At 47.4% G+C, this 72,089-nt stretch overlaps 1 pseudogene; it reads right to left on the bottom strand.

Moving 5' to 3' along the window:
• Positions 1-13,060: 13,060 nt before the first annotated feature.
• LOC134378887 (glyceraldehyde-3-phosphate dehydrogenase-like) lies at positions 13,061-28,702 on the bottom strand (annotated as a pseudogene).
• Positions 28,703-72,089: the final 43,387 nt, after the last annotated feature.

The raw sequence follows: 72,089 nt of genomic DNA, 5'->3' as shown, positions 1-72,089 counted from the left end.
GGCCCTGATTCTCAACTCACCTGGAACATGGAAGCAATGAGCCCTGCCTCCGCGCCGCCTGCCACACCTCCTGTCCCCTCCACAGGCCCGCCCACCCATCTCCCTGAGACTGAGTTCCTTGTCCCGCTCTCTACCATCATCTGCTTAATAAGCCTGGTGTGTCCACATCTTGAAATTGCTCACCTTAAAGAGGGTGAGGCCATGCTTGGAAGCAATGAGAGTTTCCTGAGAAGTCCCCTCACCTTGTCCTGCGGGATCTGCGAGGGACGCCTGAGCAGGGGTCCCAGACACTGCAGGTATGTAAAGCCAAACCACTTTCAGCAAAAAGCCCTTACTTGATGGTTTAGTTATGGCTGAAATGGAAAAAGCAAAAACAAAACAGCAGCAATAGCAAGAACACCCAACCTCCTTTTTATGCTTAGTTTTATTCCCAGTGATCTTCTTTAATGGAAATAAAATATAGAAATTCCCTATTGTTGTGTTGAAGAGGAATCAAATTTCCCAAATGTAGCCTTGGGTGCATTTCAGCTTCTCAGAACTCATGGTTGTGGTGGGCTCTGGAGCAAGCTTATCCACCTGTGTCCCCACACAGTGTCCAATGTCACATTATGTGATACCCCCTTCATTGACATAAAAGGTAAGGACACTCAGTGCCACTTCCAGGCTAATGTAAAAGACAAGTTTCCCTGCTACAAGTCCACCTGCACTTAGCTGTGCCAAGGTGGAGGAGCAGGAGCTGTTTGGAGTAGACAAGACCGTGGGACCATCTGGAAGCCCACACAAATGAGTGTCACATGGGACTGGTGGCTGGAGAGCTCATGTGACAAGTCAGCACCAACGAGTCAGCATTGGCACAATGTCAAATTATATCACTCAACATGTTGTGACTGAGGGTTTATCGCATGCCAGGCATGGTCCTAAGTGTAGGGAGATGAGGTGAGCAAGGACTCTCTTGCCCTCACAGTGCTTGCGTGCTGTGGGAGGGAGGCACGAGGACAGACAAATGTGTACAAATGGTGACGGGAGCCATGGAGACAACGAGCACAGGCCTGCACCACAGTGGCAGGGCCCCACGTCAGATGTACTGGTCAGAAGAGTGTCTCTGAAGGTTGATATTGAAACTTACGCCCGCAGGATGAGAAGGTGCTGGTCTAGTGGAAGGTGCTGTCCAGCCAAGGACAGAGTCCAGGCCAATGCACCGAGATGAGGAAGAGACGGGGTGATGGAGAAGCTGAAAATGGACAGTGTGGGCCCCAGAGCAAAGGGCCTGTGGGTGACAACACCATGACACTGCACAGGAGGCTTGGGCCAATCAGCTGTAGCCTTGTGCCCAGTTGAGGAGCCTGGATTGCAGTCTCAAAGAAATGGGAAGTCCTTGAACGTTTGGCCAAGAGAGAGCCGGGGGCTGACTTATCCTCTAAGAAGTTCACCTTCACTGCCTTGTGTGGACTGTATATGAGGGGGCAAAAGTGGACATGAGAGACCAGCTGGAGGAGGCTGTGATCATGCAGGCCAGGGGTCATGGTGACTGGGCTAGGGTAGTGGCAGAGGGAGGCAGAAGAGGACAGAATCAAGGTGCATCAGTTGGATACAAAGAACAAGGAGGGGGTGGCATCAATGATGGACCTGGATTTTATGGCTCAAGCAGTTGGGTGGCTGGTGGAGAAAACTGGAGGTGCACAAGTTTGGGGGGCTGTGGGTGATGTCAAAGAAAAATTCTACTGAACAGAGCTTGATGGGCAAGGGAGACTTTATTCCAGACTATTGCAATAGCGGGGAGAGATTGGTCTCAACTCTGAATACAACAGGGGCAGCTGGGGATTTGTAGCCAATGGGAGGGTGAGGGGGTCAATGGATAGAGAATTACTAAGAGGAACATGGCTAGGTATCAAGGGTGGGGATTCTGCAAACCTGGGCCCAGCAGGCCAAGGACGAAGCCTAATTGAGAAGAGGGCTCAGGGGGCCTGATTACAGTCTGGTCAGGGAGAGGAGTCCTCGTCAGTGGGAAAGGGAGGACTCAATTCTGTTTTGGCTGTGTTAGGTTTAAATGTCTCAAAGGAGATGTGAACTATACAGCTGGATATATAAATCTGGAGCTCAGAAGAGAAATCTGGGCTGGGTATAAAAATGAGACCATCAATATAAAGATGGTTTTGGGAAGTTACAACCATCATTGAGCTCTCAGATCCGTGGTGAGAGTCTGACGGGCCAGTGCCAGCCGGAGCTTCTAAATCCTGTATGGGATGCTTAGGCACACTACTGTGGTCTGAATGTGTCCCCACAGTTCATGTGTTGGAAACTTAATCCCCAATGCAGCAGTGTTGAGAGGTGGGACCTTTAAGAGGTGATTGGGTCATGAGGGCTCTGCACTCATGAATGAATTAATGTCATTATCTTGGGAGTGGGTAGTTATCTCAGGAGTGGACTCCTGATAAAAGGATAAGTGCGGGCCCTTCCTCCCATACTCTCCTGCCATGCGATGCTTCCACCATGGGATGACACAACAAGAAGGCCCTGGTGAGGTGCAGCATCTTGACCTTGGACTTCCCAGCCTCCAGAACTGTGAGATATAAATTTCTGTTCTTTATAAATCATGCAGTCTCTTATATTCAGTTGTACCAGCAGAAGCGAACAAAGATGCATACTGAACAGATCCTAGTCTCCCCACCCCAGGGAGAGCAGGGCCCAGTGTTCTCCTCCTGTGGAGTCCTTATCACATGAAGACAGGTGGAGACTTAATAAGGACTGGCCCTTTATAAAAGGAGAAAATTCTCAAGCTCCCCCAGTGCTGATTGAAAACAGTTGTATTATAATGATACTTAAATGCGTATCTAAGTATAAACACTGTCTTAGTTCAAGCTGCTATAACAAATTACCATAGACCAGGTGGCTCAAGAACAATGAAATCATTTCCTACAGTTCCAGGTCTGGAAATCAGAGATGAGGGTGGCAGCGTGGTCCAATTCTGATGGGGGCTCACTTCCAGGTTGCAGACAGCCACCTTCTCGCTATGTCTTCAATTGACCAAGAGAGATCACCTCTCTTGTGTCTCTTCTTATAAGTGCACCGTCTTAACACATTTGTGTTGCTATAACAAAATACCCAAGACCGGGTTATCCGTGAAGAACAGAAATTTATTTTCTCACAGTTCCGGAGGCTGGAAGGCGCAAGATCAAGGTGCTGGCAAGTTTATTTATCTGATGAGGGTCTGGTTTCTGCTTCCTAGATAGTGCCTTATTGCTGCATCTTCTGGAGGGGAGGAATGCTATGTCTTCACATGGTGGAAGGAGGAAGGGCAAGGGAGCCGAGCACTGCTGTGTGAAGCCTCATTCAGGAGAGTGGAGCTTCATGGCCTAATCACCTTTTAAAGGCCCCGCCTCTTAATCTTATCACATTGGCAATACCTGAATTTTGGCGGGAACACATTCAATCCATAGCTTTCTACTCCTGAACCCCCCAAATTCATGTCCTTCTCACATGCGAACTACACTAATTTCATACCAATAGCCCCAAATTCTTATTACAGCATCAACTTTAAAGTCCATGATTGCATCTAAATCAGATAAGGGTGCAACTCAAGGCATGATTCACTCTAAGCAGATTTCCTCGAGCTGTGAGCCTGTGAAATCAAAACAAGTTATGTGCATCGAAAATATAGATGGTCCCTGACTTACAATGGTTTGACTCACGGTTTTTTAAAATTTTACAATGCTGAGAAAGTGATACGCATTCAGTAGAAACCATACTTCAAAACCATACAACCATTTTACAATATTAAATGAGTTACATGAGATATTAAACACTTTATTACAAAATAGGCTTTGTGTTAGATGATTTTGCCCAACTGTAGGCTATGTGAATGTTCTGAGCATGTTTAAGGTAGGCGAGGCTAAGCTATGATGTTCTGTAGGGTAGGTGTATTAAATGCATTTTCAACTTATGATATTTTCAACTTATGATGGGTTTATTGGTAAGTAACCCATCATAAATCGAGGAGCATCTGTGCAATGGTGGGACAGGACAGGATGGATATTTCTGTGCCAAAAGGGAGAAGTAGGAAAAAAGAAAGGGGTAACAGGTACCAAGTAAGTCCAAAATCCAACAGGGCAAACAACATTAAATCTGAAGTTTGGGGAATAATCTTTGACTCCATGTCCTGTTGTCTAGACTCACTGAGGTTGGGACTGGGTCCCCAAGGCCCTGGCAGCCCCACCCCCAGGGCTTTGCTGGGCGTGGCCCACACTGCAGCCCTCTGGGTTGGAGTAGGGTGCCTGTGGCTCTCTCAGACTGGTGTTGCACGCTGTCTCGAGTCCCAGAGCCCAAAGTGTGGAATATACTATAAAGCACATGTACTTCACAGGGCCTGGTTTTCCAAAGCCTTGCAGTTTCAAATATTGACCTTACAAGGACAGGAAATTTCCCTCAGGCTGTAAGTCTCTGGTGTAAGATAAGAATTGTGGCATAGCAGGTTGCTGGCTCAAAGACAGACTAGTTACTGATTATTATGTAAAGATACTGAGAAATTGCTGTAGGAAGGAATGTTTGCTAAGATCAAACTGTTGTTGCTAGGACCACTTAATTGTCTAATGGAATGTCATCTGGCTTGTTTCACTGAAAGTTACCAGCCTATACTGTTAAACTATAACCCCACCTATGTTCTCTTCCTGTAACTTCCTGGTCTGGAAAATAAATGCAGGAAGAGAACCCCAATTCGGTGTTAATTTCCCAAGGAAGGGATGGCTCTTGCTTGAGGGTTCCTGCAGGAGATTAACCACTTCTGGGCCTCTCACTGCTCAGTAGAGATGGGCTTTGAGTCATCCTTTGCATCTCCGTCACCCAGTGGAAGTGGGATGACAAATCTGTGGAGGGTGGAGCAACACAAAGCAACACCAAAGGCAGAGAACCTGGAGTTCTGACATCCAAGGGCAGCAGAGGAAGAAAGGTGTCTCTGCTCCAGCAGAGAGAGGGGGAGAAACCTGCTCTTCCTCCTCCTTTTTGTTCTGTGGGGCCTCACAGGCTCTAATCCCATTACAAGGGCTCTGCCCTCATGATAAAATCACCTCCCAAAGGCCCCACCTCCTAATACTGTCACTTTGGGGGAAGGATTTCAGCATACAAATTTGGCGGGGGGACACAGACATTCAGTTCTTGGCAAATGCCTTATGCTTATCACTGTTACATAATTATCAATCCAAAGTAAATTGCAGAAGTAAGGAGTAACCTCCCCACCCCCAAGTGCTCCCAGTTTGACGGACATTGGACAGATGAGCTGTAACGTCCCATCTAGTTCTAGCAACGATTTCCTGAGCCTGCAGTGGTGAGACAGAAGGGCCAGACTGACGTAGCAAGGGTAAGAGGGTCCGGTGGAAAATAGTTACCTGAAAATCTAAAGGTTCCAGGAGAGGCAGCACTAAAAAAAAAAAAAAAAAAAATAGATAATAAAAATTAGCATTTTACTCAAAGAACCCAAAACAAAATGGAGATAGAAAGACATGCAGTTTTACTGCTCTGGTAAAAAGACATCCTTTGTCAAAGTCGAGAAAGCTCCACTTTTAATCTTTTTTTGACTCCATACCTAACAGGCTTACTTAAAAAAAAAAAGTGGTAAGAAATCTTTCTAAATAATCATGACATTGATACATATTTGAAGAAGCTAAGGGAGCTATTTATTTTATTAATAACAAAAGCAGAAGGGAGCTCATGCTTAAAGCTACTCACCTGACACAGTAACGAGTATTATTTTGTGCATTCCCTTCTAGCCTTTTGTCCTGGGTATATATTTTTTACTTGCTATATGAATAATTTTGTACTCCTTTAAAATTTAAGATTGTAAGATGTGTTTTTCTCTGTTGCCACGTAGTGTTATCTATAATTTTGTTGACTGCATAATAATATATTGCCTGGATGTGCCACAATTTACATAATCACCCTCCTATTATTTCATATGTAAATTGTTATTTGTTACCAGTATTAAAAAATGCTTCAGTGGACACCTTCATGCATACAGCTTTTTATTCTCTTGTGGATTAGTTCGTTTGGGTTAGATTCCCAGGTGGGAATTTCAGGGTCAAAGAGTACTAGTTTATTTTTTTAAAAAAATGTTTCTGGGCCGACCCCGTGGCGCCCTCGGGAGAGTGCTGCGCTGGGAGCGCAGCAGTGCTCCTGGCTGCGGGTTCGGATCCTATGTAAGGATGGCCGGTGCGCTCACTGGCTGAGCGCGGTGCGGCCGGTCACAAAAATGACAAAAAAAAAAAAAAAAAAAAAATGTTTCTGATGATCTAAACAGAGACTTGAGGATAAAATCAAATAAAGAGGCAGATTTGCAAGAGACACTAACTAGCACATTTTAAAGTCCCGAGGGAGAAACCTGGGCTATGTCACGCGGGCATAGACTGTCCTCTGAACGCAGCGGTGTTGTTGCTGATCGTTCTGTGCCTTTCTCAATGCCCTGGGCCAAGCTGCTGGGAGCTGAGCGCAGGAACAGCTCAGGAGCGGCAGCTCAGACCCACCGAGGCAGCAGCCCCGCGCAGACAGGGTTTCCAAGGAGACCTCCGCCTTTCCCCTCTTTTTCAGGTTAACAGTTCTGAATCTGAGCTGGACGGTTGGATACAATCAGTTCAAGACAGGCAGAAAAAAGCACACGGCTTGAAAAGACAATTTAACTGTTAACCTCAGGAATCAGCGCCAAGCACAGCACAGAGAACATTCTTCTGGCCCATTCTTCTTTTCGGTGTGACTTTATGGTTTGATCTTTTCTCTGAGGTGAATTTATTTCCATTTTGCTTTAATGAACTAGAACCACCAGCATGTTTCATTGCGTCTAATCACATACAGCCTGGGGGGTGTCCCATGTCCTTGCCGCACAAGCTCACCGGGCCTGATGGACTGTTATGGTCATGTAGAAGCTAGGGACAGGGGCCTCAAACCCATGAGCTCGATCCCCGGCACGACTCTGTCGCTGCCAGACTTATTACTGTGGCCTTTCAGGACGCCGCCCTGTCCTCTGAGCTGCTCACGGATTGCCCCGGAGCCTCGCCCGCCTTCTCCTCGCTGGGTCTCCACTCCTGCACTGGCTTTTCTCAGCCTTAAACACCTGCCTCACAGAGCCCTAGAGCTGGGTCGCTGATGTCATTGGGTGTGACTCAGCAAGGCCAGAATTGCGGCTGCTGAAGCTCCTACCAAGGGCACCGTCCGCAGTCGGCAGCTACAGACCAACAGCAGCCTTTTCGCAGCTTTGGGCCAATGACACATAGAACAACAGGTCATGATTCGTAGCAAGTGTGACTTGTAGCTCACAAAATTGGTGTGAAAAATATATACCTTTTCATGTTTCCTAGAACACGGTTTCTAACTCTAAACTTCCATTCAGGCAGGTAATGGCAGTTGTTACCACGGTTTCTCCCCATCTCCAGAGTTGGGCTAGAATGATGGGGGGTGTATCAATGAGGTCTTTTGTCATCAGTACCCCTGGATGCTGCTGAGATGCCTATGGTGGGTGCTCCCGTGCCACACCAGGGGCAAAGAAATCCTGTGCATCTGCCTGTGGCCCTATCAGTCCGCACACTTTGTGTGGCTGATTTCTTTCTGGCATTTATTTACCTCTCTGAGAGGTATGCGTGGGTTTGGGGGATGGCAGAAGTGGCAGGGGCATTTCTTTCAAGCCTACATGACTCTTTCTTCCTTTATGTTTCCTCAGCATGCTCTGTGAATTCCCTTTCCCCAAGTATCTAGAATTTCCTGCAAAATAAAGAAGCCAAGTGAGTTACCTTGGTTGTAGACCCTGCCTACAGCACTAAGCACATAACTGTGGGTGCACTGTCTCTCTCTGTCATTAATATCTTAAAATAGCACTCTGCCAAATTATCCCCCTTACAAATCTTGTGTCCCCACAAAGAAAATGTACTTTTCATCCAAGTGTCCCATCATCTCTCAATCAGATGGGACCTGTGTCTCTCCCAAATTGAGTTATCCAGTATTAACAATCTCCACCTGCAAAGCATCACCTGGCTGTGGAGGTGACATTGTCTCCAGCTTCCCTAGGGATGGAGAGGTGAACATGGACACTGGGTGGATTTCAGCTTCACAGCAGATGACCGAGACCCAGGGGACAGGAGGAAAGGCAGGCAGAGCCACCCAGCAATGACCCAGCCGGGGAGGGAAGGGCTGGCCTCCAGCGTGGCAGCTACATTCTTACTCTGCTCCATACGTGAGCAAACACAAGCAGGGGGCTGGAGCTGGGGGTGGAGGGTGTCTCTGAGGAGGAGGGAGCATGAGGGAGGTTTGGGCTGGGGCTGGAACAGGCGGGATGGATGCTGCCCAGCCTTAATTATACAAGACACTTCAAGGATTTTCTTGACTCACAGAAAAGCCACCTGCGTCCTGTGACTGCAGGTCCCTGTGTTAAAGTTTCAAACTAAATCCAGTAAAGTATAAAAATAAAAATTTACCATGTCCAAGCTGAGTTTATCCCAGGAATGCAAAGATGGTTTAATGTGAGAAAATCTAAGATAATGCACCACATTGTAAGATGAAAGCAGACATGTCCTGGAATGTTCATAGCAGCATTCTTTGATTTACCAAAAAACAAACAAAAAAACCCCCCCAAAACTGGAAACATTTTAAATACGCATCAGTAGAATTATGGATACATGTCATATGAGGAAGTGCTATGTGGTGAAAGTGCATGAACCAGTGTTTTATAAATATTAACAAGCATGAATCTCAAATAGCAAGTTGCAGAAGAGTACATGTATCAGGATTCAGTTATAATAAGTATAAAACATGAAAAACTACTATATACTATGTAGAAAGACAAGCATATGTAGTAACAGTGTAAAGAAAGGCATTTAAAGGATTTGTGCTTTAAATAGGTGAACATTATTATGCCTTCGTGGATTTCCAGTGGCCAGTGCAGCCCTCTGCCCCAGTGGGTTCTCAGACGCTGGGGTGTGTTGTTAACCGTGTCTTGCATTTTCTGTGCTTCGACATCTTGGAGCCTTGCTGACCCTGGGGGGCTTTTCCTCCCAGGGTCAGCTGATTACTAGAGATAGCCACCTCTCCTGCAATTTCGCCTTTTGTATGAAAGGTGCCAACCAATCCACAGCCACCCCTCAACTGCCTCTTTTGCGGGGTTCTCACGCTTGGGCCACTATCTACCTGCCCTAATCACCCCAGGGCCAGGTGCCAGCCAACACTGAAATAAGCCAACTGACCCATCCTAGGCCCACTTGCCCTGTGTCGCCCATCTCCTCCTGTGGACACCATCATCAAGGCTCGGGCCCACAGTCCTCTGTCCCTCTGCCTCCTGATGACCCTGCAGCAGGGGAACCCTGTGGCCCTGTATGGTGTACCACGCCTCCTCGTGCCTACTACTTCCAGGGAGGTGTGAGCAGAATCAACTTCTTCCTTCCTGACAGTCCTCTTCAGGCCTGCGTGTCTTACCGTCCCTGGTTAAAGCAAACCTTGGGTGCCCTTCAACATGGGGAAGGCACTTCTGGGCATGGTTCATCAGGAGACCCAGTCCCATTCACCCGCCTGTCTCTTCTCAGCCCCTCTCGGGGCTCAGCACAGGCCTGGGCTCGCCATGAGAGCTCCGTAAGTGTGGCTGAATGAGCTGTCCCGCAGCCGGGCCGGGCCTTCCTCCTGAGCCTGTGCCTGCATCTGTCTGGGATGCAGAATACAGCAACAGCCGCAGTCACAGCAAATCAATTTGCTGCTCTCTCAGGGGCAGCCTCAGGGCTTTGCCTGCTGAGGGTGAGGATGGAGGGTGAGGGATGAGAGGAGGAGCAGGACCCGGGAGGGCCGGGGAGTGGGCGGCAGCTCCCACCTGGGCGGGAGGGCAGGGCAGGCAGACCACAGCAGTCCCTGCACCTCCCGCTCTGCCTCTGCCTCATTTTATGCAGGATAAATGAGACTGACACAGCTGTAAGGGGCAAAGGTGCTGCCAGAGCCGGAAGAGCCCTCCCTTCTGCATGGCGGGTGGCAGCCGAGCACACCCGAGCGGCTTCTTTCTTGGCTGGCGCAGAGAGAGAGGCCTTCCTCCTCTCCCTGAGGATGCCGTGGAGTCTAAGACATCTCTACTCTGGCTCCCCATCCCTTAGCACTCCTGTTTCTAGAGTCCACCACTCTGAGCTCACACCCCTCACCCGGGAGCCCCGGCTCCCACCCAGGCAAAGGTCCCCCCATCTTGACTTACAGACCCAGTCTCCTCCTTTTGGTCATGTTCTCTGCCTGTCTTCAGATAGGGATAGACTGACAGACAGACTGATTAATAGATGGGAAAACAGAGATTCATTCACTCTTTCAACATATTCATTCATCAGTCATTATAATAACAGAGTCAAGGGAAGATGAACAGGGCCTTGCTGCTTTTGCTACCTCAGGAAATTTCCTTAACTTTCTAGCTTTTTCTTCTTAACTGCTTGAAAAAATATTAGTACCCACAAGATGATGTATATGAAGTACCTGGCATATGGTAGATGCCCCATAAATGCTACTTCTTCATATTGGCTCTTCCTATGTGCCAAGCCCAGGAACGCATAGATAGATGAACCCGTGCCTGCTCTAAGGAAATGTACACGCTGTTGTTATGTCTCTTTGCACCAGATGTCATGGGAACAGGCGTGTCTTGGAGAGACGCATGGTGGCATCTGTCCAGGGCCAGGCACTCCAGAGCTGGCCCAGCCAGAGGCACTGCCTGAGGACTTCCTCTTCAAGGCACCTATGTCCTGAAAATTCTCAGCCCAGGGTGGTCCTCTACCTGGTTCAGCCCAACCCGTTCAGGCGCTTGAGGCTTCTTGGCAGTACCCAAGCTCCCCTCACCCCTAGAGAGCTGGGCATGCATGAAGGGTTGGAGGAAGGGCAAAGAGTCTGGCCGCTGGCCCTACAGCTGCGGGCTGGTGGCTGGTGCCTGTGGAGGGAGGAGACTGAGGTACATCTGGGAGATGCTCGAGCCATGTTTGGAAGCCCACAGAACCGAGACCGAAGTCGGTGTAGGCACGGCTGCCTCCCGGGCCCTAAATGAGCAAGCGTTTGGGAAAGAGGGAGCCAGAACAAAGCTGCCTGCACTGTTGTCCCTGTCCCTTTTCAGCTCAAGTCACACATGTGCTAAGAGGCTTTTGGCTCCAGGCGGCTGGTAGACATCGGCTGACAGATTTGGGATCTGATAAGAGGCTGTTGATTCGTTTGTGCAATGTCGGAGATAAATTTTAACAGTTAAAATGGGGAAGAAGAAAAAAAAAAAAAAACCCTAGAACTTTGCCAGCCTTTCTACACTGGCTGTTTCTTCTAACGGATTTCTTGAAACTGTCAACTGCCTGAGCTGGAGGAGCCTATTTCTAAGGGTGTTGCCGAGAGGTGTGCGCAGAACAGAAGCCAGGGCGACGGTCCGCGGGGTGGCTGGCCCTCGGCACTGAGTGCCCGCTGCCCGCAGGGCCCGTCTTTCCTCCTGCTCCACGGCCGTGCTCCAGGGCAGGCGAGGCGCTCCCCCCGCACGTGCAGGGCTCCCTTCCGAGGGCAGCAGCCTCAGGTGGATCATTAGCATCCGCAATGCCAGTCTCCCTGCACCATTGTCTACCCGCAGAACCAAGGATTTTATTATGATGATTATTAATTGTGCTCTGCAAAAAGAAACACTGAAAAACAAAGTTCCCTTGCTCAGGGAACTCTGAATAGAAATTTTAAAAAATTAAAAAAAAAAAATTTAACCTCAAAGGATTTGTTGTTTCAGAAGCCACAAAGCCTGCATCACCCAACCCAGAAGAATCTTTGCACAGTGTCTGATGTGAGGGATGGGCACGGATGGCCCCTGCAGCCAGTTTGCCCCACTTCTCCACAAGTTGCATTTGGCTCAACACTGATCCCACTTCCCTCCAGAGGGTAATGATCCCTCATATCCAGAAAGCTCAATATAGTTTCAAGGCATTTCCAGAGCGCCCCATCTGAACCTCACAGCCCCCCAGCATGGGAGGCACCACAGGGCATTCGCATTAGCTGAGGGATGAAGCTAAGACCATAGGGTTGTAAGTGAAATGTCTCTTGACTCCAGATCTGAAGCTCTTCCCACCACATTCCAACATTCTCCTCCACGGCTGGAAGCAGTCCAGATTCGCTTCGGAGGGAGAATATCACGTCCAGCATGAGAACTGCCTCTTCCTGTAGAGCTGCCCCTGGGAACAGTTTTGTGGGAGGAAAGGAAGGGCCAGCGTCCCCTCCCCAGTGCCGCGTGCCCGCACGCCTCCTGCTGTCCCATCGAGCCTGCTCCCGGGAGGAGGCCTAACTCAGTTCCGCTGGGCACGTGCCTCCCCACGCTGTGCACACAGACATGCCCACGTATGACCACGTAAAACCCGGGAGGAGAGCGGAGCGCGCTAGGTCACATCGAGCTGGGCTGTGCTCCTTTGCACTGGGAGATTCTCAGTGGCTTTGGAGTCCTGCTCTTCTCAGAGTCCCCTCTGAGAACTGGTCATGGCCTGGGCTTTGGGGTTGGCTGGGGGAAGAGTGTATGTCAGCATTTCCCTCAAAAGACAGCCACCACGCCAGCCTGCCACACGCTGTAATATGTCACTTTATCAATATGTATATGATTAGAATCTGTAGAAAGCAAATCACTTCTGTTTTACCAATTGGAAGCTCAGTACAGTGAATCACGTGAGAGGACTCTCGCCCGTGTTATGTCAGGCAGCTTTTCTTTGGCTTCATTGATGGTACATGACAAGTTGGGACTCTATGCCCTTCCCCCTTCTTCTGGGGGTCTGGGGTGGGAGGGGAGATTCTCAGGTGGGGGACTGAGTTGGGGCAGGGGCACCCTAGCTGCTGAGGGCCTCTCTCCTCATCTCGTGCTCTCGCTGCGACTGTGGCCTGGGGACTCTTCCTCCTTGGAGGCCACATGGACCATAAAGGCCACCACCTGCTGCTGGTGCCAAATTCACTGTCACATCAGGAACGGAGCTTAACAGATGGGTCGCTGGGGGCAATTCCAGCCCAGCATCCAAGGTGCAAGAGTAGGTATCACTGTTGAAGTCACAGAAGACAATCTGGTCCTTTGTGTCACCCAGATGCCCTATCGGGCCCTCCATGCCTTCTTCTCCACCTTCTCGATGCCTTCATATTTGGCAGCTTTCTCCAGGTGGCAGGGCAGATCCATGACTGTCACAGCCATGAGCTTCCCATTCTGCTCAGGGACAACCTTCCCACAGCCCTGGCAGCACCAAGCAATGATGTTTAGGGCAGCTCCATGGCTGGCACTCCACGGTTTCCCAGCGGGGCCATCCACAGTGCTCTGAGTGGCAGTGCTGGTGGGGACCATGGTCATGGATGACCCTGGCCAGGAGGGCCAAGCAGTAGGCAGTGCAGGAGGTGTTGCTGACAATCTCGAGGGACTTGTCCTACTTCTCCAGACTCATTCCCATCACAGACATGGGGCACCAACAGATGGGCAGAGGTGACGACCTTGGTCTCCACCCTTCAGGTGATCCCCAGCCTTGTGCGAGGCACTTCTCTGAGATGCCAGTGACCTGCCGGCATGTTCAGCACAGCATCGGCCCATCAGATGCGGGCGGGCCCTCACTCCTGGAAGACGAGGTGGGCTTCCCACTGACAACGAGTGTCCCGTTCTCAGCCATGACAGGGCCCTGGGACTTGTCATGGCTGGAATCCTACTGGAACATGTGGACCATGGAGCTGAGGTCAATGAAAGGGTCTGGATGGCAACAATGTCCACTTTGCCAGAGCTAAGAGCAGCCCTGGTGACCAGCACCCATTATGGCCAAACCTATTTACTCAGACTCCCACCGTCATGTCTTGGACACGCTGGCACTGCCAGAGAGGATGAGGCTGACCCTTGAATAGGGAGGGGAAGAGAGCACAACTTAAAACAAAGTCTTCATTTTCTGAGCAGTTTTAGCCTCACAGCAAAATTGAAGAGACAACAGAGTTCCTAAATAACGCCGCCGTCCCCGCCGCACACTCACAGCCTCCTGCTGTCAGCCTCCTGCCCGGGCGGTGCGCCTGCTCCTACACTGACACGTCGTCATCACCCGGGGGCCACACATCACGCTGAGGTTCACTCCTGTTGTCGGGCATTGTGGGTTTGGCCAAATGTGTAATGACAAGTACCCGCCACTGCAGTATCCCGCAGAGTTGTTTCGCTCCACCTATTCATCCTTCCCTCCCCCCACCCCTGGGCAACCACTGATATTTTTACTGTCTGCATAGTTATGTCTCTTCCAGGATGTCCCAGAGTTGGAGTCACAGTCCGTAGCCTTTTCAGAATGGCTTCTTTCACTTAGGAGTACGCATTTAAGTTTCCTCAATGTCTTTCACGGCTTGACAGTTCATTGATTTTTAGTGCTGTGTAATATTTCACTGTCTGCATGTACAGTTTACTGATCTGCCCACCTACGGAAAGACAAGTTTGGCAATTATGATTAAAGCTGCTGTAAACATTTGGGTGCAGGTTTTTGGGTGGACATAAGTTTTCAGTTCCTTTGGGTAGATTATAAGGAGTGTGGCTGCTGGAAGTTGTGTGATGTTATTTTGGATGAGTGGTTCCTAGCCCTGGCTGCCCACTACAATCACCTGGTAAGCATTGAAAAGATGCCTGCGCCCATCCCCGCCCAGGCCATTTGTATCAGCTGCTGTGAGGGTGGGCTTGAGCGTAGGTGTTAAACAACCTGTGGGTAGTCCTGGGGCACAGCCACATGGAGAGTCACCAGTTCAGAGGCTGATGCCAAAATCTTGAGTTCCTGTGGATTTGCAGTCAGCTTCCCTACCTAGGGAAAGACGTTAAGACTTTGAGAGCAATAAGAAAATGGTTAAATGACCAGGTGTTTCTCATGTTTCATGAAACATTTCTATTAGTGGTCTTCATTTGACCAAAAATCAATTTCATTTTTGTAGAAAGTATCTCATGTGAAGTTACCAGCTGCCCCCACTTTTACTCCCTTTGACTGACACCAGGCCCCAGGAAGTTCAATTTTCATTGAATTCCAGCATCCCTGGGCCCACCCAGGCCACCCTGGGCATTCCAGCCAATTCCAACTTCTCCCAGCTGCAAGGGCAACAGTTTTGGTGTGAAAACTTGACTTGCACTGTCCCAGAAGGGGAGATGGTCCAACTCCGTCCCTTCTTGGTGACCTCTCATACCTGGCCAGCTCCTCAGGTGCCTGTCACTCTGCCGGGGGCAGTGGAGAGGATCTTCAGGGGCCTCTGCTATGTCTGAGCCACGGAGCATCTGTCCACGTCTCATGTGCACAGCACCGTGCCAGCTGCTCCTCCCTGCACGCCACCCCCCACACCTGCCCACCGCTGCTTCTCCCTCCCGGCTCTGCTCCCTGCCCTCCCTGCTCTCCCCCTACCCCACCTCCACCTGTTCCTCGTCTCCCACCCAAGCTAGCTCTGAAGGACAGGTGTCTTCCTTCTAGGAAGCTGCTCTCAAATGGCACAGCCAACCACAAGTGCCCCAGATGTCCCAATGTTAGGGCAGAACATCTTTCTTGAAAGTCAGACGCTGAGCGTTTGAGCTCACCAGGGCTTCATCTCTGCCCTAGTGCAGCTTGGAACCGCCGAATTCAGACCTGCGTGAAAAGCAGGCCTCAGGGCAGCTGAACAGGCAACTTCTGTAAGCAGACGAGTGTGGGCACGGGCTCCTCCCAAGAGTGGCAGCAGAGGACGGGTGAAAGTCTGGGTGTAAAGGAGGAGCCTCTTTCTCCTGCATTTATTTCCTCCTCCCCTTCCCTGTCTTTCTGTTACCAGAGGAGAGGGCCTGGGGAGGTTGGACAGCTAACCTCAACCCTGTCCTCTACAGGTCCTTGACTCCACCTCAGGAGAGAATTCAAGAGCAGAGTCAGAGTAGAAAGTGAAAACAAGTTTAAAGTAAAGACTAAGAAATACACACTTCACAGGCAAAACGCAGGCTGGCTCAAGAGTGAGCACAGCCCCGCCTTCTTTCTGCGTTGTATCTTTATAGTTGGCCGTTCTATACATATTCATGCTATCTAATGAATATTTAGCTAAGGGGGTGGTTCCTGGTTATCTAACTGGTTATGTAACCTAGCCCTGCGCATGCTCTGTTTGCTTCTTTGGAGCACGCTCGGTGGTCAAATTCCAACATATGCACTGAAAAGTACTCAGAATATATTTGGTGCTCTCTAGCACCTCCAGTGAAAGGTCATTCAAGCCTAAACTCCGTTTTACTGAGCATGCTCAGCCACTGAAATTACATAAGTCCCCTCCCGCCAGTCTCAATCTCCCCAAGTTGGTGCCAAAAATAGATGCTACATGCAACAGTAGCTCAGGGCCTAGAGGAGGGGCTTGAGTCCTAGGGGAGTGGTTTGAGACCCCAGGGAGTGGCCTGAAGCCCAGTCCCGGGGAAACTGAGCACCTCCTATCTCATTCGACTTCCTCTCCTGCTTTCTCTCCCCTTCGTTGTGCTGACACTCTGCAGAGCCTCCTGAAGCTGTCCTTCCCACGGTATGCATCACTGAAGCATACCCAGTGGATGAGCTTGGAGAAAGTTATGTTATGTGAAACAAGCCAGGCACAGAAAGAGAAATACCACATGTCTGCACTCATACGTGGGAGCTAAAAAATAAATAAGAGAGAACGAATCATAATAATACACTGAACTTTCAGAAGGAGAGAACAGAACTACGGTTACTAGAGGTGGGAAAGGGAGAGGAAAAGGGGATAGCAAGAAATGGGTTAAAGGACACAAAACAGCTAGCTAGGTTTGGGGCACAGTTGAGCTAGGCATCTGTAATTAGCACGAATTTGCTGCATGTTATCAAATGTCTAGAAGAGAGGAGATCAAATGTCCTGAACACAAAGAAATGATTGCATTTTGTAATGATGAGTATGCTAATTATCCTGACTTGATCATGACATACTGTGTGCAGGTATTGATATTCAACTCTATACCCCACAAATATGTATAATCTATTACCTTTCAATAAAAAAAAAAAAAGTAGACACTTTTAGTAGACACTGCACAAATGCTCCCACACTGAGCACCGTGGGACCTGGAGGGCAGGCACTGCAGTATGTGTGATGGCAGCAGTGAGTGAAACAATACTTCTGTGCACACTCCCTCTCTCCGTGCCGCCAAAGTGCCCTGAAGTGAGCGTGGTGCAGAGTCTTTCAAGTGGTTATTAGGAAATGTTTGGCTCTGTGCTCTCTGCTCTGATCCAGGAAAGGGTGATAGTGGGACTTTGCGGGCAGTTCCTAGAGGTCATGCCCTAGAGTGCTGCTGGGACACTCCTGGGAGGGGAGGGTGCAGGAGTAACACATCACTCGTCCCGCACAGGGGAAGCTCTGGGAAGCAGACCTGAAGGTACAGTGCGAGCTTCCTGCTCCCACCTGCTCAGAAAGAGGAGACACCTGGAGACGGCTGTGACAAGGGCGGTGATGATGACCATAATTAAGGGGACATGGCTGTGGGGACCAGACTCAGGCTGTTGGGGCTCATTCATAGTGAGGATGCTTGTCACACAGAGCTCCAAAATGGTCAGGAACTTGTACAACTCAATAACAGAAAAACTCACATCCCAGTTACAGAATGAGCAAAGGCCTTGAACAGACAATTCCCCAAAGAAGATACACAGATGGCCAGTAAGCCTCGGCATCACTCATCCTGAGGAAGTGGAAATCAGAACTGCAGTGAGATGCCACCTCACACCCATCAGGATGGCTGTTATTAAAAAATAACAAACAGAAAGTAACAAGTGCTGACGAGGATGGGGAAGCACTGGAGCCCTTGTGCACTGCTGATGGGAATGTAAATGGACAACCACCGTGGACAACGGTACGGAGGCTCCAGCGAGATTTGACATAGCATTACCATATGATCAGCAATCCCACTTCTGGGTACACATCCTAAAGAACTGAAAGCAGGGATTTGAACAGATATTCGTACACCTATGGGCATGGCAGCCTTATTCACAACAGCTAAAAGATGGAAGCAACCCAAGTGCTCACTGACGGATGAATGGATAAACAAAATGTGGTGCACACACGCAATGAAGTATTACGCAGCCTTCAAATGGAAGAAAATGCTGACACACGCTACAACATGGATGAACCTTCAGGTCATTACGGTAAGTGACATAAGCCGGTCACAAAAGGACAAGTACTGCATGATTCCACTTACATGAGGTTCCTAGAGTGGCCAATTCATAGAGAAAGAAAGTAGAAAGGTGGGTGCCAGGGGCTGGGGGCAGGGGCACTGGGGAGTTGTTTAACGGGTACAGAGTTTCTGTTTTGGAAAATGAAAAAGTTCTGCAGGTGGGCGGTGGTGATGGTTCCACAACAGTGTGAATGTACTCAGTGCCACTGAACTGTACCCATAAAAATATTTAAGATGGTAAATGTCCTATTATGCACATTTTACCACAAGAATAATAATAATAATAACAAAGATAGGCCAGGAAAGTGGTGACCAGTGTGGCCAGGGCTTTGAATGTGTGCTTCAGAAACCAGAACAGGGCAGGGGCCAGGAGAGAGGACCTGCGGAAGACGGCTCCCATGCGGGCCCTGCAGAGCGTCCTCCACCAGGGCTTCTCTAGATACGAGGGGCCCAGGTTCCTCGAGGCTGGTATGAGCTCACCCTGCAGGCAGGGCCTGGCAGAAGCAGACAAGCAGAGGATTCCAGCAAAGGTCCCCAGGGCAGGAGGACGAGGCTATACCCCAGGTCCCCGGTCTCATTGGTCAAGGGGCTCAGCTAGCACCCGAGCCTTCGGGGCTCCTGCAGTGAGCACCAGGTCTTGGATCAGCTTCCTCCTCAGTACCAGAAAAAGGCTGGAAGGGGGACTTGAACTCCTGGGGTAGCTCAGGCAATTGAGGGGCAGAGGAGAGTGTCTCTACTGGCAGCCACTGGCCCGTGGTGTGTACTGCCGTGATGGCGTGAAGGAAGGTCCTGGGCGAGAAGTTTCTGGAGTTCAGTGACTGCCACCAAGCCAGCATCTATGCCTAGGGCAGGGTTCGAAGGAGGAGCTTGAGGCAGCAAGAGAAATGCCATCTCTGTGGATGAGGTCACCTCGCATTCATGCCTTCAACTAGCCTGACCCTCCTTCAACTAGTGCCCCATAGTGGAGACCACAATGATGGTGCATCCGTGTGTCCCTGCCATAGGCGGGACTTCTCTGTGCTCAATCCCACCTCGCTCTCCGCTTCCAGTTCCTTATTTCATGCAGAAATCCAACAATTTCGAACCTACTTGGCCTTGTCTTCTGTCTTCTGCCCTGAACATTTCCTGGGACTTCGTGTTGGGATTTGATCTTCCCAGCTTTGACTCCTCTGGCTCCTTCTGTCCTTGCCTGGCTCTGGCCCCTGGGTCCACCTTGTGCACCTGCCCAGGCCCTGTGCTCTGTGAAGGGACTCAGGAAGAAACAGACCGTGGGAGGGTAGGTGTTCAGGGCTGCCTGCGACACGTGTCTTCAAAAGGCATCTGAGGCGCATACCCTGCAGAGCTGGGGAAGGCGAGGTAGGGGACAGGCATGCTGAGCTGGACCAGGCTGCCGAGGAGGCACCGAGGAGGAGGCTCCCCTGTTATCACAGCCCCAAGGCTGTGCTGGACGGGCCTGGTGGTGAGTATAGGGTGGGCGCTTTTGTTCTCACAGGAGGTGGAAGGAAGTGAGCTGATCTGAGCTGTAAGCTGCCCTCTCCCATCATCATTGCCTGAACAGGAGCAGCCGCAGGCTCCTCTCCACCTCCCACCACGGGTGTCTCTTCTTGGAGTGAGGCTCACAGAGCCCTAGACAAATGCTCACTGACTGAGACTTAACGCAGTCTTAGGAAACGCAGGAGGGAAAAATGCTCGGCTGGAGTCTTGGCGCAGAAGTGACGCTGAGCACTAGTTTCTGCTCCTAATGCACGTGAATCAACCCTGCCACTCTTTCCAGCTCAGGACTCCTCCCTGTCACCTGTAAACAGCACTGTCTACAGCTCAGTGTCTGCAGGGCGAGGGTGTCGACCCTCTTGATGTCCCTGTGAGGGGCCCCCACTGGAACCACTCCCTGCCATAGAGTTCAGACATGCTGTGCAGAGCCAGTTCCTTAGCCAGGCCCATAAGGAGAGGGAGGCTTTTCTTTTCAAGTTAAAAAAAGATAATAATTCAAACAACTCAATAGCAAAAAACCAAACAACCCAATTAAAAAATGAGCAAATGACCTGAATGGACATTCCTCAAATGAAGATAAACAAATGGCCAACAGATATATGAAAAATGCTCCACATCACTAATCATCAGGGAAATGCAAATCAAAATGACAATGAGATGTCATCTCACACCTGTTAGAATGGCTATTAGCAAAAAGACCAAAAACAACAAATGCTGGAGATGTGGAGAAAGGTAAACTCTTAAACACTGTTGGTGGGAATGTAAATTAGTACAGCCATTATGGAAAACTGTATGGAAGTTCCTCAAAAAAATTAAAGATAGAGCTACTGTATGATCCAACAATCCCCCTACTGGGTATCGACCCAAAGGAATTGAAATCCACATCCCCAAGAGATATCTGCACTCCCATGATCACTCTAGCACTGTTCATAATAGTCAAGATATAAAATCAACCTAAGTGTTCAGTGGGTGAATGGATAAAAAAGTGTGGTCTATATATCCATGGAGTATTATTCAGACTTTAAAAAGAAGAAAATCCTGTCATTTGTGGCCACATGGACAAACCCGGAGGACATTATGTTAAGTGAAATAAGCCAGGCACAGAAAGACAAATACCGTGGGATCTCACTCATATGTGGGATCTAAAAATTCAAACTCATAGAAACAGTAGAATCGCTGTCACCAGGGGCTGGGGGTGGGGAACCTGGGCAGATGTTGGCCAAAAGACACAAAGTTTCAGTTAGGAGGAATAGATTCTGGAGATGTATTGTTCCACGTGGTGACTCTACTTAATAACAATGTGTTGTATACTTTAAAATTGCTGAGAGTAGATTTTAAATGTTCTCATCACCAAAAAAAAAAAAAAAAAAAAAAAAAGAATATGAGGTGATGCATATGTAAATTAGCTTGCTGTAGACATCCCACCATGTACGTATACATTTATATATCTAACCATCAGGTTGTGCACCATAAATACATATAATTTTTATTTGTTAATTTAAAAAGAAGATGTGGGTGTTGTTTCATCTAGACAAAGACAAGGAATCTGAGGGGGCAACCAGCACCAGCAACAGCCCCCACGGTCGCCTGAGCCCCTCCATGGGTGGCCTGTGCCGTGTCTTATCCCACCCTCTCTCCAGCCCCGCAGGGCAGGTGGCCCCCTATGTAACACAGAGGGAACAGGGACTCAGCTGGTGCACTGCAGACTCAGAGCTGGGGTGCACTGCAGACTCAGAGCTGGAGTGCCCAGTGTCCTCCCAGGACCCCAGAAAATGGAGTGCATGTGGGGCAGCAGGCCTGAGCAGAGCCACGTCTCTGGGGGCAGCAGTAGCGCTCGACTTTTAGGCAAATAAGACAGGCACGGGAACTAGATGTCCAGTGTGGAAGCCGCCCTTCTAGGCTTGGGAGTGCAAAGAACTTCAAAGCAGATAAATGCAGACCGCAGAAGGAAGAGGACGAGAGGGAAGTCGCTCTGCAATGGCCAGCCTGAATCTGGCAAGGGGTGGATGAAGCCGAGCGCTCTCCGCAGTGATGAAACGCAGCAGCCGGTGGTGATGAAATATTTATGAATGGGGACAGGATGCTGCATTCTGCAGTGCAGCACAGGGGAGAGCGAAGTTTCAAGAACACTGTAATAGCAAAACCCTCCATTAATTATTGGAAGCAAGCTGGAATGCGAGTTCCTATGGCAACGGGGTCCCCAGTGGATTTTGTGCTTTTTTTTTTTTTTTTTTTTTTAGCTGCTCCCATTTACTGTGGAACACTGCATTTGTTTTCCACCAGAGGTTTTGTGCTTGTCCTTTGCAAATGAATTCGTCCTGACCTCACAGCAGCGGGCGTGGAGACGGACAGGCTGGGGCCTGGGGAAAAGTTAAAGATTATGCAACTCTCAGCTAAATGCTCTGTAAGGCCGTTGATGGCTGCTAGGAGCATCTTCACTTTTGCCAGGGAAAGGCAGGGAGGGCAGGGCAAGAGGCGCGAGGGTGCATGGGTAATCAGCCCCCACCCCTTGGCCTTCGCAATCCAGGCTTGCACCAGGGAGGAGTCCTTGAACCCAGCCGGACTCTCAAGCAAGGAGCCTGCTGCAGCCGCGGTGTAATCTAACACTTGCACACAAAGCGCAGACACGGAGCCCTCTGGGGTGGGATCTGGAAAGAACAGTGGCTTGGCGCCCAGGGGAGCCACTGCCCTTCCCAGAGACGCGGTGCAGCCCTCCTCTGCTGCCCATACTCCACTATTACTCTCACTTCCCTCCTGGCCGAGAGGGGAGTTTTATTTGGTATCCCTGTAAAAGCAGTTTTTCCAGGGGAGTCCAGGGAAGACGTCCCTGCAATGGCCTGGCCACAGACTGCTATTCACGGCAACATTTTGTCCCAGGCCACAGGAGCACCTTGGAGCCACTCTGGGAATGGTCGGAGAAGTCCACTGGGCTTCCTCCGTCCTGCTCAGGCTGATGCTGGGTGCCGTGACTCGATGGTGAGACAGCCACTGGGCACGCAGGAGGCAGGCGACCTCCTAGGAGGGACAGCCCATGCACTTCCCTCTCGGGCTGCAGCAGGGCTTATGAGCTCGCTTTGGTGGCCTCATGAGGGGTGTGTGAGTCCTGCTGAATGGCGCAGGACAGGGAGTCTGCCTTGAGGGGGGCAGTAGGGGTGTCCAGTCCATGGGACCATTGCAGGCCAAAGTACAGTTCTATTGCTTTCTAAGTTGCCAAAAGGACTTACGTGGGTACTTCAAAAAATTCCTGAAAAGATTCGTGTTATCTTTTCATTCTATTTTTCCACAAACTCTTTGAAGTACCCTCGTACAAACATTTGAGAGTAGAAGCCAGAGTAGTGCTGGGTCAGCATTATGTGCATGTGGTTTCTGTTTGTGGAGTTGCTCCTGGAGTGGTGGGCACGAAGGGCTCCCTGCATTGAGCCCGCCTGAGTCATGGGAGAGGGTGTGCCCAGAGCCTGGGACGTTTCTTCTGAGTCATCCTCCTGCCCATTTGGACTTCACCCTCGGGCCACTTACTACCTCCCTAGCACAGTGGGGACACAGAGCTCATTGATAAGCAGGGATGTTTACTGAATGCCCTCCAGGCCACAGCACTATGCCTCTGTGGCCGTCACCTCATCACTGTGCACAGGAGGATTATCCCCCTCACTTTACGATGAGGAAACAGAGGCTCTGAGAGCGTAAGTCAAGTCGTTTCCCAGGTTACATGTTCCTCAGAGGCAGAGCCGAGATCAGAATCCACTTGTGCCTGTGTGTCTTACTGCTACCAGGTGGAGGCTCTCTAACAATGTCCAAACCCCAGACAGGTCACTCCTTGGCCTGCTGGGTGTCAGAAACTCTTGTTAGGGTTTCCTCTTATCCCCTCAAACTCCAACATTTTGTCTGCTTTGTGATGCTTTTTTGAGCTCAGTAGCACATTTACAGAATTAATAAGTAAGCATTCATACATTGGGGTACATGCTCACATTTATTTTACTGATATTGGAAGGAAGCAAAAAGACTAGAGTCTAATGTTGGAGGTAATGACCAGGGTCCACCCAAGGGCTCTTCAGGGGCCTGAAAGGACAGCTCCCTGTAGGTGGCCTTGGTCTTCCCTTGCAGTTTTGTTTGTCCCCCAGGATCCTTCTGGGCACCTTTCAAAAGTGATCCCAATACCTCTGTGCACTTCTGCAGCAGGCAGCTTGCTTATGGGAGAGTGGGTGAGTGGTCTGCTGCTGTTTGCTCTCCCTGCGGGCTCTGCAGTCGTCTCGCAGGCATTACTGGGGCACAGGGAGGAGGGGCGACTGGAAAAGGTGCGAGAAGAGCACACACACGTAGACCCCCTTGGCCACATACAGAAGTCTGAGGGACAGCCCTTTCTGAAGCGATGCCCTCATATGTTGGAGGACCAGTGCTTCAGGAGCTTCACCCGACTGGGTCTGTGGGATCTGGGGTGGGGCAGGGTACGTGGATGGGCACAGAGCCCCCTCATGTCCTCCTCAGGCCAGAATCATAGTTGCCCACACATTCCTTCCCATCAGCAGGCTTCAGAATCTAACCACACGCTCCGAGCTTCCATTTCCTTGTCATAAAATGCAGTTAATACTAATAAGACCTTCCATACAGAGTAGTTATGGGAAGCTGACAAAATTCCAACATCTTCCAAAACAGTGCAGCAGATCACAGGATCTTAAAATAAGCATACAGTAGGCACTCATAAATGCTGATTCCCTTCACTCTCTGCCTCTTGCTACCCGCGTGTGACTTAACCTCCCAATGCCTCAGTTTCTTCATTTTGAAAATGAAAGATGAGATCTATTTTAGACCTTAAAACATGGGGCACATTTATTTAATTAAAATAACAACCGCCACCTGAGCAGCTGGCTTAAAAGGCAGGAGAGTATAGTGGTTAGCCCGTGACTTCAGCTTCTCATTGCTTATTTTCTGTAAACCCTGGAGCAGTTATTTGGGGTAACTTATTTGGCCTTTTTTAAGTCTCAGTTTTCTCATTTTTAGCATGGAGGAGGTAATAATACTTATCTTGTGTCTATTATATTTTTAGGAGGACAGCATGGACATTTAATATGAAATGCTCAGCTCAGAGTTTAGTCTGCGGCCAGTACTCAGTAAATGTCAGTCACTGGTAGTAGCAGAACCATCATCATTACGAGACTGACATTTCCAGGTCCCTGTGAAGATTCTCATTTAATTGTCTTACTAGTCCTGCAAAGTTGAGACTATTTTTTTTAAACATAGGGACTTATTGGAAAAATGTTGTGATACAACCATAAAATAAAATAGTACACAGACCATTAAAATTACACTTTTTGTTTTAATTTTTTCTTTTTTTTAAAAAAAGACTCAGATCTTAGAAAATATGTTCTCTGACCAAAATAACAGAAGGAAATTTAGAAAACTCACAAATGCATGGAAATTAAACAACACTTTCCTACATTAACAGTGGGTAAAAAGGAAAATCACAGGGAAATTAGAGAGTATTTTGAGATAAAGATCAAAGCACAACATATCAAAATTTATAGGATGCATGGCTCATGTGGTGCTTAGAGGAAAATTTATACTTGTAAACATCTATATCAAAAATAAGAAAAATCTCAAATCAATAAGGTAAACTTCTACCTTAAGAAAATAGAAAAAAGAGCAAACTAAACCGAAAGCAAATACAAGTAGGAAATAAAGATTACAACAGAAATATATGAAATAGGGAATTAAAAAATGACAGAGAAAATCAACAAAGCCAAAAGTTGATTCTTTAAAAAGATAACAAAATTTGCAAACCTTTATCTAGCTATAAACCAAGAAAAAACAGATGGAGAAACTGAGGCTCTGAGAGGTGAGCAACTTTGCCAGGGTCACATGGAGCTAAGTGACAGAGCCAAGTCTTCCTGCTTCTCCAGCCTGTGCTCGCCGTCCCACACTGACTGCCCAGCCCTGGGACAGCTACAGGGGGCCATTGCTGGGTTACCTGCCTCCAACCACACGAGCGTGGTGGTAACGGAGGCCATGCAAAGTGTACACTGGGGTCTCCAGGGGCTGTGGTTCTCTGGAGGCCTTGGGCTGCCTGGCATCCCTTAGATCACTAGACTTAACACTTCTTTCCTGCCACCGTCGCCGGCGAGGCTGGCATTGCAGGAGGCCAGGCAGCGGGCAAGGAGGAAGCCTTCACTTCTTGCCAGACACATTGTTTTACTGGAACAGTCAATTCTCTGGAAACCCTGCCAGAAGTCACCCTAGGAAGTCAAGAGAGAGAAATGACTGCCTTATTGGGGTTTTCTTAACTGTGCTTTGATTTTCTGCTCTGAAGGAAAGACGGGACCTGGGCCAGGAGCCCCTGCACTCTCTGTCTGACCCCAGACAGACCAGATAAACCCGAGCAGGCATCAGCAGCTGCATGAGCTCCTCTGGGCTGCAGTGCAGCTCTTGGAGTGGAAAGACGCCTTCCTGTGTGTGCAGGGCTTCGAGCCTGGCTGGCTCACTTAGAGCTGCAGAGCACATGTGGTGGCCCAGACCTGGGAGGTGTCAGCCTGTGCAGGTGGCCTTCTGTGGGCTTAGCCAGGTTCACCAGGGCCTTTCTCTCACTGCTTCACATCCCTGTGCTAGATGGGCTGTGTGCAATCGAAGGAATCACAAGCTGTTCACACTTGTGTGAAACCAGACCCAAGAGCTTGTCTGAATCAAAGCCCAGGAATGGCGACTCGAGAGCTCTCAAGAGGGCAGGGAGGGAGAGAACAACGACACTAAAGCAAGAGCAGAGGCCTTAAAAGCTGTGTGAGTTTGTCATTTGATTTGACCTCTCTGAGCCTCAACTTCTTATCCGTAAAGTGGGAATAAGAGTATTTGGAGGTTTGTTCTGAGACTTATAAATAACGTGTGCAAAGCTACTGGCTCCTTGTCTGTCTGATCACTCAGGGTTCTGCTTAGATGTGGCTGCAGGTACTGGCAGCTGCGGAGTGGTGTGAAGGTTGCAGGGTGGCTCCCCTGGCCACAGAGTCCTCGTCACCGCCAGGGCTTGGAGCTCCCTCACTGGACAGGGATTCCCTAGGCTTTGCAAGTGCCCAGGCCCCAGAGCCAAGCAAATCTGGGTTCAAGGGCTCAGGGCTCAGCTGTGTGACCTCAGGGGATGTTAGCAAACCTCTCTGGGCCTCAGCTCCTCCTCTGTACACTGGGGCGGGTGGTGGTAATAACAATACCTACACGTACCAAGGTTGACAAGAGCCGATGAAATAGAGGCTGCGAATGTCTGTCACACATTAAAGTCCTCCCTGACGGTCAGCTCTTATTTTTAATAGTAATCATTGGTATCTGCTAAAGTGCAAACAGTGCTGGAAGGTATAGTGACTATTTGTTGAAGGGAGATTAGCAGACAGTGGACCCAGAGCTCACCCTGCAGTGACAGAACGCAGGAGAAGGGCCCGCCTGGAAGATGTGTGAGGGCCACATCGGTGCTGGGTGCACCAGGGGACAGGCCTTCTAGCTAGGGAGGCCAGGAGGCAGCCAGGAATTCTCTCACAATATGAGTGCAAGATGCACCATCAAGTTTTCAAAGTCAACAACCATGTGACTGTCGGGCTCTGGTCCCCAGATCACAGCTTCCCCTTAGAGAGGCCTTTGTGGGGATGTCTGTGGAGGGCGGGGGAGACCCAGAAACACATTCTTTACATCAGCTGCATCCCATGTCAAGGGGAGGCCTCAGGGAGCCTGCCAGTGTCCCCAGCATGGAGAACATGATTAGCCACCTGCCCTGTGCTCCCAAGAAGACTCCTGTCAGGCATTTGTTGTCCAGAGGCCGAGCGGAGTCCTTCATCTCCCCAGGGTGCTGGGTTAGGACAAGAAGTGGACAACAGTGTCCAGGTTGTGATGAGTGCTCGGAGGGGGGCGTGGGGAGGGGAAGAGAGGAAGTCACCGAGGAGTCGCCTCTGCGGTGTTTAATGGGAAAACGAGCTACTTCCCAGGCAATTGCTTTTAGGTGACTGACTATTGAAATTAATGCCTCATTCCAGCAGCACGTCTCTGCCTCTCAGAGGGAGCCAAAAAAAAAAAAGAAAAGAAAAGAAAAGAAAAAGAAAAAAAGAAAAATGAGAGGAGAAGAAATTAGAAACCGGAAATGGGTGCAGCACAGCTGCAGAAGGGCCGAGGATGGGGGTTTGGGCCGCGGATCCCCTGCTCCTGACCCTCAGGAGTGGGAGTCGCCCGAGGACTGAGGAGGGACCATCCGGGAGGTGAACACGTCCCACCCAGGGCCTGTCCTTCTTAGCCACCCTGGGGGTGTGATAGGATCGCTAAGGGACAGGGCACCACAGGACCCACAGACGGGCCAGCTGACCTTCCGGCTTGGACCCGTTGGATCCTGCCCTTTCCAGCGAGGCCATGAGGCTCCTGCCCACACGTGGCCTCTCGCTGGCTCTGTGGCCACAGTCACAGTCCCTCAGTTCACCACCATTATGATCCACCGAGATGTCCACTGAGGGACCCCTGTGGTAATAAAAGCAGCCCACGATTTATGAGCCCCTCCCACGTGTCAGGCGCAGTCCCGCAAGGAGGGGACGGACACTGTGGCTGGAGTCGCGGCAGCTGGGACGCACGCTGGGGACAGCTTTCTGAACCCTGCTCTGAAGTCTCTGCCTGCGTTCCCGGTTATACTGGTGGAAATTTCTCTGAGCTGAGATGCATGACTTGCTTCACCTGAGGCCTGAAAATATCTGCCCTTGTTTCCTAAAAACCGGAGTTGGCCCTGAGACCCCTCAGCATTATCAGCAGCAGCCCAGCCTCCACTTCCGAGCGGCCTTGAGGGTTCATGCTCCAGGAAGATCCGGTGAGGAAAGTCCTCTCTGGCTTGGCTGTCACCGCCCTCCTCCCTGTCTAGGGCCAGGACACGGGAGACCAGGATTAACAAAGATGAACATGAGGCCCTGTGCACATGAGCTGCACCCCAGGAGCCGAGCACCGCGGCCATCCCACAGGATGCGTGGAGTTTGGGGGTGAATTCAGCATGGCTGGCGAGGCTGGCAGGTCCGGGAACTGGCTGCGATCTGGCCCTGGGGCTGCAGGGGAGGGTCGGCTCTGCACTGGGGTAGGGACCTTGCGGGGCTGCATCCACCCAGGATACCCTGAGCCCCTGGCTGCACCTGCTGCGCCTGCGGCACTCCCGGGGCCTCTTCCTAACCCCAGTGCTCCTGGGTGGTGATGACAGAGAGGCCGTTTTTGGCCTGAGCAAAGGAACAGCTGCTGGACAACCAGAGCTGTGTGGAAAACAGGGACAGGGCTTGACCAGCTTGACCAGGGAGAAGGCGGGAGGAGCCTGGAGCGGGTGGGGCTCAGGAGGGGCTCTTCCCCTGGAGGGCCCTGGAGTATGATGTCCCTGAGCTCCCCTGCTCCAGGGTTCTGTGAATGACTGAGCCAAGAACAACCTAGATCAGAAGTCCTCAGCCCTGAGTCACAAGAAGGGACAACCCCTCAGGACATGCAGGTGGGAGGGTGGGGCTAAAGGGCTGTTACTACACCCCCCACCATGTGACCCCAGGCATGTAGCTTAACCTGTCTGGGCCTAATTTCTTCACCTATAAAGGAAATCATTAGCATAAACTGTGAGGAATGATTTTACTTTGGGATTCTTGAATGCAGGCAGGTCTATGCAGGTCTTCGCTGCACCTTCCAGACCTACCAAAGAAGAGCAGGGCACAGCAGGCTAGACACAGGGAGGCCGGGCAGCTGGGACTGGAAGGTGTCCTCACTTCCTTTCTGCTGTGGCCTAGATGAGTCACTTCTGGGCTCCATCCATGTGTCCTGCCACTCCGAAGGCAGAACACACACTCCCTGCTTTGCAGGTGACAAGGTGCAAACATTTGGTTACTTTTATTGGGTAACCGGGGGCCCAGTGCCACCTGTGTATTGTTATTTCATCCAGTCCTTCAAACAAGCTGTGAGGTTGACATCATGGTCGTCCCCATTAAGCAGATGAGAAAACTGAGGATTAGAGGCAGTGGGGGTGGGGCAGTGCTGGGCTTGGATCTCTTCCATCTGAATTCAGAACCTCGACTCCTCATCATGTGTATAATAACAACATTTATTTATAAAACTCATAGAACTGTCCAGGGGCGGGGGCGGGAGGGACACAATATATCTTGTTTAAAAAGATCTAGAGCTTCAGTTGGGGAAACAGAGGCCCAGAGAGGCAAGGAGCCTGGCCAGGGGTTGGAACACTGATAGGCACTTTGGTCATTGTCTAGGAATGGGCACACTGTCAAAATCGCCAGCCACCATTATCACCCTCATGTCTTGGTCCAAGTACCCAGCCAGTCACCTCACAGGTCCTTGAGAGAGGGGCTGCACCTGGAAAATTAGGATGGGGCAGGGAGGGCGAGGGGAAGCTGAGCCTACGACAGGGCCCTGTCTAGGGGATCGGATATTGACAGGGAGCTCCCTGGGCAGGGGAGGGCTGGGAGGGCTGGGGAGGGCCTGGGCCCTGCAGGGAGATGCAGAAAGGTGAAGAGCAAGTGGAGACTTACGGAACCAGAGCACATCCACCCTCGTGACTTCCCCTGGAGTCCCTCTGTCTCCCCCTCCAGTCTCACACCACCCCCTCCCCGCCCCGGCCAACATGAAGGTGGTCCCGCTATTGGCTTCAGGCCCAGCGGGACACTGTGGCCGAAGAGGAGCCTGAGCTCTGTCCTCTACTGTGAGAGGATTTCCACAGGAAAGAAGCTCTAGACAAAGAGCAAAGATGAAGCTGAAGGGCAGGAGGAAGCCAACGAGAAGAGCACGGCCGCATGACGGCTCCTCGCAGGTCTGACACCCGCTTTACGGTCCCAGTTGTGCTACAGGCCACGCTTCCAGGAGAGACGACGGGTTTTCTCAGGTTCCATGATACGCTGAGGAGAGCACGAAAATAACCCGAACGTCGCTGCCGCTGTCAGAGTTGCTGGGAGAAGCTGCGCCTCCCTAGAAGGACCGTGCACAGCCTGCTCCCCGAGGGCAGCCAGCGCTGACCTTACTGCGGCCTTCAGGATGTCACTGTAGCAGTGTCCCCGCGCCTCCTCCCTCATGCTGCCCACGCAGAGGCTGAGTTTCTGCTCTACCTGTCTGCAGGTGACATCTTTCACAATTCATCATCCTTGGTGGGTCCTTTCACAGATCTCTCCAGCCTTCCCAGGAGAAAGACTCCTGATACTGCAACCTGAAACCATCCAGGGCTTAGAGGAATGCCTTAATTTGAAAGACACAAACCCAAAATGTTGTGTGCATGGGGTCCTTGAATTAGAAGGCCTGGGTTCTCTTCATACTTCTTCTACTTGTGCAGCCGTGTGAGCTTGGGCAAGTCACTTAACTTCTCTGGGCTTGTTTCTTCATTGGTAAATAAGCACCAGACGTCCTGTAAGGGCAGGGCCAAACTCAAACTCTGTGCCTCTTTTTTTTTTTTTTTTTTGTCTTTTACATGACCGGTACTCAGCCAGTGAGCGCACCGGCCATTCCTATATAGGATCCGAACCCGCGGCGGGAGCGTTGTTGCGCTCCCAGTGCCGCACTCTCCTGAGTGCGCCACAGGCTCGGCCCCAAACTCTGTGCCTCTTGCTGAGATCATGTAGCGGTTTCTCTTCCCCAAGGGCAGGGGTGCAGAGAAACTTGTCACTGGAGGTTGGCCCAAGATTGGGGCCTGGGGACCCAAAGCACAGTGACTCCTGGTGTCTACACTATTGCCCGTGATGAGCCAGTTCAGACACTGCCCATGAGGCTGCCTTACTAATTTCCACGACAATGCTGGAGCACTGAGGCCGGGTCAAGTTTGTCACCCCTGGGTCTGGGGTGGAGCAGGCCTGGAGAAAAAAGGTCACTGGGCTGAGTGGGAGCCAGCGGTCACTTCACCAAGCTGAGCTGTGACCACACCACCAGGGGCGGCTTTATGTCTGCAGTGCCAGGCTGCTGTGATCAATATAGACGGAGAGTCTGAGCAGCTGGGCTGTGATGTGAAGCCTGCAGTCAGGCTGCCTGGGGGAAATGTGGGAGGCCAGCCACTGAATTTAACCAGGGAAGCCCTGAGAGTGTCTGCAGGGGCTGTGCACACCGAGCAGACCCTCCTGGGCACTGATCAGGGCAGCTTCTGGGCTCCACCTGGCACAGAAAAGCCAGCAGAGCTCTGGTGATTTCCTTTCTCTCCTAGCAGAGAAAGAACAGGCAGGTTCAGAGTCTGGTGAGGCTGTCAAGGGCCCCACTGGGATCTGGGGAGAGCTGGTGCAGCCAGCGGGTGAGTCCTGGTAGATTGTCCCCAGGCTCTAGAATGGAGGAGGGGACATCAGAGCTCTCCACTGGTGACCAGCCAGGGACAGCAGCAGCCCTGGTGCTTATTTGCAGAAGGAAGGCAACACCCAGGGAAACTAAAATCACAGAATGGGGGCTTCTCTAGAAGATGCTGAGTGTGTGTATATGGATGGAGGCTGGCTGGATCCTGAAGATGACTCACCACTTCCCAGGGATGTGGCCTTGCGGGAAATCCCGCTCAGTTTCCTACTCTGTAAAATGGGCATAGGTTACAGAGTGTCTGGGGGTGAACTGACACTATCCCTGTGAATGCCTGACATGTAATAAATGCTCTCTTTATGAAAAACAGGAACCCGGTCTTAGAGCTTGTTCCATGACTCCAGCCCAGCACTGTGTTCCTCTGAAGAACACTTTGGTCAGCTGGGCATTGAGGAAGGGGTATACCTGGGTGCAGAGGCAGGAGAATGTAAAATGGTCCCTGTCCTCTAGCTCTCAATTTGAATACGTGGACATGGAGCAATTAGAAATAAAACCCAAAAATGCAGGATCCAATGCCATGCATATAGACATTGCTCCTTAAATCCTAACCCAAATTCCTATCCTTGCAAAATTAATCAACTAGTGAAGATAAGGTGGGAGGAAAAATATTCAGTCCATTTGAACATAGGTGGTGCATTTCATTCTGGACAGCAAATATGTTTCTAGAAAGTTCCAACAGCATAGACATTTTGTAAATTGAATCATACTTAAAAACAAAAAACAAAAAAGCAACCTTTTTGTTGTAGTGTAATACACATACGAAGTGCACATGTCACAAACTGAACAGACCTATGTAACCTGTCCCAGATTAAAATTCTACACCCCCTCATTCCCTCCAGTCATTTACCTGCCACGGAATAACCACTATCCTGACTTCTAAAAACATAGATTAATTTTGCCAGGTTTTACATCATTTAAAGGGATTCATATAGTTTATACTCTTTTGTGTCTATCTTCTCCTGCTTAACATTGTTTGTAAATTTCATCCATGTTATGTGTAGTTGTAGATTCATGTTCATTGCTATAGAATATTCCATTGTCTGAATAGATCACCATTTATTTATATCTGTTCTGCCACCGAATGGCATTTGTAGAATTAGTTTTATTCTACAATAAATATGCGTAGTGCTCCCATGCCTACCCTAATACACGTGCATTGGTGAATACATATGTGCATTTCTGCTGGGTATATCCCTAAGTGTGAAATCTTTGAGTCAGAGGTCATGTGCATATGCCGTTTTATAGATATTGTCAAATAGATTCCTGTAGCAGCTGTACCAAGCCAGCCTCTCAGTGTCTGTTCTGGTTGCTCCATATCCTTGCCAACACTGTTTGCTGTGTTTTTCATTTTAGCCATTCTGGTGGGGATCTATTGATATTAGAGTGTATCTTTAACTTGCATTTTACTGATGAGTAATGAAATTGAGCATATTTTTCTATGTTAGTGGCCATTTAGGTAAACTTTTACAGGAAATGTCTGTTCAAATATTTTGTCCATTTTTCTATTTGATTATCTGTCTTATTCTTGATTTGTAGGAGTCCTAGGAGGTCAATTTCTTAGAAATCTGACTACTGGCTTTTCTTAGAAGCAGGTCACTGAGCACTTACAAACTCCAACAGTGAGGTAAATCTGAGCATGGGAAAAGGCAGCCTCAAACTTTCCCAGATACAAAGGCTCCTCCTGAAAGACAAGGAGACTGTTGCTTTTCCCTCTAGTTCATTTATGCTGGTGTGGCAAGTGGGGTTGGGATGAGGAGGCTGGTGGACCATGAGGATGGACGTAGATGGGGCCACCAAAGGAGGACTTGCAGTTCTGCAGCTGGACTCATGCCATAGCTGGACACATCAGCATGCTCAGTAGCAACTACGGGATGAAACTTTACCTTCAGGGATTGCCAAGAATGAAAAATGAGTGGTGCAGGATTTACAAGTTAGGTGGGCACATTTCTGGAGGATCAGTGTCAACTCAGTTGAAAAAAATGCTTTTGCTTAATTTGGGGACAATCTGAAAAGCCAAAAGTATCACTGGCAGCTACCCAGGTTACAGCAGATGTGCCACCACGCATGCTTCAAGACTTGGTCACTCCTCTGTGTTGTCCTAGGTGTGAAGCATAAGGACCAATGCTCGTCCTAAGACCATATTTCAGAGAATGGCCCAGCCACCAGCCATGTTCCACCAGCCACCCTGCCGCACACAGCACGAAGACAGATCCTACAGACCTTGGATACTGCTATAAAAGGACTTTTCCCTCCTAATGTTCATTTTGCACAGTGCAATATGGCAATATAGACATATTTATTCTCAGGGAAATTAAAATGAATCCCAGGAAAAATTTTCTTGGCTTTCATTCATTCAATAAACTTGTACTGAGCACCTACTGTATGCCAGGGATTGTGCTGGAAGATAAGGAAATAAATAACCCAAGGTTTTCCCCTCAAGAAGCTCACATTATTGTGGAGAAAATAAAAAAGTGGATAGTAAATTTCAAGATGGTATAACAGTGTGAGTTTTACAGAGTGTTAGCAGGGAAGAAGGACCTCACCGGTGCCTGAGGAGAGGACAGGCAGGGCTGAGAAGCCTTGGGAAAGGCTTTCTCAAAGAGTCAATGCCTTTAAGTCTCTGTCTTCCTCTCATCTGCAAAGGGACTATGAGAAAAGTGAGGAATTCACAAAACCCTACCACGCATCAGAGCAGAAGAGAAAGATTTCCAATTTTCTGTCCTGTTTAAATATCCCATGCTGTTGTACCTAGGGTCCTCATGATTTATATTAATGAATATTTTTTGTTTCTCATTTTGAACATGAACTCAATGAAAGTTAATTAAAATGATGTAAAATGTGACCTGAGTGAATTAATTAATGTTAGTAAAAATGAGCTGCTTTTTCTTCCTTCCAATTTCTCACCTATGGAAGCCCAAGGGAGCATTTGCCACCCTTTATAGAGCACTGTCAGGGCTCATGGTTTCAATATCTTTTTCCTGCTTATAACCATAAGAATGTTGGGCAACCAGCGGGTGAACGTGAGGATCTGTTAGACGCTGAAATTCAGTGGCAACTCCATCCAACAGGTGGGGACTCAGATGAGTGGACCCGTGAGTAAGGGCAGTGGGAAAGAGCTGATGAGACATCAGAGTGGGGGTGTAAGCTGGAGTCTACCTAGAAAGCCCACTGAGCCACTTAGTCAGGGGCTGTGGGAGTTAGAAATTCTGTGCTCTTCTCGAAGAGCACATGACAAAATATCAGTTAAAGCAGTTGGGATATAATTGGCTGCAAATAGTAGAAACCCTAATTCATCATGCTTGGAACAATAAGGTGGTCTGTTGTCTTACATAAGTCTGGAAGGACGGCAGTTCCGGGGTTGATTAATTCACCAGCTCATCAATGTCTCAAAGATCCAGGTTATTTCCATCTTTCACTCTGCATCCTAAATGTTTTGGCTTATCCTCACAGGCTGCTCTCCTAATGGACCCAGGATGACCGCTTTGGTTTCAGGAGCAATGCACAGACGCCAAGTACAAAGGCAGAGATGCAAACGTTCTTATCTTGGCTTTTTTTTTTTTTTTTTTTTTTTTTTACCCCTGCTGTTGTTAAGAAAAACCTTCCCAGAAGCACCATCAGCAGATTCCCCTCTTAGGTCCTTTGGCCCAAACTGCCTCCCTGGACCATGCCTAGACCAATCATTTGGCAGAGGAAATCATTCCATCATGTTCGGCTTAGACCATGAACTCCCACCACTGGGTAGGGGAGCAGCCTGACTTGGAGAAGGACAAACAAAATCAGAGCTTTATTAATAAGGAAATGGGTGGATGGCAGGTGGGAAGGCAGCCAGCATGTCCATGCTGAACAAACATTCTCCGCTTCCTCTGCCTGGACTTGAGGGGCACAGCTTTGGGGATTTGGGGATTGCCCCATTCATCCTGTCATTTGTCCTCATTAGTGGCAAGTAGGCAATAGAATCACATCAGACAGATAAGCAAAATGTAACAAAGACACAACTTTACTACAGTGAGAATATTGGGAATATATGAGCAGGTAGAGAAGCCCTTAGCAAAGTTGTGAAGTGCCCAAAGCTTGGCTTCTGACATCTGCAGGCTTTGCTTTCTGGGTCCTTCCTCCCCACTCTGTGTCCCGCTCAAGACACCCAGCATTTCCATGTCATTCTGTCTGTCCCAACAAAGCATCAGACGCACTAACACTAGATTGGCATGACCAATGAACACAGGATATGGATTAAAAATAGACTGAATCCCAGCTCTGCTATCTGCTAGCTTTTTGACCATTTTGAGCCTCAATTTCTTCATTTACAAAGTGACATTAATGATACTAACCAACAGGTGGTTGCTGATGTGGTTATTACTGTTCATTGTATTAGAGCAAGATAACTGTTAACAATCTTAGAATCTCTCACTAACACAGAGCCCAGTATGGATGGTTCTGATTGGGTGGCTCTCCTGGTGACCCAAAGACTCAAGGATCCTGCCATTTCATCTGGTGGTGCCACATGTCTTCAACATTTGGTCTTTAAGGTTTCTGAAGGAAACTCACAGCTGCCTTAACTGGGTTTGGAAGCACTTTATTGTGGAGGAGCAGGACCTGCCCAGATCTGAGAGTGCTGGGACGGAAGGCTTTGCTGTGGTGAGATCCAGCTAGTCTCTGCCACATTATTACTGCTGTTGCTGTCATCACTATTAATACACTGTGTTGAAAGGGCGGTCATTTGCCAGATGTAAGTATGGTTCCTCACGGTTTACTGATGTTCACTGCCATAATCCCAGGGAGCCATTTCTTGGAGACCGTGGCCCTCAAATGCTGGTTTGAGGTGTAGAGGGAACGGATGAGCGTGGTGAGGTCCGGTGACTTCGGTCTTCTCCACGTACCCAGCAGGGTGTTGGATGCAGCAGGTGCTGACTCAGTAACTGTGGAACTTACGCTTGGCAGATGCCCTACTCTGTCTCCTTGGATCTCTTTTCCATTTTCCTGTCCCTCGGCTCCCAGTCTGCTTTCATTCCTAGTATGCAGAATCGTGCCTCTTTGTCAGAGGGCTGCCATCATGCTTCTGGAAGCAGCTTTATGTGCACAGAGTGGGAGGTGCCTGAAAATATACATCCCTCTGAGATGGCCCTTAACCAACGAGTAGAGGGGCTCTGGTCTGCACACTCCCCCGTGGGGTGAGCAGGTCACCCTGCAAGTGCGGGGCCTTCGCTTGGCTTCCTTCTCCTCCCTGTCCTGCTTCCTCACTCCCCTTCAGGGGACACTGCCCACCAAATCTCTCTCTCACGAATCCTCATCACAGGGTCAGCTTCTAGGGAACCAACCTGAGACAGGAGGTAAATTGAAGAGTCAGAATTTTGAGGATCCCTGTTAAACCCAATAGCTGAGAGAGGTTTGGGAGGCATCATTATTGACCTCCCCCCTTGGTTTTTGCATTCATAAGGCAAGACACCACAGAGGCAGACTGTGGTATGAAATGGAGTCCCTTAGCCATGTGGGGACTCAAAGATGTCCTGCAGCAGCTAATCAGCCCACATCCAGTGCTTCAGAGGATTCTGAGAGGCCGGGCTCAGTTCACTGCCAGCCAGGTCATCTGAAAACTGAATTTAAATCAGCAGAGAGGATCATAGCTACCAATTGAATTGGACTTGTTTCTCAACAGGATATTCATACTATGAACTGGCAGAATCTGGACTGCAGAATGTGAATGCTTAGATCACACAGTCTTCCACAGGTGAGGCAGTGTGCTTCCACACGAGATTTCATTTTAGCTTTCTGTTGTCCTTGCATAAAGCCATGCCTTTCTCTTCTATCCCAATATATGGCATCTGCTTTTGATCAGGCCTTCCTTTGCCTTGGAACTTCTCATTTGCCCAAAGACTGGAGATATATCAGTATCTCATAGCAGGGATATCCAAGGTGCAACGAGCTATGTACAAGGCTGTACCTCAGGCCACTTGAGGAGCTACTGTGGCCTTAGTCACTGTGGTGAACACTGTAAAGTGCCACTCAGTTACCCCTTCAACAAGAACTTGCTGTCCCAGTACACAGAGGTTGTCTGGGCTGCACAGGGCAGCCTTGCCCAGGTCATGCCCCTTCACAGTGGTCCCAAATCTACTGACTGGATCAATATGGATGCATAAAGGTCTGGCCATCTCTGCCCAACTTGCAACAACTCTGAAGAGCTGTCTTCACTCATGTGATATATATATGTACATATGTACATATGTGTGTGTATATTCACACTCCCTTATATCTCCAAGATAATCAATACATAGATTTACAATTTCTGTTCTTATTAGACTATCAGATCAGTTTCCTTAGTTGTAAGTCCTTTCTTTTGTTGAGTTTCTTGATGCCCTTTGATGTGGCCATGTACCTTCGAATGCTGGATGCACTTAGGTTGTGTGTTGTTAACTACAGCTGGGTTTGGTCAGGCCTCTTGGGGCACGGGTGGAAGCTGATGTCTTGGTTTGTACCATGGGGAAGGTCAGCATGTGCCACCAGGCCGGGGCTCACTGTCCTGTCTGCCTGTGGAGGTTGCCTGCTCCTCATGGGTATTGTCAGCCACCAGGGCTCTGACCTGGTCTGGTCCCCAGCTTTTACATTGACAGGTCCTGGCTTGAGGCCAGGAGAAATCCTTCCTGATCATGCAACCTGAAGGCCACCCCCACATTCTTTTCCTTCGTTGCATTGATCTCAAGAGTTCATTGAAAATTTACTTGCATATGGTCAGCCTCATCTACTAAACCAAGCTCTGTGCAGGCAGAGATCAAGTCTGGGTCACAAGCACGAGACCAGTTCTCAACACTGGTTCATATTTGACACATATTTATTTCAAGAAATAATTTGACACATTTATTTCAGAAATAATTATTGAATAATGTGTTCTCTATGCTTCCACATAAGATTCATTTAAAGAAAGCGTTCTTGGCTAAACACTGTTTAAGAATAACTGCAAGAGAGGATGACATATCAGGTGAGGAGCAGGGGACCTTGGGCTTCTGTTTAGATTCCACAGGCTGAAGGAAACAGTGGGTTTTTCTCTGCTCAGGCCCCTGGCCCGGAGGAGGCTGCAGCTCTGCCACTGTCCTGGGCTGCCTCTGGAGGTGATTTCACCTTCCAAGATCAGGGAGCTCATTTTCCCTCTGAACTCGCAGCCTGCTGCCAGCAGAGCGAGGCAGAGCTTGCAGAAGCTGCTGCAGGATCTTTACGGGGCATTCGAGGAGACTATTATTACATGGTTGCTGGGTCCTGGGAGGCTAAGCAGGCAGGACATGGAAGGAAGGGGGGGGAGGGCTTCGTGCTGCGCCATTTTTGAGACATCACTGGATGCCGATATCTCCACCCCACCTTGTCAGCACCACGGTGCCATCTGCCTGTTCCTTTTCTCAGTGGTGACAGCTGCAGTAGGTAAGGGATGTTCCAGAAAGAATATGCTTATGATGCTTGAGCACAAGGGGGCTTCAGAGATCACAGCTACTCCCCCCACATCACTGCATAACTAAGAGAACTGGCCCAGAGCAGAGCTGTCTGGCCCAAGGTCACGCAGGCTGGCAGTGATTAGCGGAGCTGGGGCCAGAATGCATGCTCCTGATCGCCAGAGCACTGGAACTGCACCAGACTGCCTTCTCTCTCTCTCTCTTTCCGTCTCTCATCCCCTTTTAGCCTGTCTCTGCTCCATCTTGTCCCCCAGCCTTTTCTTAGCACTTTAGTTCTGTGCCATACCACAACCCCCCCGCCGCCCCTTCCCCACCATCCTGCAGTGGCCTTAAGCCTGCTTGCTGGCCTCCAACCATGATCAAAGCTGACCAAAGCTCCTTCTATGGCCTCAGGCAGAATTTGGGAGCTGCAGCATGAAGACCAGGAACGGGCTTTGGCGAGGGCACGCATCAGCCTCCATGGGCACTGGACATTCATTTAACTCCCAGCACATGGCCAGGCTGACCTTCGTTCCATGAGAACAAGAGCCTCATTCCCAGATTCCAGACCTGATTTCTGGGATAAGAATACTTTTGAGGCCCCTGGACTGTGTGTTGGTTTCAACTGTCAAGCTCAAGCACAGATTTCTGTCTTCACCCTATCCAACCCCCGTCATCCTTGGTGCCACAGCCCTCCCCCCAGCTCCCTAAAACAGTGTGACACTCCCTTCTTCTGAGCCACCACCATACCTGGTATCAGCTCTACTCTGTACTCAGCACACTGTATTGCAATGACTTGCTTATTTCTCTGTCTCATGGTCCTCCCAGGGAGCATCTTGAGGGTGGACTCTGTCTCTAGCACCTAACAATGCTGGTGTGGAGAAGGTCCTCAACCATCGTTGGTTGTATATGGATCCTGGCCACCTGGGATCCCAACTCCAAATGCAAAGAGGAGGGTGGGAGGCAGAGTGAGGTTCCCCAACCTTAAACTGCTCAACCCCATCTCCCACCCCCAGTTGGGACCGAGGGTGACAAGGGTCAGTTGCCCACGCCTTGTAACCAGAGCCTGGCAAGGCGAGACCCCAAGGTGGGTGTGTGGGAAGGAAGACAGCCCGAAGGAGGAGGCCGGTGGAGTATGACTGACCAGGTGGGGATTCCTGTGGCACTTTCTAGAGCGTGTTCTGGGGGACACTGGGCCTATGATATGCTCTGGAATAAGGTTTGGAGATCGGCCTAGTTTGGGCGATGCTACCTCCTACAAACACACTTACCCCGTCGTAGCTCCACGCTACTCTTTGGTGTGTTAAAGGCTCTGGGCGACTCTACAGTAAGAAAGACGAACTGTACAACGGCGGAAACCGAAACGGAATCCACAGAGGGGATCCCCCTGAGGACCCCAAAGGGGCCCGCGCGGCCGGGCTGGGGGCTGGGCGGCTCCGTGCTCGGCCCCTTCCCTCTCCCCGGGTTGTGTTTACGCCTATTCGCAGCTTCCAAAAAAACTAAAAGATAGTGGGAGCCCAGAAAGCGGGCTGGCCAATGAAACGCCGAGCTGGAGCATGACCGCATCAGCGAGGCCGCCCATTGGCCGGCCCGTCCTGAGGCGACGGGCGCGCCCCGCCCCCGCCCGTGCCCGGCCGCCGCGTGCCCGGCCGCCGCGTGCCTGCCCCGCCCGCCCGCGCCCCGCGGGTGCCCTCGGGCGGGCCCAGCGCTCGGCAGCTGCTGCCCGCGCACGGCCCCGTTGCGGAGCGGGCCGGCCTGCAGTCCCGCGCGTCCGACCTCCCAGGTGCCGCCGTGTTATCCCCGTGACGTTTACGCTCACCCTGGGGAGAAGGTGCTGGAACTACCTGCGGGAGCGGGGCAGCCCTTCTCTCAGTCAGCGCGGGTCCCCCTGCCCTGCGCGGCCCTCTCTGCCTGCCTCGGCCCGCACCAATCCCCTTAACTTCTAAAATGCTCTCCTGTCGGCGCCCGTCGTTTGGTGCTCGCAGCAGAGGTACTGTGGCCCAACGCCATGTCCACCCACTTCCATCACGACGTAAGACCTCCTCAGGTTCAGCGGGGCACGTGGTTTGGCGTAAAGACCACGCTCCTAATTCCTTTGCGACTACATGTGATAAGTTCTGGCCAGGCCAATGGGATGTTCATGTTCAACTTCCAGAAGGAGTCCCTAAACAAGGAAGTGTGCCCTTTTAGGTCCCTTTCTCTGTCCTGCTGGCTGGGATGGGGGCGTGGTACCTGGAGCTCCAGCAGCCACCTTAGCCTGTGAGGTGGCACACTGAGGACTGTGGAGCAGCAAGGTGGTAGGAGTCCGGGCTCGTGATGGTTTTGGAGACACTGCACCAGCCCTGGACTGCCTGCCTCTGGTCAGACATTTTTATGTTATCAGGTATTTTTTTTTTTGAGTATATGGTTGTATGAGTCAAAATTCTACAAAGAAACAGAACCAATAGGATGTGTATATATATGCTTGTATATATATACAAGTATGTGTATATATGTGTACACACATATGTATATATATGATACACACTCACACAGACATCCTCTTGGTTTTGTTTCTTTAGAGGTTTTGGACTTGCCAGCTCCACAATCTCATGAGCCACGTCCTTAAATTTCTTTCTCTCAGAGAGGTAAGGAGAGAGAGTTTTGTTTTCAGGGAGCGACTCATGTGATTGTGGGGCTGGAGAGTCTGAAATCTCCAGACCCAGGGAAGAGCCCGATGTTGCAGTTGGAGCCTGAAGGCAGTTTGGAGGCAGAACTCCCTCTTCCCCAGGGACCTCAGTCTTTTCTCAAGTCCTTCAACTTATTGGATGAGGCCCACCCACATTATGGAGGGTCATCTGCTTTACTCAAAGCCTACTAATTCAAATGTTCATCACATCTGAAAAATACCTTCACAGCAACACCAAGATTAGTGTTTGACCGAAAACTGGGTGCCATGGGGGTTATGGACTGGGTTTTGTCTTCCCCAGATTCATGAAGCCCTAACCCCAACACCTCAGAATGTGACTGTATTTGGATGGAGAAAAGAGATAATTAAGGTGAGGCTGTTAGGTGGGCCCTAATCTACTCTGACTGGTGTCCCTAATAAGAAGAGGAGAGGAGGACACACAGAAAGACACTGGGGCACAGGCACACAAAGGGAACATTATGTGTAAAGGCAAGACATGGAAGGCCATAAGGACAGGCCTCAGGAGAAACCGGCCCTGCTGACACCCTGACCTCAGGCTCCCAGCCCCAGTTCCCACACTACAAGGGGATAAATCTCTGTTGTTCAAAGCCCCGGTCTGTGGTATTTTATATGGCAGCTCTAGCAAGCTACCACACATGACCTTGCCAAGTTGACTTATAAAATTAACCATCACGACGGTGTTTGTTTAACTAGACTGCATGGACTTTGGAGGCAGGCACAATTCATTCATCTTTGGGGATCGGGCAGGTTTTCATACCATGCTAAGGAGCTTGGGCTTTAGAACATCACTGCTGGTGGGTGATCAAAGGTGGTAAAAAGGGGAGTGCCAAGGTCAAATCTGGATTTCAGAAAGATCTCTCTGGAGCCAGTGATGGGTAGAGGAGAGTGAGATTGCAATCAGAGGGCCTGGTTAAGGGGCTTGTGTGTGAAAACAGAAGAAATGTGCAAAGGGGTGGTGATGATGGTCAGAGGAGAATTCCGCAGTAGATTGGCCTGAGGGATAAGGGAGAGGGAAGTTCTGGTGAAAGCCCAGGAGTCTAGTTGAAGGCTGGGTGATGATGACGTCACCAACCAAAGCAGAGGGTGCAGATGGTTTCCTCTGTGGTGGTGGGCATGGGCGCAGGACAAAGTTCATTTGCTTTGAGGCATGTTGGGTTTTATCTGCCCATGGGGCATCCACATAGGGATTCCAGGAGGCAGTTCGATATGCTAGTCTGGAACTCACATCTGGTAGGGCATCCAGATTTCTATGTCTGTGTCTATCCAGCAGTTAAATTTCTAGGAGCAGTGAATCTTCCCACTACACTTGCATGTCTCAGTCCCAAATCTCCCAAACATTCATGGCTACCTGCATTTTTTTTTCTGTTTTATCATTGCCATCATAAGATAAATTACAGAAAGGACGTGGGCACTGTTGAGTCCCCCTGCCTCCCAAGAAAGACTCAATTGTAATTCATAGCAGACAGGACTCATATTCTGTTGGCCTGGGGTCTTTCTGTTTTTTGTTTTGTTTTTAATTCAGAATCTTTAATTCTCTCTCAAGTATCTGAGACTAGCTTGAATGTTCAGAGAGATCTGTCTTTGAGCTGTATGGAGAAGTCTGGCTGCTGTTCTAAAGGCAGATTTACCTGGAAAAAGCTTTCTTCCCCTCATCTGAAATTTTCTCCCATGAGCCAAAACCCATTCCTAATCAGGACCCTCCCAGCCTCCTGCCCTGAGCAAGCAGGTAGGGAGAGAGAAGAGGGGGTCAGGAGTGGTCTGGGTCCTCAGGATTTGCATTTCAATCTCTCCTCTTGGCTTGTGATCCTGGGCAAGTCTCTACCAATCTCTCAGTAGTGAGCACCTGCTCTGTGCCAGGTCTCAGAGCTTTCTGGCTCCGCCTGGGCCTCAGCCTCCTCATTTGACAAAAGGGGCGAATATTCCTGCCACACAGAGGTGTTATGAGGCATAGAATGAAATAATAAGTGTGGAAGGGCCTCTCCTAGTGCCTGCCTCAGGGTGGAAAGTCAATACATAGCAGCATCTGAAAACCTTGCTCTAGTTACTCTTTCCCTTCCCAATTAACCAAAACAGCAGCAGCGGTGACAGCAGCCACAAAATGCACTCCAAGGCACTTCTAACCGTCTCCTGCCGGAGGCACATTTGCATCCTCAGTCAGTTAAATATTTCATGCCCCTCCCGTGTCAGAGGGCCCTAGATCTTGCATAAAGTCACGCACTCCTTAGTTTCTGTCTCTCTGTGTCTTATTCTGAAGGGCTTAGCTGCTGCCTTCATTGTGGGGAATTCACAGACTAATGTAGTTGTGTCTCCTTCCAATCTATTAGGTTTGTGAGAGCTACTGGGGAGAAATTGAGTTGTGTTTAACTCTTTGTTGGCTGGCAGAGGCCTCTAGCACCCAAGGGGAAGCAGTTCTCCATCTATGAAGCTGTGATCTCCCCTACAAGCAGGAGAGCTCCTTTGCGGGGAGCTCTTTGTTTTTTCTGGTTTCCCAGGGGAATGTAGAAGTCTCCAGAAGCCACTGTTGGTTTCCTTTCCGACCCGGTGTTTGGCACTACTACCTGGGAGTGGCCGCCAAAAGCTGGGAGCCAGCCCTCTAGTGAGGACACTGCAGTTGTGATAATTCTTTGTGCAAACATTGACAACATTCAATGAGCATCTCTGCTTAGTGAACCTTCATGAACTAGAGGCCGAAGGTTCTTGTCTTGCTTTGGTACAACCACGTGGGCTGGTTCCCACCCTGCCAGTAGAGTTCTGAGCTGTTTTCCTTGCAATCCCCAACATGGCAGTGGTAACGATAATGATGGTAATGACGATTGTAAAATCCGCAACAGCTCCCATTTATTGCCCTGTTTGGCTTGTAAGATTTGGCAGATCACCAATACCTCTTTCTCTCTCCTTTTATTTACTATGTGCCAGGGACGGGGCAAAGTGCTTTGCCTTTATTACAACACTGACTTTCCCCAGCAGTCCCGTAGGCGGGTACTATTATTGTCCCTGCTTTATAATAACAAAACTGGAGTTCAGAGAGATGAAGAATTTGCAAAGGCCACATAGCCCAAAGTGGCAGAACCTCGTGCCCAAGTCTATCTGCACAAACCTGGCACTTCTAAACTGCACACTCTGATGTCTTTATGATTGGCTGCGACCCTCTGGTGGTGGGAGCAACCTTGTTCCTTGCACTCTGCCACATCCAGTCTGAGCCGGGCTCTTGGGCATTTTCCTACCCTGCTGGCAGCAGCACTTTTTCCTGCCAGGGTTCCTGTGGGTGGGCGGTCATGAAGAGGGGGAGCCAGCTCTGCAGCTCTGCTTGGCTGGGAGGACAGAGCTGGGAGGCGGGCTTCTATTGATTGACTGAAATTGGATTTGTTGACACAAACTGCCAGCATTTCACGGTATTGAAAGGATTGCCCACCGGCCTCATAACAAGAAGAGATTTCCCTGAGGGCCACCAGAGCTGCTGGTGTGGTTCTTTTGTGAGGAGAAGAAAGCAATTAGGAGAACCGGTGAGGTTATTAGGTCTTATTGCTTCCCTGAGCTCCTGCACACACTACTTGCTGCGTGGTGTGGGATTTCAGGCTCCCTGTCCTACGTGCTGTGGAGTGGATTCTGTTTGTGCCTCTTCCGCTAAGTAAGGCCAGTCGGGGGACAAACACAGCTCGTGTATGCTGAGCCCAAAGCATATGGAGAATGCACACACAGATTTGGGGCACCAAAAGGAACCAGCAGGTGGAATCAGCTTTAGCAGACTTTAAAAATAACAGCATCATTGGATTATAAATACAAATCCATGAATGCAGGAGACACACATCTCTCTCTCCCTTGCTTTCATCCTTTTTAATGTCTTGTCGCATTAAAAATATTCACACTGGTGTGGTTTAAAAGAATATATTTGGCTAGGACAACCAGCTATACACGTCCGCAGGGTGGGAACAAAGAGGAGAAGATACGTTCCTCTGGGATGATGCTGCTTCAGCAGCTATTTATTGGAATCTGGACAGTGCACAGGAGTAGGGGCGAGCACATGGGAGGAGAGGTAACAATATCAGGAAAGTGTCACCTTATATTGTATAAATGCTATTTTTTGTTGTGGAAAAATACACATAACGTAAAATTTACCATCTTAACCATTTTTAAGTATACAGGTCAGCGGCATTAAGTACATTCACACTGTTGTGCAGCTATCACCACCGTGCATCTCGAGAACTTTTTTATCTTCCAAAACTGAAACTCTGCACCTATTAAACACTAACTCCCCGTTCCCCTCCCCACAGCTGGAAACCACTGTTCTACTTTCCGTCTCTATGTATTTGATGACTCTAGGAACCTCACATAAGTGGAATCATGGAGTATTTGTGTTTTTTTGGCTGGCTTATTTCACTTAAAGTAATTGTCTTCAAGGTTCATCCATGTTGTAGCATGTGTCAGAATTTTCTTTCTTTTTAAGGCTAAATACTATATCCTGTTGTATGTATATACCACATTTTGTTTATGCGTTCATTCTGCAGTGGACATTTAGGTTGCTTCCACCTTTTGGCTATTGTGACTAATGCTGTTATGAACATGAGTGTACAAATATCTATTCAAGTCCCTGCTTTCAGTTATTTCGGTTGTATTCCCAGAAGTGGGATTGCTGGATCACATGATAATTCTGTGTTTAATTTTTTGAGGAGCTGCCATACCTTTCCCATGGCAGCCGCACCCTTCTGCATTCCACCAGCAACGTGCAAGTGTTTCAGTCTCTCCACATCCTTGCCAGTATTTGTAATTTTCTGGGTTTTTTAACAGTAGCCATCCTGACAGGTGTGAAATAATATCTCATTGTGTTTTTGGTTTCCATTTCCCTAGTGATAAGTAATGCTGAATGTCTTTTTATGTGTGTGTTGGTCATCTGTATTTCTTCTTTACACTTGATCTTAGCCAAAAGGCCGAGAAGCGATGTATTTCTTCTTTAGAGACATGTTCTTTTCCCATTTTTAGATTGAGTTTGTGTTGTTGTTACATACTTTATTTTGATTTTTACAATGACTAGGTCTAGAGTTACAGATTTACCCATTTTATAGAGAGGAAATGAGGGTCACAAATGCTTGGAAACTTACCCAAAGTTTCTTAGCTGGGGATGGGACTGAAGTGTGGGCTTCTGGGTCTTAGTTCCCTGCCTCTCTACTCTGCTGGACTGTCTCCCCTCAAGTGGGCGAGATGTGGTCTACACCTTTCTAGACTTTACATTTCACTTAGAGAACAATACATGGTGATGTAAAGGGTATGTAAAATGAAGGTTACAGAAGACAAATTTTATGAACACTCAGAAAAGGGGGTGCTGGGGACTGGGTTATTGGGGAAGACTCAAGTGGCAGAGTGGAGACCAGAGCTGAACACTGATAATGAGATAGCAGCTAATATCATGCTCAGTGGGGAAAAACTGAAAGCTTCTCTAAGATTCAACACAAGGCAAGGGTGCCTGCTCTTGCTACTTCTTTTCAACAGTACTGGAAGTTCTAGCCAGAACAATTAGAGAAGAAAAAATAAATAAACAAAAGGCATTCAAATCACAGAGAAAAAAGTAAACTCATATCTTTTTGCAGATGACATGGTCATATATGTAGGAAACCCTAAAGACTCAACAACAATAAAAAAGCTGTTGTGCTAACAAACTAATTCAGTAAAAATGAAAGGATACAAAATCAACATACAAAAATCTATGCATAAACAAAGAACTATCTGAAAAGGAAATCAAGAAAACAGTTCCGTTCAGAATAGCAACAAAAAGAATAAAATACTTAGGAATAAACTTAACCAAATCTGAGATGAAAGACCTGTACACTAAAAACTATGAAACACTGATGAAAGAAGTTAACGAAGACAAATAAATGAAAAGACTTTCCACATTCATGGATCAGAAGAATTAATATTGTTAAAATGTCTGTACTACTCAAAGAGGTGTACAAATTCAATGCAATTTCTATGGCATTCTTTACCAAAGTAGAAAAAACAATGGTAAGGTTCATGTGGAACCACAAAAAATTTCTAATAGCCCAAACAATCTTGAGTAAGAAGAACAAAGCCAGAGGCATCACATACCCTGATTTTAAAATTTATTACAAAGCTACGGTAATCAAAATAGCATAATACTGGCTTAAGAACAGCACGTAGACCATGGAACAGCACAGAGAGTCCAATGAACAGAGTAAATAAATCCATGCATTTATGGCCAAATGATCTTTGACAAGAGTGCCAAGAATATACAATTGGAAAGGACAGTCTCTTCAATAAATGGTGTTGGGAAAAATGAATATTTACATACAGAAGAATGAAATTGGATTCATATCTCACACCAAGTATAAAAATCAACTCAAAATAGATCAAGACTTGAAATAGTAAAACTACTAGAAGAAAACATAGGGAAAAGCTTCTTGACATTGGTCTGGGTAATGATTTTTTCAAATTTGACTCCAAAAGCACAGGCAACAAAAGCAAAAATAGACAAATGGGATTGCATCAAACTAAAAAGCTTGTGCACAGCAAAGAAGGCAATCAGCAGAGTAAAAGACAATCTATGGAATGAGAGAAAATATTTGCAAACCCTATATTTGATAAGGGGTTAATATTAAAAATGTATAAGGAACTTGTATGACCCAGTAGCAAAAACAAAACAAAACAAATAACCTGATTAAAAAATAGGCAAAGGATCTAAATAAACATTTCTCAAAAATGACATACGAATGGCCAACAGGTATGTGAAAATGTTCTCAACTTCAGTAATCATCAGGAAATGCAAGTCAAAACCGGAATGAGATATCACCTCACACATGTTAGAACAGCTATTATCAGAAAGATGAAAGATAGCAAGTGCTGGCAAGGATGTGGAGAAAAGGGAACCTTCATACACCATTGGTGGGACTGTAAATTGGTGTAGCCCTTGTGGAAAACAGTATGGAGGTTTCTCCAAAAATTAAAAACAGAACTACCATATGATCTAGCAATCCCACTTCTGGGTATGTATCCAAAGGAAATAAAATCAGTATCTTAAAGAGATTTCTGCACTCCCATGTTTATTGCAGTGTTATTCATAATAGCCAAGATATGGAAACAACTTAAATTCCATTGATGGATGAATGGATTAAAAAAGTGGTGTATACAAGTATGTGTACAATAGAATATTATTCAGTTTTAACAGACAAGGAAATCCTGCCGTTTCTGACAACACGAACCTGGAGGATATAATGCTAAGTGATATAAGCCAGATGCTGAAAGACAAATACTGCATGATCTCACTTATATGTTGAATCTAAAAATGTCACACTCATAGAAGCAGAGAATAGAATGGTGGTTAACAGGCGTTGGGGGTGATGGGGGATATGGATAGATGTTGGGCAAGGAATACAAAGTTTCAGTTGTTGAGGTAAATAAGTTATGGGGATCTAACGTGCAGCTAATGTAACTATATAGTACAATATGTATAGAACAATGTGACTATAATTAACAATATTATATTGCATATTTGAAATTTGCTAAGAAGGCAGATCTTAAGTGTTTTTACCTCGCCGAAAAAAATGGTAACTATGTCAGGTGATGGATATGTTAATTAGCTTGATTGTAGTGAATATTTCACAATGTATATGTATATCCAATCATTAGGTCGTACTTCTTAAATATATACATTTTTTAAAATTGTCAACTATACCTCGATAAAGTTGGAAAAAGAAAGAATAGTTTGATAGAAGAATGGCCCCCGAAGATGTCCACACCTTAAGCACTGGACCTGTGAATATCTTACATTACATGGCAAAGGGGGATTAGGTTGCACATGGACTTAAGATTGCTAATTAGCTGACTCTGAGATAGGAAGATAATCCTGGATTAACCAGGGAGGCCCGGTAAATCACAAGTGTCCTTATGAGTGCAAGAGGCAGGCAGGAGAGTCAGAGAAGATGGGACAATGACTCTGAGAGTCAGACGCATGCGACATGAGAAAGACTCAACTGGTCATTGCTGGCTGCGGTGTTTTGAACATGTCTCCCAAAGTTCATGTGTTGGAAACTTAATCCCCAATGCAACAGTGTTGAGAGGTGATTAGGTCATAAGAGCTCTGCCCTTGTGCATGGATTAAAGATGTTATGGCAGGAGTGGGTTCCTAATAAAAGGATGAGTTTGGGCCCCTTCTCCCTCACTCCCAGACTTCCTCTCATGTGTTGTCTTGACCTTCCGCCTTCTGCCATGGGATGACACAGAGAGAAAGCCCTCACCAGGTGTGGCCCCTCCACCTTGGACTTCCCAGCCTCCAGAACCATAAGAGATAAATTTCTTTTTAAGAAAATTACCCAGTCTGTGGTATTCTGTTATAGCAACATGAAACAAGCTTTGAGGTTGCAGGAAGGGGGCTGTCAAATATAAACAAGCTGGACACTGGTTAAATTGGGAAGGACAGATTTTAATCAATAATAACTATTGCAATAGGGAAAAGAGTCCATCATGAATCAAGCTCAACTTTGATTTGTAGAGAGGTAAGTGGATGTTTTATAGGGAGAAGGAAGAAGTGAGGAGGGGAGGAAGTGGGGGCTCAGAGTCAGGGAAGGGAAAAATTACAAAGAGTTAGTGTAAAAGCAATTAGGACGGCTGGCTGGTGAGTTCACTTGGTCAGAGTGGGGTGCTGATAACACATATTAGAACAGATATCAGAAAGATGAAAGATAGCAAGTGCTGGTGAGGAAGGTCAAGGGTTCAGATCCCCATATAAGCCAGCAGCCAAAAAATAAATAAGTACATACATACATAAATAAATAGAGTAAAAGCAATTAGGGCAGTTGTATCTGTGAGCTGATAATTATTTAAGTTAGGATTCTATTCTCCCACAAAGGCTGGGAGACAGAGGCTCTATCCTCAGGTGTTGGCTGGACAAAGAGTAAATTTGGGGAGCAGCCTTGAGTTTTCTCAGGCAGGCACTTTAAGGGGGGCTGGGGTCATCTTAGGGATGTGGCCTTGAGCTATTAGAAACCATGTTAGTATTTGTTTAAGTCTCTATAGACCAAGGTTAAGGCCTGGAAGAGAAGAGGGCTCAGAGGAGCTTGGCTAGAGTCTGATCAAGAAGTGAATCTGTCAGGGCTGTGAGCCGTGGAACATGAGCAGCCTCTGGGGCTGGACGAGGCAGAAAGGCAGATCCCCTCCCAGAGCCTCCAGGAGGGGACATGGCCTGCCAACACCTTGGTTTTAGCCCAGCGATCCCCTTTTGGACTTCTGACTTCTACAACTGTAATATAATACATTTGTGTTGTATTAAGCTACCTAACTTTGAGTTTGTGGTAGTTTGTTCCATGGGCAATAAGAAATTAATACAGATAGCCAGGACTTAGGTCAGTGGAGAGTCAATATCCAAGGTATGAAGAGGGACCAACACAGCTGGGAGGTAGATTTCACTGGAATGAAGGGAAAAAATCATTGCTGACAGGCTTAGAGTGCTTTCCTCGGCCTGGCCGGGTTTGGGCCCTTCAGCATGCATTTTCAGGAATCCTGTGAGGCTAGTACGGTCATTATCCCCATTTACAGATTTGTGTGACTTCAGTGCTAATGCAGTGGACTCCTGAGGGCTGACGCAGCCCCTTCCCCTAGGTGGTGGTGGGTGCGACCCCCTTAGTTGGTGGTGCTCACTCAGCCTGGCCATCTGCCCTGTGAGCCTGGGGCATGTCTCCAGGAGGAGTGTCTGGGGGACACAGCCCCTGTGTCTTTGCGTGGATGATAGTAAACCAAAGTAAAAGAGTCATCACTGTTCTCCCCAAACCCTGAGCGTGGGCTGGCCTGGTGTCTGGCTGAGTCACTAACATGTGGGAAGGGTGGCCTTGCCCTGACCACAGCCTTCTCCTGCCTCTTGGAGAGGGTAGTGGGGGTAGGAGAGAAGGCCCAGTGATGATGGGCCTACCATGCCAGGATCACGATGTCAGACGTTTTGGAACAATAAAATAACTGCTTTTCCATGTTTGCTGAGGACTCATCTAGCCGCAAGACATGGGAAGAATTAGTGGGGAATTTTATATGAATTTTCATAGCAGCATTATTCATAATAGCCAAAGGGTGAGAGAAACCCAAATGTCCACCAATAGATGCATAGATAAACACAGTAGAAAACCAAATGTGGTATATCTAAGCAATGGAATATCACTCACCCATAAAAAGGAACGAAGTACTGTGACATACTACAACTTGCTCCAACCTTGAAATATATAATATATATGAGGTGAAGGAAGCCAGTCACGTAAGTTCACACGTTGTGTGATTCCATTCATAGGAAATGTCCAGAACAGACAAATCCACAGAAAGTAGCTTAGTGGTTGCCAGGCCCTGGGGAGAAGGAGATAGAGGAGTGATAGCTAAGGGGTTTCTTTTGGGGATGATGTGAAAATGCTCTAAAATTGACTGTAAAGATGTTTGCACATATCTGTAAATACAGTAAAATCCATTGAATTGTATACTTTAAAGGGGCAGCTTGTATGGTACATGAGTTGCATCTCAATAAAGCTGTTTAAAGAAAGAGAATTAGTCAAGGGGAGACTTCAGGACAGCAGACTGTTCTGTGCTACACCCATATGTGACACCCAGGGATGAGAGGTTTGGAACTGTCAGCCACAGGCAAGACCCGGGCAGCAGGCTGGCACCACGTTGGCACAGAAGCAGAAGACAGATGTGCAGGCAGGAGGGCCTTAGGAGCTGCCTCAGAGCCAGGGAGGGCACAGGTTCAAACCAGGCAGCAGCCTCCTGGCCCTTGGTTCCCTCCTTCAAAAGTGTGACGTCAGAGGTCAGTGTTCCCGAACGTAAGTTACACTGAAGACCTTTAAGCTCTCGGGGATTCCATCCTGGACCTCAGGACTAAGGGTGAAGGGTGGGGAGGGAAGGAGGAGAGAAGCCTGGGGTCACAGACACTCTTGCAGAGAAGGCTGTCAGCAGGTGCCACCAGGCAAGGCCTCTCTAAAGCTCCCAGCTCTCATGTCGCAGTTTCATGACAGCAGGCACAGATGCAACACCCCAGGCTGCTCCCTCCGAGCCTCTTTCTGCTGAGGCAGGAGCTGGTGACAGGGGAAAAGCAAACAAGGCTCAAAAGGAATGGCTCCTTGTCACACCTGCAGATGAATGCTTGATAGGTGGGAGGCTTCTGCCATATGTGATGTAAGGATGGAGCAGGGTTGGTGCGGGTGGGGGAGAGTCAAAAGCAAGGGTGAATTTAACTTATGGTTGCCTGCATGCACACGATCCGCAAGTATTTGCTAAGGGCTGGGCTCTGTTCAGGGCACCATGAAGAGAGGTGACCCAAGGAGGACAAAATCCATGCCCGCACGGAGCTTATATTCTAGAGCTGCACTGTCCAAGACGGCAGCCACTAGCCCCTGGGGCTACTGAGCCCTTGACATGTGGGCAGTCTGAAGGAGAGGCACGCTAAGTACAAAATACACATGCGATTTCAAAATTTAGGCCGGAAATGTAAATGATTACATGTTAAAATGATAGTATTCTGGATATCTTAGGTTAAATCACATAAACTCTTGAAAGTAATCTCACCTGTTTCTTTTTGCCTTTTTAAATGTGGTCACCATAAAATGTAAAGTTACATACGTGGCTCAAATGGTATTTCTACTGAATAACACTGTTCTAGTGGGAGATGTGGGCCATCAGTAAACAAGCAGATGGATACAGATGGCTGCATCAGGTAATGATCGACGGTGAGATCTCTGAGGACACAGCCTCTGAGCAGAGACTGGAGGAGCAGCAGGGCCGTGTGTCTGCGCAGGGAGCACGGGACGGTGGCCGGAGGGCGGCTGGAGAGGAGGAGGCAGATCTCGAGCAACCTTGTGGGCTTGGTGCCTGCAAATCCACAGGCCTTGGCGATTAACTGGACACTGAAAATGCACGACAGAGCAGGGACGGAGGTCACTACGAGGTTCCGAGCAAGTGGCCTGGTGGGCGATAGGTGCTGTGGTTTACCTATTCGTTCAGCAATTGGTAAGTGGAACAGTAAGGAAAATGAGATAATAATTCATATCTTTTTTGATTGTTGGAAGGATGATATGAAATTCTAAGCTCTTTCTGGCCCTGTACACGTACTACATCAGTGTTCCTTTCCTATTCCCTTGGATGGCTTACACAATAAAGTCAAAATCTGTGTCTTGTCTTAGTTCAGCCTTGTGGAATGACGTCGAATAAATTGAAGGCCTATTTCATATCTATTCTTTTAAATGTATGGAAATGACAATCATGAGACTAGGCTGTCTTCCCTGGGCTAGACTGCGTTTTCCTCTCACATACATTGGTTTCATGGCACATTCTCTGGTCACTTTTCCCAGAATCCGCTCTACTTTCAAATTCCCCTTTAGACGCGTTCCCCGAGAAGGGCCCCCACAAGTGTGGTAAATACAGTGCTGGCCATGACAGCGTATCTCCATTGACTGGACACACTGCAGGCTTCTAGGATTCTGCTTCTGTTATTCAATGTAATTACTATCATTCCCAGTTTCCTGATATCACGGATTTGATCAATTATGCTATCCCTTCTCTTATCCAAATTATTTGTTGAAATGTTGGACAAGCCTACAGTGAGGATCGGGCCGACAGAGATTTCACTATGTGTTGACATTTGTTCCTTACTAGGCCTGTTGGTTGTGTTTGTTCAGCTATGAGTGAATCACCCAACACTCCCGTCATCCAGCCCACATATTTTCCATCTGTTTAGGGGACTATTCAATTTAGCTCTTTAGCATATATTATCTCCTTTTTTTTCTGTTGCAATATCTGGTGCTGTTTACCTAACTGCATTAGGTGCCACTAGGGGCCGTGTCTGTTTTCTTCTGTGGACCCCTGTGCTGAACACCTGAGAAGTGTTCAGTGAGCCACTGCCTGGGTGCTTTCAGCCACACTGCTCAATCAATATGTCTGTTTTCCTATTTATGCGTGTTCTGACCCCATAGCCTCTTTTTGTTCATAATTTTTTAACACGTACGGTGTGTGGAAAAAAATTCAATTTGATTTAAATTCCTGTTTTAAGTGAATCAACTACTTTTAACCTAGGTTGAGCCTGTAACAGCTGGATTATGGAAAATGACACAACATGGGAAGAATAGCTACAAAAGGTTGGCCTTAGGCCCCTCCAGGGGAGAGTGGCTGTAAAGGCAGGAGATCAGATGCAGCTCTGAAAAGTTAAGCCGCTTCCTAAAGGTGGCAGGAGCTGAGTAGGGCTGCTCTGCTGAAAAACAGGAAGCAATTAGCTTATTATCATATGCCTCGATGTATCCATTTTATTGTTGATGGACATTGTTTTTAAATTTTGTTATTACAATGCTTCTATGAAGAATTCTATATGTATATTTTGATGCACATAAAAAAGTATTTCTCTATGGTATTCCTGACAATGGAATTGCTGGGTCATAGGATGTGCATATCTTTAAGCTTATTAGATAATGTTATGTGTCCAAAGCAGTTATAACAACTTACATTTCTATCAGAAATGATTGAGTTTCCCTAAAAGTCCTTTTATTTTTTGTTATTTTTATTCCTAGTACTTTATATGTTGATTTTATTAATTGTAATTTTAAATTTTGTATTTTTTAATCACTAATTGCTGGTATATAGATGTGCAATTTACTTTTTTATATTGATTTTATATCTGGAAACCTTACTAAACTCAAATGTATTTAGCTTTTCTGGGCTAGACAATCATATCATCTAAAAATAATGACAGTTGTGTTTTTTAGTTTGTAGTTTTTATACCTTTTGTTTCTTTTTCTTGTCTTATTACACAGCGCAGGACCATCAATAAAATGTTCACTAGAAATGGCGCTGGCAAGCATCCTTGTTTTATTTGATTTTAAAAGAATTGCTTTTAATATTTCACCATTTAGTATGATGTATGCTATATATTTGTATATATTTTTAAAAATTAGTTTAGAAAATGTCCTATTTCTAGTTTGCTAAGAATATTTTTAGAGATCATGAACAATTGTTGCTAATTGAGTTCTAACTTACACCTGCTTTAAAGGGTTCCAAAGACTTTCTGAATTCTTTCCTGTCTCTTTTCTCCTTAAAGACTGGAATATTGTTTTCATAATTGGCTTTTAAGCTAACATTCACACTCATGCATGTAGTTATTTATTCATTCACCCATCAAAACTTCATTGAATGTCACAAACCGTAGGTACTCAAAACTCTACTAGAGGACACAAAACTCTACTAAGTAAGATAAGATGTACATCAGTGATTAGTAGAGATTTCCCATCAGCCCTTCACGATTCCTTCAGGGTTTGGTGTTACTCTTCAGAGACAAGGAACCACAGCCGAAGGCACAAGCTGAAGGGATGAAACTATAACGTGGGCCTGAGATCACAGGTGGGAAGAATTACTGCCCTATGGCGAGGTCTCTAGCAAACACCAAGGAATAATGAAACCAGGGCACCAAGTGGAACTTATTCTCAGAATCATCAGCATTTAGGGCCAGAAGAGACCCCAGGGCCATTTGTTTGAAACTCAAACATGGTTCTCTTTTTGACAGCCATTGGTTGTTGCTTGCATACTTCCAGCCATTGCTTGTCTGCTGTAATTGTTAGAACAGTTTTTCTTAAATTGAGGTGAACTTTTCTTCCTGGCAGCCTTTCCCCAACGATCTCATTGTGCCCTTTGCATCACCAAAGAGCCCTTCCGTCCTCTCTCTCTGTATGCTGGCTTTCCACAGAAGGGAATGCAGGTACCATGTCTCCTGAGACTTCTTAAACCCAGACCAAACACATTCTAGTTCCTTTGATAGCTTCTCACAAGAATTCTTTCCCAACTGCTTACCGTTCCCTCTTCTGGACACACTGCACTCATCACCACCTCTCAGACTTAGTGCCAGAGTCACATGAAATCTCCATGACTGAGCCAATCGGTAGTCAGTGTCAGGGGAAGCTGATACATTCCCGTCTTCCTCACTGCAGCCCATTCCACCTGCCTCTCCCATCTTCACCTCTGAGTCAATTCTTTCTCTCCCCTTTCAAAACCTGGACACCTTGGAGAGACATGTAGGTGTCATTACAAGTAAAGGTGGCCCAGAAAAAACACACATCCATTTCTCCAGAGGGATAATGGGCTGTGTGGATAGGCAACTGCTCCAGTGCTCAGGAGAGCAATTCTTTGTGGTGCTAAGACATGAAAAAGTTTTTCTCCTTATTCCAGGAAAAGAAGACACTGTATGGTACAGTGAGTAACATATAAAATATCTCTTTACAATAAATAAAATAATACATTTCTGTTTATTGTCTTGTTTACCAATGTTTGTCAAGTGCAAATGTCAAATATGCAAAATGTCAAAATGTGGCACTGGAGTAGAGTAGCTGCAAGGCCTTGGCTGAATTGTCCAATTTCTCCCATTGTCGGTTTCTTCTTCAATTTACTTCTTTTCCTCTTCAGCTCTGAAACGGGCATGAGAGTAATAATCACTTGCTAATTTACCTCCCAGAGAGAGAGATACATGTGTTGGACCTTCATATACTGTGACCTGCTATACAAATGAGGGGCATTATTGTCACAGTGAGTGTAATTTTGGCAGAAAATGAGAGAATATTGTCAAAATAGGAAAATCCAACATTTGTGTGCTTCTTTTGCATTCTTAAGTAGCTCAAAATGATTTACACAGAATTTTTAGATACAGAATGCTCAAGGGATTATTAAGACTCTCAGAATGACCTGTTGAATATTGTCTTTTCACTGTTCTTCATCAAGTATGGCCACCTTACGGCCTGCCTGGAACATATATCTAATTTCCTATTGAGAAACATACATTGTTCTTATCAATGACTTCATTAATTGCTCATCCCTAAACTCATGACCTTTTCTGAGAACACTGAGAAGTGGCTGTACAGCCAAGGAAACTGACACTGCAGATAGCAGAAACCCCTAGAAACCCAGGCTCTGCTCCTGAGGTCCCAGTTCCTGCTTTGATCTCTGGTCCCGGTTGCCTGCTATGATGGAGTTCTCCATTCCAACCATTTTAGCTTCTGACTGCACAAAAAGAACAAAAGGTACAAATAGAGTCATCAGAGACGATTCATTATTAATATGAGCCAATCCAAAAAGGGCTCTAAAAGGAGCATTCTAACCTTTTGAGTGTTACAAATAACATAGATAATTTTCCCGTGTTTTATGCAAGTATAATTTTTTGGTGGTAAACAGTAAGATGATATATATATATACACATGCATATTTCCCATCCAAAACTATGCAATTAGCATTTGGAAGAGTGTAATTATAGCCTGGTTGGGCTTTTTTGTGGGTGCTAAAATTGATTTCTTGGCTGAATTATTTTGCAATAGACTTAAACCACTAATTGTACACCTAAATGAAATTGAGTGTGAACAAATCGAATAACTTTTATTTTACCTTGGATAATAATTTATTGATGCAAATAAAACACCTTAATTAAATCTGGCACAGCCAGGCCTGTGGAGGCCGCACATAAAGGCTTTCTGTCACCCAGCTTTAGTGATTATTTTAATTTTAGAATAATGCTCGCTATTCTTAGAATTGTGAATCTATTAAGGCCTGCAGAGGTAGTGAGTTGTTTCAGTTCAGTACCACTTTGAATCCCAGGTGGGTTTAGGATAGATCTTTTTGGAAGAAGTGCTACCCATTTATAAATTATGCTTGCATTACTATTCCTGAAAATAGCCTCTTAATTCAGAAACTTCCACAGTCCCTCGGAAAGGGAGGAAATTGGTGAAAAACGGGACACACTTTTATCCTGTTCAGTACATCTTAGGTAAAAATAAACCATTTACATGAATGTATTAGATTCATAGGACTGCCATAACTAATGTACCACAAACTGGGTAACTTAAAACAACAGAAATTTATTGTCCTACAGTTCTGAAGTCCAGAAGTCCAAAATTAAGGTGTTGGCAGGGACATGCTCCCTCTGAAACCCTAGAGAAATCCTTCCTTGCCTCTTTAAGGTTTGTTGGCGATCTTTGGCATTTCTTGTCTTGCAGCTGTTTAACGTCACTCTCCACCTTCATTGTCTCATGGGGTTCTCCCTGTGTGTGCCTCTGTCTTCCCACTGCTGTCTTCTCATAAGGATGCTGGTCATATTGGATTAGGGCCCAGCTTACTCCAGTATGACTGCATCTTAATTTAACTATACTTCTACCATAGTCCTGTTTCCAAATAAAGTCAAATTACGAGGTACTGGAAGTAAAGACTTCATCTCTTTTTTGGTGGAGGTGGGGAGCACAATTCAGCCCCTAAAAATAAGAAAAAAAGTTATTGTAGCAAAATCTGTACGTCTATTCAGGAAGCAAACACAAACTTAATGAAAAACTTACTGCAAATAAGAATTGCTTTATATATTCTCATCTTCCTGATCATGGACCTGACCCAATATAAAAACTGTTAACTACCTTGAGGTATGTAAAAGGATAACATAAAATGACAGCCACTTCTTACTGTTTCCACTGAGATTAGGACAGAAAAAGGAGGATAGAGCTGTGATGGAAAGCTTTAAGGCAGTATCTGCTTGTGTCAAAGTGGTAAAGCATTGCAATATCTTAATAGGAGACGGCTCTAGTCTCCCCAGGGATATTTAGCAAAGCGGAGGGGTCCTATCTGCTGGAGATGACTGAGTGGAGATGTTTCTAGGAGAAAGGGGATGTGTTAGATTTCCAAACAGTGTTTCACAAAACCCTTGAAGTCTTGGACTTCTGGTCAAGATGGCAGAATAGATGGTCCCCAGTTTCACTCTCTCCCACAATCAACCAATTTACAACTATTAAAAAGCAAAAAAACATCAAGCTGGGGCTGTTAGAGCCTAAGGGAAGAGGAGAGACCTACAGAGTTCAGGAAGGTGGGAGAAGTCATGATGAGAGAAAGGAAGGATCACTCCCACCGTTTCAAGCCCCAGCCACTTCAAGCCTGGCCCTGGTGAGCACATGGAGCAGGAGCTGGCAAAAGCCGCAGCTGTGCCCTTCAGATGAAGTTGCTTGGAGGTTGCAGGGGAGGAGAGGGCCTTGGAGGCCCCCAGGCCAGCAAGACCACTGACAGGGTTCCCTGGACCCACATAGGAGTGAGGGGCCACACACAACTGAAAAAAAGGAGCCACTCTGAGGCTGGTATACCAGATCACACAAGACCTGGAAGTGCTTATGAGGTCAACAATTAAAACCTGAGCTGCACAAAAAGTCTTCCCCAGAGAATCAGCAGCAAAACAGCAGTTTACGTCAACTACAGGGCTCAAGTGCTGGTCCCCAAAGGAAGTTCCTCCAGTTTAGAAGTAAGCGGAGGACAGAGCAGAGTTTAAGTGGTGGGGATAGCTAATAATCCAACTCAGAACTGAAAGAAAAAACAAAAACCCGCAGATCAGACACAAAATTTTGATATTAACTGGTAAAGATCTAACACCACCAAAGAACATCTATAAAACCTAGAAGGACCAGAAGCCCCCTGGGCTCCCAGGCCAGAGTGGAGAGAGGACCAAAAGCTTCAGACATGCCCCCTGATGTCCATATCCAGCCCAGCAATGACTGAGCCCCTGCCAGAAGCCCCACGGGCTCTGGAGCTGGGGCAGTGGGGGGCTGAGGGCTTCAGCCATGCCCCCTCAACATCTGCATCCAGCCCAGTGATGACCACCAGGCTGCTGCTGGAAGCACCCCAGGCTCCTGGGCCAGGGCAGTGGGGGCCAAGGGCCTTAGCCATGCCCCCTGATGTCTGCATGCAGCCCAGCAACAACCACCAGGTTGCTTCCAGGAGCAACATGGGCTTCTGAGCCAGGGTGGGGGGATTGAGGGCCTCAGCCATGCCCCTCCAACATGCACATCCAGCACAGTAATGACCACCGGGCTGCCACTGCAAGTACCCTGGGTTCCTGAGCCAGGGTTTCAAGGGCCTCACCCACACCCCCTGACATCCACAGCCAGCCCAGTGATGACCACCAAGCCACCACTGGAAGTGCCCATGGCTCCTGAGCCAGGGTGGGGGAGCAAGGGCCTCAGCCATGCATCCCCGAAGTCTGCATGCAGCTCAGCAATGACCACTGAGTCACTGCTGGAAGTGCCGTGGGCTCCCAAGATGGGGTGAGGGGGGCTGAGGGCCTCAGCCATGTCCCCCCTACATCCACATCCAACCCAGCCATAACCACCAGGCTGCTGCCAGAAGCACCCTGGGCTCCTGAGCTAGAATGGTGGGGGCTGATGCCCTCAACCACACCCCCCGATGTCTGCATCCAGCCCAGCCACAACCGAGCTGTTGCTGAAAGCCCCCTGGGCTCCTCTGGAATGAGGGGGGGTGCCACAGGCCTCGACCACACCCCCTCCCCCATCTTTATACTCCCACTCTGGCCTCCTCCCCGTTCCCCTCTCCCCCTCCACCCCAGCTGCTCCCCAACAACATCCTAGAATGTAAAATAATAATAATAATAAATAATTTTTTTTAAAAAAGAATTTTTTAAATTTCCTGTTTAATTTCTTCTTGGACTCATATGTCATTCGGGAGAATGCTGTTTAATGTCCTTATATTTGTATAGTTTCCAGTTTCTTTTGTTATCGATCTCTAACTTTAATCCATTGTGGTCTGAAAAAATACATAAAATAATTCAATTAAAAAACAAAAACAAAAACAAAAAGAACCTTGAAGTTTCACAAGGCAAAAATTTGGTTTCTGAAAGTGTGGCCAGCAGTGGACACAGGTGACAGATGCAGATCGCCTTCCTCCATAAATGAAAAAGGGCTTGCTCTGTCTTTTGTTTCTGCTGTTGGCCACATATGTTTAGGTTTATTGGGCTGTTTATTCACTCCAGAGGCTTTCTCCACTTGAGTCTTTGACTTGTAACTAGGCTGTCTTCCACTAGTGATGCCTTGAAAATGTTTTGTGGTCCAGAAAGCCAGGTTCCCTTGTGTGGACATGATTTCTTCTTATAGTCCAATGTGTGCGTGTGGGTGTGTGTGTGTACATATGCCCAGGTGATGCAAGCATGTGTCTGTTCTCAAAGCAAAGGAGAAAGACAGAGGTGTCCCGTGCCTTTCTAACATGTAGTGGGTTATGCCCCTCATCATCAGCTCTAAACACCTATGTTACTGGCTATGGAATGAACGAAACTTGGTAGGCTTGACATTATCAAATAGCAACCCCCCACACACATATACCTACATCCACCTTACTCTTCTGAATTAATCTCCTCTGACTTTGGATGAAATCTTGCTTTTCTGGATCATATCAGGTATTAACAAACAATCTCTCTTTTGCAGGTGCAGCCAGTGCCTTAGTTTGGAAACCCCTGAAAGCAGAGCCTGAGGCAAGGGCTTGGGAGCAGTGACTTCACATGGAAGTAAATCCAAGAGGGAGGACTGCTAGAGCAGCGAGGGTGAGATGGGGGAGGAGGAGATGTTAAGATGCTGATGCTTTATTGAGATGGCTGAGATGAGCACCAGGGATCAGTTCTGCCAGGAACTCTGAGATGTGCGCAGGAAACTTCTTCGTGTTGTTTGTCTGAGGGTTGGGAGTTGGGAACATTTACCCACAGACTCCTGTCTCCTCCTCCTGTGGTAATGCCCCCGCACTTCTGGGCAGTGTTGGGCATGGGCTGAATGGACTCATAGGTCTTCTGAGAAGGCCCTGAAGCAGAAAGCAGAATAGCTTGAGTGTGAGTTTGTATGGAGCTCCCCACTGCAGCTATGGCTGAAAGTGGAGTGCATCACAGTGCATGGCATGATGTGGGGCATGGCCAGCATCTCCTGCAGTCTGCCCCTCATGCTGCTCAGCGCTGCTCAAGCCCACATTAAGTCCACTCAGCTGTAGGTCTTCTAGTGATGGCAGGTTACACACTCTTAAAAGTATATGTCCTTTGCCAAAATACTGACTGATGCATCTGGTTTGGAGGCTGTAATTAATATTCCTCATCTCCCTTCTCCACCATCTATTCTAGATTTCCCTGCTGTTCGTGACACCATAGTTTACCTGGTAGAGTAACCCAGTAACTTGGTGAGAGGCTCAAGCTCTTTGGTGTGCTGCTGTCATTGGTCCATGGTTGTGTGGCTGTCCTATGACTACTGGGCTTGGAAAACAGAGAGGCCCTAGTGCATGCTTGTATGAGTACATGTATGCTCCGCCGTCTCCACTATGTAGCAGCAACTGTAGTGCCTCGTGATAATCAAGGGTCATTCTCCTTGCTAGTGTAACTCCTTTCTTTGCCTGCTGGTCTATGAGCGTGAGTCCAAAGTGACCTGGTGGCCTCATAGCTTTAGGCTTAGTAAAACCATTGCTATGTTCTGTAGTGGAAGCATTTCCTTCCTAGGAGGATAAGACCTCTAATTTTACGGAATCAGTAATTGCAAGGAAGAGAAGTTCAGATTCTCAAAGTGGGTAACTCAGAGGGATGGTAAGAAGAATTAACCCTACTTCCACCCCTTGGTTCACAGACTCACATGTTCTAGCCAGCCGGGCCTCAGCTTCACGCAATGCTCATCGGTATGATACATACCCTGCATCTTAGAGGACAGTACCCCTCCCCACAGGGTGCTGTCCCTCGGGGAGCTTAGCTGAGCCTTTAGGAGGCATCCGCCAGGCAGCCTCTTGCAGGCGTGTGGACTGTGGTGGGACAGTGGGTCCTTTGTTCCTGCATCCACTGTTCTGCGTCCTTTGCAGCACAGGCCTGTCCCCTGACCGTCATCAGCCTGGAACTCTTCTTTCCTGCATGGCTCACTCTCGCACATCCCTCCAGCCTTGTTCTGATATCTCCTTCCCATAGCTCTTCCTGGCACTCCCGGGTCCTCACCCTGCTCTGCTCCACACCCCACCTTGGCTCATATCACTTTCTAATGTAATACATAATGTGCTCATTCCTTATATTTATTGCTTATTATCTCTCTCCCCTCCAAGATTATAAACTCCATGAGGACAGGACAGTTTTTTGTTGACTGATGTATCCTGATGTATATAGAACAGTGCTTGACACATAATAGATGCTCAATAAATATTTCTTTAATACATTTTGATAATGCAGAAGCAATCTGAACATAAGTAGGTAAATGCAAAAGAGAAGCAGAACTGGATCTTAGATTGTTTTTTCTCCATGCCATTAGTGTTTACAAGCTATAGTTAAATGTACATTAAGATATCAACAAATCTGTGCATTTTCAGTGGATCTCTTTCCAAATTCCATCCTAAGCAATCCTGTGTAGCCTAGCATAATTACGAGAGCTTTGGCACTAGATAGAAGTAGCTTTGCCTCCTCTCTCCACTGTTAACCACTCCCGTGACCCTGAGCAAGCTACTGAACCCTTTTGAGTCTCAGTTTCCTTGTCTGTAAAATTGAAATAATGATGCCTATTGTGTAAGATTAAATGAGATAAAATGCGTAAAGCCTCGTTCATTCAGCAATTATTTGAGTACCTAATGTGTTCTAGGTGCTTTCATAGGTGCTGGGGGACAATTCATTCATTCTTTACCAGATATACATATAAATTAGTGACAAACAGTGTACTAGTACCTGAGAGAACTGCACTGTACAAAAAAAGTCAAAAGTCCCTGCCCTCACAGAGCTTGCATTCTAGAGGAGGGAGACAGACATTAAGCAAGATAAAATAAGTAAATATTAAGTAAATTAGATGGCATGATGGTTAATTTCAATGTGTCAACTTGACTGGGCTAAGGGATGCCCAGGTAGTTGGTAAAACATTATTTCTGGGTGTGTCTGTGAGGTGTTTCCAGAAGAAATTAGTATTTGAGGGCCGACCCTGTGGCTCACTCGGGAGAGTGCGGCGCTGGGAGCGCAGCAGTGCTCCCACCACGGGTTCAGATCCTATATAGGGATGGCCGGTGCGCTCACTGGCTGAGTGCAGTCCGGATGACACCAAGCCAAGGATTGTGATCCCCTTACTGGTCACCAAAAAGGACAAAAAAAAAAAAAAAAAAAAAAAAAAAACGAAAAGAAAAGAAAGAAAGAAAGAAAAAGAAATTAGTATTTGAATTGGTGGACTGAGTACAGAAGATCTGCCCTCACCAGTGTGGAGGGCATCACCAAATACATTGAGGACCTGAACAGAGCAAAACAGTAGAGAAATGGTGCATTCTTTCTCTCTTGAGCTGGGACATTCATCTTTTCCATCAGAGCTTCTCGTTCTTGGGCCTTGAGACTCTGGGGCTTACACCAGCACTGCCCTCCCTCCCCCACATCAGGCCTTTGGCCTCAGATTGGGACTAACTCCACTAGTTTCCCTGGTTCTTAGACTTTTGGGCTTGGACTAAATTACACCATTGGCTTTCCTGGTTTTCCAGCTTGCAGGTGGCATATCATGGGACTTCTTGGTCTCCATAATCATGTGAGCCAATTCCCATAAAAAATCTCCTCTTAGGTACTGCTCTATCTATCCTATCGGTTCTGTTTCTCTGGAGAACCTTCACTAATACAGATGGTGCTAGGTACTTTGGAAGAAATCCAGAGGAAGGAGGGGACTGGAGAGAGTTCCTGTGTACAGGGAAAGGGGAGGTCACAGCCTTATTGCTTTGTGCTTCTTGATGTTGGTGGCTGAGTCACTGCCCCCTGAGAGGGGCACAGCGCAGCTATTTCTCCAGTATGCAGCAGGCACTACTTAGTACTCTGTGGGTTGTGCCTACTGTTGTTGATGGTGATGCTATTGCCATCGAGGGACATCTTAACTCGATGTCCTTGTGAACCTGTGTCATACCTGCCAGCTCTTTGGTTGTTGACTCAGGTTACCCTGCTGACTCCCAAACACCTGCATACACACAGGCTGTGCAAGTGCCTGATGTTCAGTCTTACATAGCAGATATTTTTCTTCTAAAGTAAAAGCAGTGACAAAGACTGGATATTTACAGAATGGCAGAGAATTGTCCTCATGCCTTTTTCTAAATCTGCACAATTTGAGAACTTGGGTAGACCCAGGTCCAGAGTGTATAAAATGCTCATTTTATGACTGTCGTAGGAGTACAGAGTTTCTAGAAAAGGAAAGAAATCCATTATCTCCTCTAATGGATGTCATAGGAAGTTTCTACTAAATATTGCATAAAATAAACTTAAAACAATTCTCTGTGCTGAGTTTACGATGCAGTCTATGGCTCCCACAACAGAATAAATGATAATGAAGAGAGAAATATTTACCAAACCCCAAAGTGGGAGTCATTATTTAGTCATTAACTGTGAGACTGGCAATGTTAAAATTATTATGCTAAAGAAATTCATTTCTTAAACACATAAATATTATCATGCACGTAATTTAAAGGTTTCATTTATAACTGTTCACTTGAAAGAAGAGAAGGATTAGTTAAATCATCTTACTTCTAATAGACTTTCATTTTAGGTAGATAAGAAAATTTCCACGGACAAGGAGAACTGGGTGACTAGCCTCTATGTGCCAGAAGTAATGAGGCCTCATACGAAAAGGAAGGTTGAATGTTCCTAAGAAGCAGTCATCGCTCACCGAACAGCTGCAGAAAGCCACAAGCCCTTTACTGAACCTGGAATGTCCTCCTGTCCTGTCTGAGCTTCTCCTCAGCCTCCCCTTCTCTTTCTTGGGAGTTGAGGCCAGCTCTTACAACCTTCGGGCAGTTGTCACTGAGTATTCCAGCACATTCTTTCATCTTTTCTCCACCCACCTGTAACACTGATGTTCTGAGCTACACAAGATACTGCATTTTCTCATTTTCACACAGGTGTGTTTGCCTCTCCTAACAAAGCAAGAGACAGGTGCTCAACAGCAAGGTGGAGTCATGTTCCCAGTGGGTGTCCACAGTCAATCTTGATACCAGGCTGGGCTTTTTCATGTATGCTTAACACTTGGATACGAATTGAAAGCTGAGATACTACCCTACCATATGTTGCCACTTAAACTTTCCCATGCACTTGCTTGCCTTGAGGTCATGAGGCACAGACCCTCTTCGACCTGGGATCGCTTCTGGGAAATAAAATGAGGATTTCCAAACGTTTACTGTCTTCACTGTTCAGAGCTGTGAGGTCTTAAGTAGCCATAATTACCACGAGGAAAACAGAAACTACCACCAGGAAAACAGAGAAAACCATGGTCCCATATTTACAGACCTAGGGCTGGGAAGATGGGGAGGGAGATCAAATTTAAATGATTTTTTTTCTATTTTACTTAGTTAAAAAGCACTGCATATTCATCTTGAAAAAAGCAGAAATTAAATGTAGGGAAAAAAATAAAATAAGAACCTCTGATAATCTTACTTCAGAGGTAACCGCTATTCACAGTTCAGTTGGTATCCTTCAGGTCTTTTCGATCTATTTACTTATTTCTGTTGAAGTGTATTGATTATCCATACTTGTAGGGTACAGAGTTGCACATCAATGCATGTATACAGTGTGGGGTGATCAAATCAGGGTAATTAGCATATTCATCATTACAAAACTTCATCATTTCTTTGTCATGAAGACATTCGATCTCTCTTCTAGCCATTTGATAATATGCAGTAAATTATTGTTAATTATAAATGCCTAACTCGACTGTACATTAATAGATCCTATTTTTCCTGTCTAGCTGTTTTGTGTCCATTATCAACCAACCTCTCACTAACCCCTTTCTCACCTCTAGTAACTGCAGTTCTGGTCGCTCCTTCTGAAGGTTCAACTTTTTATTATTATTGTTTTTTTTCCTTCCTTTGTTCCCACTTACGAGTGAGGATGTGCAGTATTTCTCTTTCTGTGTCTGGCTTATTTCACTTCACATAATTTTCTCCAAGCTCATCCATGTTGCTGCAAATGGCAGAATTTCATTCTTTTTTATGTCTGAGTAGTATTCCATTGTGTAAATATACCACATTTTCTTTATCCAGTCATTCTTCAGGCCTTTTTGTGTTTGTCTACCCATGTATGTATTTTCCTTTACAAAAATAGAATCATTTTGAACATGCTGTTCTACAACATGCTTTTTCATTTAGAAATACACTCTGAATATTTTCTCATGTCACTGCATTTTCTCCTGCATATATTTCAGAATGGCTGATTCTTTTCTACTATTGTCTTTTTGCCGTAACTTGTATCTAGCGTGGTGGCAAATCCTGTTGGCTGTACCCTCACGGTGGAGCCAGACTTTTGCTGCCACCTCAGCCTGGTCTGAGGCACCGATATCTCACACTTGGAGTGTTGCAGACGCTTCCTGACTCTCCTTTCTGATGTTGCTCCTTTAAGTCTGTCCTCAGCACGGTAGCCGGCAATCTTTTGAAAACCTGAGTCAGACCTTGTCAACCTTCAGCCTCCTCTGTTACTCCACTGATGTCCCCTCCCTCAAGCACAGACTGATGTCCCCACTGTGGTCGGCAAGGCCCCCCTTCCCCATGTGATCCGGCTGCCCCTTCCCTTTCTCTGCCTGGCCCCCTGCTCACTGTGCTCAGCCTTGGTGGCTTCCTTGCTGTTCCTGAATATACTCTAGCCTTAAGGCCATGCGCATGCTGTTCCTTCTTTCTAGAACACTCTAGATCCCTCTCGCTCAGATATCTGCACAGCCTGCTCCCTCGCCTCCTTCCGGTTTTTACTTAAGCGTCGCCTCAGTGAGACCTACCTGACTACCCTATTTCACATTTCCTCACTTCTCCCCTGCCCCTCCCACACACATTCTCCTGCTTTGCTTCATTTTTCTCTGCAGCCCAGCATCACCCCGCAATGTACCCCACACTGTACTTTTATGGGAAAGGTGTCGTGTGTGCTGCCCTTACCCCCACAGCCGGGGGCCCCACAGGGCGGGATCTCCATCTGTTCTGCACACTGCGTGTCTCTCATCTCTGGAGCAGTGCCCAGCCCAGAGCAGGCACTTGACAAACGTGTTGACTGAAGGGAGAGCCTGCCACAACTGGATAGATCGCGCTCTATTTAACCAGCCTCAATGGTGTGCATCTGGTTGTATGTAATCTCTCTTTACTAGTATGGGTAGTGCTGCAGTGAATTCCCACCCACCCACTGAACCATTTGGCTCATACACAACTTATTTCTTTAGAACAGATTCTCAGAATAGGGCCTACAGTTTTTAAGACTTTCAATTCATATTGCCAATTTACTTTCCAAAATGCCTGCATCAAGGTCCTCTCCTGTCAGCAGTGTAAGACGATGAGCATTTTCCCACATTCCTGTCAACCTTGAGTAACACCAGGAATTTCTGCTTGTGTGGATTGTCTGGCACAAGCAACTGTTTGTCAAGAATACCGTAAGGGGCTTAAGTAATTTTGACACCAGGAGTGAAAGAAACTCATTGAACCAAAATCTTCCAAAGAAACTGGAACACAAGCGAGTCAACGAAGAGCATGATAGAAGAGGAAAGCTGTGAGGAAGAGGGGTGGCCTTGGCTGGCCATGCTGAGGGTGGCGCATTGGCACCCCTCCCCAGCTGTCATTGGGAGCCTGGGACAGCCATCCATCCATGTGCCTGTTTTCCTCTTATGCAACACGTGCTTATGGACCACCTGTTCTGTGCAAAGCTCTGTGCCCAGTGCTGTTGAGATGCCAGGTACATGCTCTTCCCTGTCCTGAAGATACGAGTAGCCCTGTCAGGGAGAGAAAACATGCTTAGATAACTCAGGAGTCATCCCTGGCCGAGATGAGCAGTGCCAGATGAGGATGGAATGAGGAGAGACTACTGCGGGCTGGTGTGCTCAGGGAAGGTGATGGAATAGAAAGAGCTGACATTTATGGAGGGTGTGCTGGGTACCAGGCAGTGTTTCACATGCCTTCTGTCAGTGCACATAGTAACCCTAGTGAGGTGGGTGCTAATAGTATCTTCGATTCACATGTGAGAAAGCTGAGGCACAAGGAGATGACAGCCTACACAAACCTCTTTCAAGGCAGTCGTAATAAGTGAGGGAGTCAGGCTGTTGGGTTCTGGAACCTTCTATTAATCACTACTCTACACAATCTTCATGTTTAGTTGACTCTCACTGAATAACAAACCACCCCAACCTTGGTGATGTAAAGCAACCATTTTCTTATGCTCGTGAATTCTGTGGGCAAAGAATTTGAACAGAGCACATCAGGGACAGCTTGGCTCTGCCCCACCATGTCCAGGGCCTCAGCTGAGAGGATGCATGGCTGGGATCGACTTGATGTGGCTGGAATCATCCGGAAGCATCCACACTACATGGCCAGCAGATCTTGCTGGCTGTCAGCTGAGGTCTCAGCTGGGGCTGCACTGGAACGCCGGTCCTCGGGCTCTCCTGGGCTTCTACACAGCATGGTGGCCTCAGGGCAGCTATACTTCTTACGTGGCGTTTCAGGCTCTAAAGGTGAAAATCTCAACAAGCAAAGTTGAAGCAGCGTCACCTTTTCTGACCTAACCCTGGAAGACATGCAGTCATAAGCCTACCCAGATTTAACAGGAGGGGATATAGACCCCCCAATGTCTCAATGAAAGGAATGCCAAAGAATTTGCAACCATTTTTTTGGGTGAGATTTTATTTTTTAGAGCAGTTTTAGGTTTATGGCAAAATTGAATAAAAGGTACAGAAATTTCCCATATACATATGCACAGCCTCCCCCACCATCAACATCCACCACCAGAGTGGTATATTTGTTACAGTTGATGAACCTACACATTATTATCACCTACAACATCATTATCACCTGAACTCCGTAGTTTACATTAGGGTTCAACTCTCAGTGTTGCATATTTCATGGGTTTGGACAAAACGCATAACAAAACATATCCACCATTATAGTATCTTACAAAGTAGTTTCACTGCCCTAAAAATCCTCTGGGCTCCACCTATTCATCCCTCCCTCCCCCCACTTTTGGCAACCACTGAACTTTTTACAATCTCCATAGTTTTCCTTTTCCAGAATGTCACAGAGTTGGAGTCATACAGTATACAGTCTCTTCATACTGGCTTCTTTCACTTAGCAGCATGAATATAAATTTTCTCCATGTCTTTTCATGGCTCAATAGCTCATTTCTCTTCTGATGCTGAGTAATATTGCTGAGTAATATTCCATCATCTGGATGCACCACAGTTCATCCATTCACCTACTGAAGGACATCTTGGTTGCTTCCAAGTTTTGACAATCATGAATAAAGCTGCTGTAAACATCCCTGTGTAGGTTTTTGTGTGGACATAAGTTTTTAACACCTTTGGTAAATACCAAGGAATGTGACTGCTGGATTGCATCGTGAGAGTATATTTAGTTTTGTAAGAAACCACGCAACTGTCTTCCGAATGGCTGTACCATTTTGCATTCCCACCAGCAATGGATGAGAGTCCCTGTTGCTTGCAGCCATTTTTAAAAACTGTCCCACTTCACAAAGAATGCAAAGCCGGAGAGGGGCCTTGGGCTATGGATAATATTCATGAGTAGGAAGAAAAGGAGAGAAGAGATTCCAGGTCTGGAATCATGTTCTGGGAAACTATACAGTCCAGAAAGAACTTAGGCATGAGGAGCAATAAATAGACAATCCACTGTCTGGCCCTTTAGGGACAGTATTAAACCTCTTGGACACCACTGCTTTGATCCCTCTGCTCCCAGCAAACTCCCCAGGCAAAGCTATTGGGGGTTTCTTTCTTCTTCTCCTTTGGGACCTATGTAGTAAGGAATTTGGCTTTACTCAAAGAAACTTGTGGTCTTTGTCTGGTAAACCCCTGGAATTTCCTGAGTGGTAGAGTGATAAGAGTGTCTTTGTTATTCATGGTGAGCCCTAGGCCATGCCTGATAGTTTATGCTAATGGGGTGACGCTTGATGGGCCTCTCAAGCCAAGTGATTCAACCCAATGTGCAGGGAAGGCAAGGGCTGGAGATGAAGTTCAGCTATGTGGCCAATCGGTCAGTCAATTATGCTATGCAATGAAGCCCCAATAAAAACTCTGGACACTGGAGCTTTGGTGAGCTTCCCTGGCAGGCAATACTCCATGCATATTGTCACACACAAATGCTGGGAGGGTGTTGTGTCCTGAGGACAGTGGAAACTTCATGTATTGAATCTTCGTCAACTCTGCCCGATACATGTCTTCCTTTGTCTGGTTTGAATTCTCCTGTAATAAACTAAAGCTGTGAATACAGCAGCTTTGAGTGAGTTCTGTGAATCCTCTCAGCGAATTGTCAAAACTGGGGTTGGTTTTGGAAACCCCCTGAACTTCCAGATGTCATCAGA

The sequence above is a fragment of the Cynocephalus volans genome, chromosome 5 (genome assembly GCF_027409185.1).
Source record: "Cynocephalus volans isolate mCynVol1 chromosome 5, mCynVol1.pri, whole genome shotgun sequence".
In the NCBI taxonomy this organism is placed as follows: domain Eukaryota; kingdom Metazoa; phylum Chordata; class Mammalia; order Dermoptera; family Cynocephalidae; genus Cynocephalus; species Cynocephalus volans.
The sequence above is the reverse complement of the archived record's forward strand: the minus strand, read 5'-3'. Positions and strand labels throughout refer to the sequence as shown.